Source organism: Cornus florida, unplaced genomic scaffold (assembly GCF_030987335.1).
Source record: "Cornus florida cultivar Cherokee Brave unplaced genomic scaffold, ASM3098733v1 CherokeeBrave_3.0.0_Hap2_Chr03, whole genome shotgun sequence".
Classification (NCBI taxonomy): domain Eukaryota; kingdom Viridiplantae; phylum Streptophyta; class Magnoliopsida; order Cornales; family Cornaceae; genus Cornus; species Cornus florida.
In genome coordinates, this window is record NW_026775573.1 from 69,372,118 (window position 1) to 69,444,206 (window position 72,089).

Consider the following 72,089-nt stretch of genomic DNA (forward strand, 5'->3'; position numbering starts at 1 on the left):
ATAGTATTCACAATCAAACTAAATTTAACCCTAGAACTATGGTCGCTAAATTGTTTGCAGTCCCCGGCAACGGCGCCAAAAATTGATCGACGGTCGAAATCAATTATAAATCAACCCTCTTCGCAATAGCACGAATCATTGTAAAATAGGGCTATTGGTCGGGTAAGTCGAACCACTGAGACTGCGCTAGTCTATGGCAACCTAAGAGTCTAGAATTGTTCTTAGAATGATAAGGGGTAATAAGGGTTTGTTTGATAGTCACTAAACTAGGAAATTAGGAGTGCATAAAACAATAAATTGCAAGGAAATTAAATGAGTGAGATACAAGTAGAAAAGACTAGGGAGATGAATCCACACTACACCCTAAGTACATGCTAGATTAAGGCTAAATTGGGGAAGTACAATGTATAAAATGGTCACGGAATATATAGCAACACTAGATTACCATATACCCTTAGAGAAGTTCATTAAATCATTAAACAAGAATAATCCTTCAAAAATTCATACATTTGAGCTACCTAAACTAAAGTGTAGCCTTCAACATACTCACTCAAGCAAGAACTATCAAGTTTGTAATCAAATGATAAAGCACATGAGGTAGAAAACTAGCATAACCCATCAAAGGAAGTTCCTAAGCAATGGAGTATCCATTTTCTCTATCAACATGCCTTGAAAATTATTCATAATCCTATCTCCATTGTCACCATGAAGAAGCAAGCATTATGATTACTATAAGAAACCATCTAAGACAAGATAAATCACTTACAACAATCATTTATAAACATTAGAATTCATTACAAGAAGTCATATGCTCTATATTATGAAAAGACCAAAAATGAAACATCATAATCCCCAAAATAGAACCTAATCTAGAACATAAGCAAAAGGGGAGGCTTCATCACCTCCCTAGATGAGGTTTAGTTACCCATGAGTGAGCTAGAAGAAGGAAGAAGCATGGATGAACAAGCCATTTTCGAGCTCCCTTCTTTAGGCTTCAAGAACACCTTTTTTTTGCTCTCTTCTCTCTCCTCTAATCTTGTAAGAAATGAAGGATAATGTAAATGTGTGGCCTCCCTTGCCTTATCTCCTCCAACAAAGCTCTCTCTCTCCTCCAAAAACATCCCCAACCGCCTCATAAAGAAATAAGTAGAAATGAGGAAACCAATGCACAAGTGGCTGCCAAACTGAGAATTCCCAAAGGCAATTCTGCCTGAATTTCGAGCACTCGAAGCAAGGCCTCGAGCACTCGAAATTGGAGCAGATTGCTCCATGCTTGCTTTGCTTTGCCCGGACCTACTTTGGTAAAACAGTTATAACTTTGTGCTCCAAACTCCGAATGACAAACCGTTTGAAGATTTGGAAAGCTAATTCAGAGTTCTAAAAACTTTATGTTTGGTAGAGATCCAATTCTCAAGTCTGGTTGGTCGAAATTGAAGAACAAGGCAGACTTTCATTGCTGCCAGGCATTTTTGAGCACCTCTAATAAGAAGATCATAACTCTCTGCTCCGAACTCTGAATGACAAACCACTTGAAGATTTGGAAAGCTGATTTAGAGCTCTAAATCTTTTATGTTATGAGGGAAGTCCAGTTCTCGAGTTTGGTAGGTCAAAATGGTGAACAAAGTTCGGGCTTCACTGCTGCCAGAATTTCAGAATTGGCACCTTGATATGTTCAAAACTCCACAAAGCATCATTTTTGCTTCCTTTTTGCAATTTAACCTGAAAATGTGCAGAAACATACAATTGGAGATAATCTATATAAAATACACAAATAAAGAACTTAACTAATGCAATTTAGGGCGCTTGAATATACAATATTTGGCGCTTATCAATATGAGTTTGAGTCTCAGGATCAGTGGTTAGGTATATCGCCAGGGATGTGTAACTAGATATAGTGTAGTTGTGTGCCCCGGTAGGTCTAGGTACTCATGCCCACTATATGTGTGTTTTGCGTGATGCCTACTATTTAAGTTGAGGCAACCCTATAGTCTAATGAGATTCCTTTAGTGTGTATTTATATATATACGGACTACTAGTTATTGTTGGATTGACTAGGATGTATACGTGTATCGAATCTCTGCTTGGACTGTAGTAGAGTAGAACTTGTTTGTAGGCCTGACCCACCATTATTTTTCAAGTGTTCGTTAGGAGTAGAGGTTGTTCGTGCTGAGCAGGGATCAGTCTACTTCACTCTTCTAATTTATCTACATAGGAGTTCCTTTATGTTTCAGTTTCCTGATATAGACAGTTATTACTGTCATTTGTTCAGTTGGGTTTTTCTAGGGGTCCACATAGTATGGATTCCCGAGTTGTATTAATGGAGGATTAATTGTATCAGAATGTTTTTATTTTTAATAAGAATTTATTCTGAGAAATTTGGATTATCCTTTTAGTTTCTTTTCAACATTTTTATTTATTCTTATTTGTCCTCTTGTATTCTGTGTTCATTTATTGTCGATTCGTTTTTGATATTCCTGGGCGTTCGGGCGTGGGCCTGGCCAACCTGCATTCGGAAATCTGGGGGTATCACAATATTTCACTATGAAAATAAAGAGATACAAGGCAAAGTGGCTTACACCCAAAACCTAATTACACCCAAACTCTCCATTCACTAACTGATAATTTTGGATGCTCAAACACCATGGGAGCAAAGCTATTTATAGCCAAAATATCATTACATAGTTTGCTGAACTTTGTGACCACGCATGGGTAGCTTATTGATTACACTCCTTGGCTGCCAAGAATTTCTAATGTAAGGGATGATGCAATATACTTGCTGATCACACAAATTTGTGGTCCCCAGCTGCAGTCTCAATTTGAGTCATATGTTCAACAAATCTCCACCTCGGTGAAAATTCAAATGAGCAACTATATCTCTACAAAACAACCTGTCTTCTCCACAAAACAAATTAATTAAAAATTTTAGTTAAGTTTGAGTCATCCTCAAACTTAACCATCGGGCTCTTATTCTTCAACCTATGCTGTCTTGCACAGCCAGAAGTATACCTCTAGTATTTCTGTCAAACTGATCTAAGCGCTTATCAAAAACACCCTCAGAAATTCCAAGTTTGACATCTCATTCAGCAACCTTCTCCAACCACCCAAAAACCACCAGCTGGTAATGAAAAGTCATCTTCTCACCCTTGTGGAGAATATGACGTCCTTGAATTTTCCTCGCATCTCTATTGTGACCAACTACTTGCCTTCCACGCATCTTAAGGGCACTCGAATGGACTATCTCATTGCCACCAAGATTATTGCAAGTCAATATCACACCTGTCCTCATGGGTCTGCCTTCCTGTAAGGATTGCTACAATTTCGGTTACCATCTGAAAACGGATTTCGTTCTCCCACCACATTGTGTAGTCCCCTCACAACCCTTTTGAGAACTAGGATCGTAACTCCTCTTTCTAACTCTTCTTTTGTCAAGACCTGAACTCAAATTTTTGCTAACTGTAGAAGACCCTGTAGAAGCTCCACCTGTTACTGTATTCCCTTAGAGAAGATACAAAATTTTCACCTTGATGCCCTGTATCACTACAAAAGAATCTATCACGACCATCATCGCTTCACCCTCTGTTATAACCTTATAACCTTTGGAGTCTAGCACACCTACTGAAATAAGATTCATCTTCAGATCCGGTATATGTCACACATTTGACAATGTTTTCACCAACCCATTGTGCGTCTTGATCTTGACTATTCCAATTCCCAAAATTTTGAAAGTTTTCCTGTTCGCCATCAAAATCGGACCACCTTTCACCTCTTCATAGGAAGAAAGAATCCTTACCGAGACACATATAAACGGAACAACCAGAATTAAGAATCCAACTGTCATTAAATGACATGCCTAAACACAAGGTTGTCATGAGAACATATTCGTCACTTTTTGAATCAATCGTTGTAGCAGTTGACACAGAAGCTGCTTTTTAAACCTTTTCTTTGCGATTCTCATTCTTTGCCTTTAGTTTGGGACAGTGTTCGATGATGTGCCCTATCTCATGACAGTAGTAACATTCGAAATTTTTATGAGACCTAGATTTACCCTTACTACCAGAACTCTTTCTCTCACTTTTGCCTCTTACAAATAGACCTTCGGCTTGTTAATCTCCAATATTCCCAGACACCTTTTTCCTCAACTCCTGAGAGTTCAATGAGGATTTAATATCCTCCATACTAATAGTGTCTTTTCCTTAAAGCAATGTAGTTACAAAATGCTCATAGAAAGGAGGCAAAGAACACAACAAAATATGGGCTTGATCCTCGTCATCAATTTTAATATCAGTATTTTTCAAATCCATAATAATAGAATTGAAATTATCAATATGCTCCTTAAGAGGCATACCTTCCTTCATACGAAGGGTGTAGAGTCTATGTTTCAGGTAAAGTCTGTTGGTAAGAGATTCGTCATATACAGACTCTTTAATTCAACCACAACTTTGCCGCCGTGTCTTCATTAATAACTTCATGCAGCACATCGGCTAGATTCAGGAGAATCGTACTGCGTGCCTTTTCATTGACCTCATCCTTGTTTTCATTGGACATAGTTTCTGGCAACTTGTCCTTCTCGAATAGCACCTTCTTTAGACCTTGCTACGTCAGCAGGGCCTACATCTTAATACGCCAAAGACTGAAGATAATCTTTCCATCAAATTTCTCAATTTCGTATCTAGTCGACATATAAAAAAACTCCCCAAAAAATTTCTCGGTAAATAGTAGCGTATTTGTGAATAATACCCGAATAGTATATGTGAACAGTACCATACTTATGAACAGTATCTGTACACAATACACGAACCCGAGCTCTGATACTAGTTTGTTATGAAAAAGGATTGAATAGGAGTTTATGATAACAAGAGAAAAATAATGACAAGAAAAATAAAATGACACACATACAAACGAGATAAGGATTTACATAGTTCGACTATGCCTACGTCCACATAGAAAAAACAAAACAATATTTCACTATGGGAATAAAGATATACAAGGCAAAGTGGCTCACACCCAAAACCTAAGTACACCCAAACTCTTCACTCACTAACTGATATTACAGACACACAACTGAATTGGTGATTTTGGATGCTCAAACACCATGGGAGCAAGGCTATTTATAGCCAAAATATCATTACGCAGTTTGCTGAACTTGGTGACCACGCATGGGTAGCTTACTAACTACACTCCTTGGCTGCCAAGAATTTCTGATGTAAGGGATGATGCAATATACTTGCTGATCACACAAATTTGTTGTCCCCAACTGCAGCCTCAATTTGAGTCATATGTTCAACAATAATAAAAAGGATACGCTTGCCATTTAAAGAGTGAAAAATTTTCTCTACTGTGTTTCTTAAAAGAAACTCTTTTTAACCAAACACTACACGAAACAATTTCAAAGCCGAAAAAGCCAAAAGTAGCGTTTGAAAAACCAATCCAAACATGCCCTTATTATTGGTAGGCTTGCTTGCTTTCGATGCTTACTCACCAACTTGAAGTTGGATTGAGAGAAATTTTTAGATAATCTCGGGACCATTGGTCTAGACCAATTACTACTAGACACACCTTTTATACAATTACTTACGTGTCCGATAGTGATTGGCCTGAAACCATGTAATACTTTCTCGTTTGATGGTCCAAAACATTAAGCACAATTGGAGCTCGACCCGTTTAGGTTCATAACATTGTCAATTAAGTTGGCCGTGCCAGATTTAATTCGAGAGAGAACATGTACAGTGAGAGAGTGTGGATAAATAAGATACACAAACATAGATAGTTGAAATGAAGAATAGAGAAATACCCTAGTGTCAATTCCTTTTCTTTCTTCAAATTGAATATCACAATTACATATAATGAATAATATATATATATCAAAGATTATTCCAAACTTACAAAAGCTTACACACTTCCAACTTCATATATTTCTACGCTAAATCTATTTGAATTAGTGAGGCTTAAAGAAGCTCACTTCAATACCAGTGTCAATCACAACATAAACTCCAGCTGCAATTAGTATCCCACTTAGGCCCATTCCCAATAGACCCAAGCTCCAATTCAGCCACCACACTGGACTATATTGCTTAGGCTTCTTGAGCTTAAGCCACATGAAACAGGGATAAGCTAGAGTAACCGGCAAAGCGATCCCTCCGATAAGTCCGGCAAGGCTTCCCAAGAAGGGGATTGCCACTGCAACAAAGAAGCACCCGTATCCAAACATAGCTCGCATAATTGCTCGGAGCCACCACGAGCACGGCTTCTTAAACCTAGTCGTGTATTTGGACTCCATGTCGTCGAACATTGGCATGCCGTATATTTGGAACGAGCTCAACGCGTTAATTATGACGAATAAGCTCGTTAGTCCTAAGATAAACTTAGAGGCATCTTCACCGTGGAACGCGTACAATGCTGTTAGCATACCTCCTTCTTTCGGGATCTGTCAATTGTAAAGCAAATTTTGTTTAGTAACATATTTTTAATTTTATTGTAACAAAAGCTTATAACACATGTAAATTAGAGTACTTTGATTGTTAGAATGGTACTTACCAAGTGACCATATGCCCAATAACCACCTATAGCAAGAGGGAATAAACACAAAGCTATTAGGGCATATGAGAACTTGACACCCCTCCACATTGGCACACGCGATGGAAACTTTTCACTTGATGGCATGGTCGCCTACAGTTAAAAAAAAAAAAAAAAAAAAAAAAATTGAGATTATAATAATATTTAGTAATTCAATTCAATACTTAACGCTAAAAACAAGTCTAAAATAAGTTGTGAAATTATAACTAGTTCTTAATATTTTTAGTATAAAGACCGACCCATGGTCAAAAGAATACTGCTAAAGACGAGGCCAAATTCGAAATGTGTTCATGTATGTACACAAGTATAATATCATACAATTGGTCAACAGTCAACGTTCAACCTGACACTCTTTTCTTTCTTCAAGATAAATATTTCTTACTATAATTGCAATCAAGTACCGTGCCAGCCTAGACTTTGGCCACTTTCAAAGTCCTTGCACCGTCACGAATGAAAAAAAAAACATACTTATATATATTAATTAACTACAACATGTGTGTACTTTAGTATATTTAATTTATGGAATCTATATACAAATCAGACCATCCAAATAAATTATATATAATTTACAGATTAATTAATATTTATTATTCAAAACACGTCATGCCATGTTCCATGATAATATTTGGCCAATAAAATAAAATAAAAAAATAAACTAGCCATAAATGAAAGTAAACAGTTGGTGAGAAGTTATTATTGGTTTGTATACCTGTATTTCAAGAATGAGATTGTGGCCTCTGAAAGCAAAAGCAATGATCCCAAGTGCGTTCAGGAGATCAAAAACCCTAACAATCTGACTGCTGCCTCTCACTGGATTGTATGACACGTTCGGAAGCCTCCCCATGGCCACCGACACCGCCCACATGAGCGTGCAGTATCCGACGGCGGTGATGGCTCCGACCAGCGACACGCCGGCGATGGAGTTGAGATTGGGCAGCTGAGACAGGAGCACGGCACCGCATGTGAACACCAGGTACCACTCCGCAGATGTTAATGTGCTGGCCGTGCATGTGCCCCCACAAACAAGATTAAAGAACAACTTGGACGTTGAACCTCCGATGATGATCAGAGCCACACATGTACCTCCTGCTAGATACATGATCGGAAACAGGGCCAGAAAATTGGCCGTCCTCTCACCTGTCAATTCAAAATAATCATTATAGAACACATAACACTGAGATATAGTTAATCGAAAATATTTTATTTTCGGAACAAGAAATATTTTATTTTCGGAACAAGAAAGAGTTTTAGAGCTAGGCTTACCAAAAGTTGCACTTGCTAGTTGCATGTATCGGCTGTAACGTATGCCGGTTTCCTGTGATTCATGAAGTTGTACCAGCAAGTATAGAGTGTAGAGTTGCCATATGAATGCTAGTGTCAAACATATTATTCCCCATGTCCTGCAAAATCATACATCAAAAAATATTTTCAATTTTAGCAATTAATACTCCGAAAATTGAATTAAAACTTAATTTCTCGGGTTATTCTCAGGTTTTGAGAACATTCACTATTGACTCCGAGAACTGAGTTGAGCAAAATATGATTTCTTACCACCCAAGAATGGTGAAGGCGACGGGGAGAACAAGGGCTTGGATTCCAATCCCAGAACAGAGAGTATGAAAGGCGGCGTAGTAGGCGTTTCCGTTTCGTGACTCGGTGATGGGAAGCCAAGCATCCTGTGGGTCGAGTTTGGTAAGATGGAGAGCCTTCCTGAGCGGACTCCCCAACGGAGTAATGAACCGCGGTGTCCGGATCAAGGGCGTCCTCCTGGGTGTTTGGGTCTTGGGTGTTTTGGACGGAACAATCTGTGTGTGCTCGTCAGTGGCGAGGAGCGGTGACCGTGATAGAGACGGGGAGTGGAACTGCGACGGAGGAGCCGATATAGGTGGCGGCGGTGTCACCGACGCAGGTCTCGGCGTTATCGGGGCTGATCGGATGTCATCAACGTCACCCATGTTGTAGCTCTCTGGCCTCTTCCAACTTCCCTAGTCTTTTTTAGTTTTTTCTCGACTCTACTCCCCTCTATTGTCCACACAAGTCACTCTTTGGGAACTTGTTATTTATAACCTTTCAAAAAATACTTGTTATTTATAGATGTTGCACTCAAAAGTGGTGTGGAAGTGAATTATGTAAGGAATGGTTTGTGAGGCCTTTAGAGATGGTGTGTATGCTGACCAAAAGTGTTGGTAGGCGTTTTCTGACTATTGGTAGGTGATGGAATAGAATAGTTATAAATGTATTGAAAAAACAAGATTGGCTGCTAATATTGTTTTTATAATCTTTTGAACATTTGTGGAATTTTAAGCCCACTTTCGAAGACTTAAAAGGAAGTCCTTCTAGTAACGTTCAAACTAAAAAAAAAAAAACCACAAGTTGGCCCCATTATGGCCTTTATTGCATTAATGGTTGACTTAGACCTATCACCTGTGAGCTTAGCCATTGTAACTTGTGAGGGAAGATAAATATTGCTAAGTTAACCAAATGTTGTTCTTCATTTTGTGTCACCCATGGTGTGACATAGTCACTAATATTCCAATGTTTTGTGAGCTATATCTCAGGACATAATTGTAAAAGATCTGGCAAGTGTGGGTAGTGATTCAGAAATCAAAAATACGGTTTGGTTCGGTCATGTGCACTAATGATTCAGTTTCCATTATATAAAAAAATAGTCAAAATTATAAAATCTCCTTATATTTTTAAAATTGTGCATAAAATCTTTAATAGAATTTCATATATATATATATATATATATATATATATATATATATATATTCCTGAATTAAAAAAAAAAAAGTAATTAAATTATCCCCATATCCGTGACTGACCCTCTTAATTTAGTTGTGAAATAACAAAATTGACCATGTTATTCAATGTTAAATTAAAATGTTGAAAATTATTATTTTAAAATTACAAAAATAATATAGGACCATTAAATAATGTTAAATTACAAAATTATTATTTAATATTAAATTATAAAATTAACCTTGCTATTTTAAAATTACAAAAACAATTTTAAAAAAATTATTATCAACATTTTAATTTTAAATTAAATAGCAATGTCAATTTGGTCATTTCACAATCAAGTTAACGAGTCGGTCACGAATATTGGGGCAACTTAATAAAGAATTTTACTTTTAAGAGTTTTTTAATTTTACTAGAGATTTTATGTATAATTTTGAAAATATAAGGGACTTTTGTAATTCTAATCCAAAAAAATATATATATGAAATTGTATGTTAAGATTGATTTTTTTTTTAACTTGTCAAACAAAGATGAGTAGCACAAATCAAAACATACAATCCTTACTTGCTAGAAGAAGAATATCAGGTAGAATATGGGCAAGAGCAACATCCTTAGGCAGAGGACTTCGGGAAAGCACTACAAGAGCATTGACCACCTCATTGTCATGCCTATGGACATGGCTAAGACAAGATGAGGCGAAACGCCGAAGCACCAGTTGAATATCAAAGGAAATGGCTTTAATGTCAACTAGCCCTGGATCAACGACAAAAATAGCTTTAACCACATCCAAAGAATCTGATTCAAACCAAACATGAGCAAAATGGAAAGATAACGCCCATAAGACTACTTTACGAAGAAATATAGCCTCGGCCGAAGTCGCACTAGATGCCGGGAACGAACTAAAAACCATAGCCTGCAGAATAGTGCCCGACGAATCTCGAAATACAGCTCCACCTCCCTCCACGTGGGAAGATTGAGAAAATGACGCATCCACATTACATTTAACAATACCTGGAGGAGAAGGCAGCCATCTTGACAATGAAGATGAGAAACGCGGACGAGAGTTGGAGGTAAGCTGACCTCGTGACAGACGCAAATATGAAAAGTCCAAGACCTCCTTGAATTCCCAAAAAGATGAACATGTCAAACTAACAATCTTCTGAGCATCCTAGAGCTCCCCATTAAAAACGAGTTTGTTTCTAGCATTTCAAATAAACCAGCAACAGAAAGCAACAAACCCCAATACATCTGATCCCCCTTCCTTAGGCCCCCATTGTTGAACCAAATGCAACTACCAATCCTTAAAAGAGGAAGGGTGAAGTCAAACTGAAGCGGGGAGAACTTCCAAACCTGCACGGAATGCGAATAGTGGAAAAACAAATGTTCAATAGATTCCTCTGCTATACCACAACGGGGGCACAAAACATCAACATCAAGACCATGAACGCTTAAGCGTTCACGGACTGGAATAACAAGCCACAAGAAATGTTGTATTTTTGGCGTAGTCCTACAAGACCAAAGACTGTCCCAAAAGGACTTACTGCCAGAATGTGAAACAGATGCCACCAAAGATCGGTCTCCACGGCCCAAAATACCATAAGCTAATTCATATGTTGATTTCACAGAAAACATACCATTGGATTCCAAGTCCCAACCCAGATTATCCGCTTTAAAAAATACACCAAAGCTCCATTTAAGTATAACATCAATAGTGGCAATCGAAAATAAGCTTCAAAGCAAATCCACATTCCATCATTGGACTGAAGGATCAAGCAACTCAGCCACAAATTAGGGAACCAAAGAATGTAGTGGCCTTGGAAGCGAAAAAAAGTGACCAGGCCGGAACCCAACGATCCATCCAAATATGAATAGATTGTTCGTTTCCCACGATCCATCAAGAGCTGGCGGCAATAAGAGATTGAGTTGACCAGATACTCCTCCAGGCCAGGAAGGATTGGATCCCAATTTGGCTTCCAAAAAGGATCAATGCTGAAAATATTTATCTTTAAATAATTTAAACGCCATACCTTGCTGAAGAACTTGAAAGTTCCACCTATGTTTAGCCAATAAAGCCGCATTAAACGCTTCGAAACTACGAAAGCCAAAGCCCCCATCCTCTTTATGCTCACATAAGGACTCCCATGTAACCCAGTTAATACTTGGAGAAGCTCTCGGCTTACACCACCAGAATCTACGTACGTGCCTCAGAAGGGATAAACATAGTTTACGTGTCAACTTGAAGCAAGACATCACATATGTTGGTAAAGCTCCCAAAACTGCTTTGATTAAAATATCCTTTCTAGCTGGAGACAGTAAAAGAGACTTCCAGGAGGCTAAATGATTAGAAACCCACTGAACAATATAGTGAAAAACGTCCCATTTTGAACGGCCAATAATTGCCGGCATACTTAAATACTTAGCACATAATTCTTCCTTGTGAATCCCCAACACTTGACATAAGCTGGACTTGACCTCCGCAGAGGTATTTTTGGAGAAGAAAATTGACGATTTAGAAATACTGATCTGTTGCCCAGAGGCTTTTTCAAACCGATTGAGAAAATTCTAAACGAATTGGATTTCTGAAGTAGAAGCCTTGAAAAAATTAGTTGAATCATCCGCAAAAAGTAAGTGTGAGATAATTGGAGCCTGTGGGCAGATGCGAATACCCAAGAGAATTTTATGTTAAATTGTCACCTACATAGAAAGAGAAAGAGCTTTTGCACACAAAATAAATAAATATGGGGATAAGGGATCTCCCTAGCGTAAGTTGCGGGTAGGTAAAAACATCTCCATAGAGCTACCATTAATAACCGAAGAGAAAGATGCCGTAGAGATGCAAGCATGTATAATTTTGATTCAATGAGTATGAAAACCCAATTTAGCAAGAATTGTTAACAAAAAAGATCATTCAATGCGATCGTAAACCTTACTTGTGTCAAGCTTCAATGCAAGAAATGCATGTTTGTCTTTCTGTTTATTTTTAAGATAATGCAGCATTTCATGGGAAATAAAAAGATTCATTCCGTTTAAGAGAAAATTTTAAAGTACTAATATAAACCAAACTAGAATATTTATACTTGTGTACCTTGCGGCCCCGCACTAAATGTTCATAATTCATAATTGTGTGTATATGCATTAAGTAATTAGTTGGTTAACTTTTTTGCACGTTCAGATTCAATCAATATTTTATATATAACCATCTTTGTAACATTGACCTCATTCATATATAAATAAGTTAATAAAATAACATTCTACCTTTGGTGGCGTATTATTTTACTACCATGTTATTAATTAGTAGATCTGAGAAATAAGAAATATACTCTTGACAGGGGACTGAAGGTGACATTATACAGATCAAGGAAACGAAAACAAAAATAATCTCTCTTAGAAATAACTCTTGACAGGGGACTGAAGGTGACATTGTGACCTACAGATGAAGAAGGAATCAAAAACAAAAATAGCCTCACTCTAAAGGTGAAAGTAAGGTTGCATACATTTTATCATTTTCTCATCATCTCTATTATTTTTATTCTTGACAGGGAACTAAAACTATTGGTTTAAATAAGATTTGATTTAAGTTAAAGTAAGTATCATTAAACTAATTAAGTATTTTAATAGGAGTAATTAAATTCAATCAGTATAACTGAATTGATGATCTTATAAGGTTTGACTTAGATAGGTCCATCAACTCGGTTTGGTTCCAATTTTGTTAGAATTGTTATTATCGTTTTGATTCTATTTCACTTTTTAAACTGAATCAAATCAGACGGTGTGCTATCAAATATGTGTTTTAAATTAAATTCACAATATTCTTTATTACATTCCAATTTCTTCCCGCTACCTCTTAAGGAAAATCTTGAATTAGATCCCAAATTGACAGATTAGTGTAAGCTTATCCATGGAGTTATGCACTCTTCAAATAAGAATCCATTTTATAAAATATTCTAGCTTTCGTGCTTTGGTGGGCCTTCGAGATCCTTTCGATGACCTATGTTGTGTTGAAGAGATATTTATATAATTCAATTGATCGCGTAAAACCTGCGGTGGCAACCGACCTGGAAAAAGTATACAAAAAAACAATATATATATATATATATATATATATATATATATATATATATATATAAAATAATTAATAATTTACTCTCCAACCAACAAAGTAATGTGATAATTTATCTTAAATAACGTATTTACATATGTTCACACGTGACTTTAGAATTCCCAATAAATTCAGTAAAGAAGATGAATGAATTTAAGTTCATTCATAAAGAATAATGTGAAACCTATTTATTAGTGTGATCTGTACATGATTTTAATCAAAGCTCATTAACTTGGATATACTATGTATCTTCTAAAGTCGTGAACTTCGAAAATGACACATTTATGGTAAACATTCTAGAGAGGTCTATATAATGACCACTGATAAGAATAAGGACAATGGATAGGATTTTTTTTTTCAAACTTAAACTACCAGCAATCTTTTATGATTTTTATCTTCCCTATTTTCAGATTTGAACAATTGTATCAGAGGGTATCTTATCCATTATAACTTACACAATATGATATTTATTTTGAATATCAGGGTATTGATCAAATAAAAGTTGGCAATGGCACATGTTTGCTTATTAAAAATATTGGATATTTAAAATTTCCTTGGACCTCTCTCTACATTTAAATAATATTTTGCATGTTCATTCTATCACTGAAAATTTTCTTAGTATCTCACAATTTACTTATGATAATAATGTTATTTTTTAATTTCATTGTGTGACAATTTACTGAAAATTTTCTCAGTATCACAATTTACTAATGACAATAATGTTATTTTTTAATTTCATTGGCAAGCAAATACATTGTGATTGAAATAAGTTTAGACTTTGATTAAATATCGGAGATATAGCATAAGTAGCCTCCCCCACTTTTTAAAGGTGGAGTGTTTCCTCTACCTTTAAAAAGTGGGGAGGCTATTATGTTTTAAATATCAATCTAATTTATAAAATAATTGATATTCACTTAATTTTACATTTAACATGGAGAACTAATCTCTAGTATTATATATTCTTAATTTTTTGTGACTCAGTTCATTCACAAAAGAAGAACAAACAAAAGAAGAAAAAAATAGGAAAATATAACAAAAATGTAATCCATTAATTCAAGCAATTATAATTCATGTAATTGAGAAAATAGTGTCCTTTATCATGTTATCATATAAAATCATATACACTACTTAACTTTTCATGTTCAAAGTTATTTTATGACAATCGGTGACGAACGAATTTAAAAAAGAAACGATGAATAGTCAAATATAATTTATCAAAATCCCAAGAGGCATTAGTATAATTTAACTTTCACTTTCTTTTACTTTCTCTCACCCTCTAATGGATGGAGATCAAATACAATCATCAGTAGTATGACATATACATGATTATTTGTGAGTATTATGCAGGAGATGTAATTGGTAAAAAATCGTGCAAGTGTTATAGTGATATAAAATATAAAATGTTACAGGGTTTATGTAACACGCAATCAAATTCTCAATAAAATTCAAAATGGAATTGATCAAAACTGATCTTATAGTGTTCAGATTGATTTGATTGAGACGGCTCAATTAGATGTTTTTAGTTCTCATTTTGTTAGATCCATAATGATTGGTTTTGTTTTAATTAACCTTCTAACCACACCCCAAAATGATGTCAGCATGATAGACAATTGCACTATGGAGGGTCCTCTCTCTCCTGTCGTAGGCGAGCGAAACATTGGCCGCCTAAGGTCCCCCACTACAACCACGAACCAGATTGAAGCTAGTTGCATGTATCTATCTGCATGTAATAGAGAAAATAGTGACCTTTATCTTGTTATTATCATTTAAGAAAAATGACAAATTAATGGCTTTATTTACGCAGATATTTTAATCCTAAGCTATGAGTTACAAAGGATACTTGTTTCAAATCGGATCCGAATAAAAAGTGAAATGAATATAAATTGATGGATATGCAACATTACCTAATAATTTAAACTTTTGAATAAATGAACAAGCGCCCACGCATTATAATTAGTATCAGAATCAGACCTAGTTATTGATTCGGTATCACGCCAAGCGTCCGAGTGAGTCCACTTGGATAGACAAGGTGGCACAACCGCAACGAAGATGTTACAAGTTTAAGTACAGGAGAATGTTACGAGGGATACTTGTCCCACATGGGATCCGGATGAAAAATAAAATAGGTATAAATAGGTGAGTATGCAACATACCCAATAATTTAAGCTTTTGAAGAAATAGACAAACGCTCATCCGTTATGCCACTTTCAAAGGCTAAACAAAGTTTAGGAGAGTGTGAGAGTGATTTTCTTGCTAATAGATAAAAAAGAAAAAACAAATTAAGCTATGCCCCTGACCTTGACACCTCCGGTGTAGACGTGTGCTTGCCTTATGATCTAGGTAACGCTATAAACTCACCCGTATAAGTTCATAACCTTTTTCATCCTTACATGATGTGGGATAAGAACCTCTAACAACCAACTCTCCCTCATGTATTTTAATGGACATAATAAAAGGTAAATAAACTTAGATGTTATGTTAGAATTCAACATGATTTCATCAAAAGGTTGTTTTCTTAATTCAAATTTGTGTGAATAGAGCTTATGTGTACATCAAACAGTGGGTCCTCGAGTCCCAAGATTTTAAAATATATTTCTCATTCCATGGCTTAAGTTTTCTTTCACCCTCGGTGAGTAGTTTAAGGTTTACATTGTAATAATAAACATGGTTTCATGTTAAAAATCAAAAAATCAAAATCAAAATCAAAATTGTTAATGTGAATTGAAACGGAAGGGCTTGGTTTAAATGGTGGAAAACATTCATTGACCCATGCCACATTTCAGCGTGCATTGAGTCAATCATTCCACGCTAATATATTTAAAGTATTGCAATCAATACATATACGTATTAAAGACCACCCCCGCCCCCCCCCCCCCCCCCCCCTCCCAAAAAAAAAAAGCTGTACAAACCCTAATAGGTCGGAGGTTCGAGCCTGGATCATTGACACCCCCCCCCCCCCCCCCACCCCACAAAAAAAGCTGTACAAACCCTAATAGGTCGGAGGTTCGAGGCTGGATCATTAACAGTTAGGAGAAAATTTTTAATGCGTCTGTTACACCATGCAAATGGTGCATTTGACTATTTATTAGTGTGCATGTAATACATGCGCAGTCCACATGTTGCACGGTGCAATGAGAGCGCCAAAGTTTTTTCTCACGAGTCAAGTTCTCTCGGCTTCTAAGTTTTACAATTCACTTTTTTTTTTTTTTTTTTTTCTTCTCAAAACTAGAAAAAAGAAGAAATATTTCAAGCCTGTAAAAGTGAAAATGAGGGAAATTTTCTTATATTCATTATTTTGTATGACTTAATTATTTTCACAAAGCAGATACTTTGATAGCCAAGTGGGTTAGTATCTCCGGTGAATTTTGGAGTGTTAAGTTTCGACTCTCTGCATCTACTAATCTAAATTCTAACCCTTCTTGCCTATTTTACAGAGATACCATTCACTCTCAAGCGTATTTGCTAGGTTAGTTCAAAAGAGAAAAGATGGGTTCGAAATCCATCGTGAACATTTAAATGAAGTGTGCGAGTATTTTCTTACTAATTAAAAAATTAATTAATTTTTCTATTAATAAATGAAAAACTTTTTTTCTTTTTTTCACTATATATTCTTGTTACTTAAAACTGTTCCCTCTCATGTAATTTTTTGGAAAAACTTCTTTTTTCTTTTTATCACTATATATTCTTGTTATTTAAAACTATTCCCTCTCATATAATTTTTTGGATCCGTCACTCGCAATTAGAACATCAATTCTTTCCCGTCATCTCCAATCTTATAACTGTTAGAAAAATAGCACATCACTATTTTTATTTGAATTAAGATGTGTATTATTATATTATAACACAGTGGACAGTTAGAATGTTAGAATAATTTTTTTTTAAAATTATATTAAGAAAAAGGCAATTATCCAAGGCAACCTTAGACAAAGAACTAAAGCGATTATTAATATGCATAACAAATCAAAGTTTATAATTGGTCCAAGTAATAACTCCATATTCACAATTATGCAGTAGGAAGGAAGGAAGGAAGAAATATGAAAATAAAATAGGAAGGAAGAATAAACTTTCTTTGTTCGATACAGAAGAGACAAGAAAAGAAATGGTAATTTGAGGGATGTGTCATCTTTCATTCTTTGTAAATTTTGATCCATTCAAAATTGGGTGGAAGAGAGACGGAATAAAAGTGTACTATTATAGAAGTTTAAATTAATTGTTATCCTAAATTACACACATTTTAAATTACAATATTATCCTCTATAAATTACAATATTATAGATATTACTGAATATAATGGTAAAACAATTTAAAACTTTATCTTTTCTACCTTCATAATTAACATAATAAATTATGAATTTATTCTATTATCTTTCATCCAACCGAATAAAAAAAGAAGGAAATACACAATTTCTTCCATAGTAATGTCTCATATATCCCCTCTTCTCTCACGTCCATCCAATTTTAGACATATTTGTCTCATTTTCTAGGAATCTTCAAATTTTCTAGGGGTGCAACTTAGGTTGGGAAATCCGAACCCAACCCGATTTTTCGCAGGCTTGGATCGATAATCATTTTTACAATTAAGATTGGGTTTGGGTTGAAAAATCTCAACCCGAATTGAATTAGGGTTGGGCTTAGGTTGAAGTGCTAGCAACCTGAGCCAACCCGAATTATAATATTATTTTCATATATATTTTTACTTTAAAATACATTATATATAATATTTAAACGGTTTATCCCATTTTTTTTGACAAATGAAAAGTTGACTTGTGGCGAGTTCCAAGGGAACTTGCCACTCCAGATTAGTTCCAGCAACTGGAAGAGGAATGTTACCCTACAAGCAGTCCCACATAGCATGCAGTGTAGAACCACTTAGATCTACCACGTGGCACTAAAGACCAGGTCAATGGTAAGGGGAAATTTGGTGAGATGAGAGCCCACCATAAGAGCATATATGGTCTATTACTGCCACATGGCAAACATCTAGAAAACTATGTATACCTTTGGCTTAGTCATCAAGAATGGCAACTCTTCTCACTCCTATAATATCTACTAGTTTGTATGAGTCACTCCAAAAATAAAGGCAACCACTCACCTTATTTAGGTGAGGAGGTTGCTAAAAATTAGCAAGTGGGCTGAAAACATGATGCATTTACCAAAAAAAAGTTAAGGAAAACGTGGGACACATGGCATGATTTAGACCTTCTAGGTGGAAGTTCTTAACTGCTGCTGGAAACTGTCGCCTTTCCATCTGGGCAATTCCAGATCATGAGTAAACGCTTGCAAACATGCATTCAACCGCCAAAGACCACTATTTATTAGTTATAGATCATGGGAGAACATGATTTTACACATGTCAATATTAAGAGAAAGCTGGAAGATCATGGGACACTTGGCAATCTGAGAACACGTGGAAGCTGCTGAAACTGCTACATTTCCAATTTCTGCAAGAAAACTCTATAAATAGAGCACTTAGGCCTAACTTGCAAACTCTGTTAAACACACACAACAAATAGCACATTCACTTCCTTTATTTCATGTATCTTTACATTCCTGTAATGTATTTACATTGTGTCTAATTTAAGTGCAACACTTATTTTTCCTACTTTCCAGCAAATCGTCCATAACTTTTATTACAAGTCCTACACTTTCCATACCATCTTCATTTTTCACTAGCTATAGAAAAGTCTCGAAGTTCTTTTTTAAGGCAAAAAGAACCTCTGAATATGGTCATTCCAAACCTTCAAACAATCGTCTGATCTCTACAATCTTTAACTGGAATATTGTTTGGATATTCACTTTAGAACGACAGCAGTTCATGTCAAGTCCGCTTCCCATGATTTTGCTTTCCACTCACCCGAAAAGCGGAATCGTGCCTTTTTTCTAAGCCAAACATAAAATATGATTACTTTTTTTTTCTTTTCAACTTCCTTTATTAAATCTTAACTCATTGTATCTTAACATTTAGGAGACTTAATTTTCTAAAAATTTGTTTGTAATTTATTAAAAATCTACAAAAAGTCTTGAACTTTATCTTATTTAAGAGTAATTTAATTTAAAACTAATTCAAGATCATATTAAATTTTTGATGTGAAAATTAGTTATATGAATAATTCGAATTAATTTAAAATTTTAATACGAAATTATATTTTTTTATAAAATATTAAATATCTAGAGAGTATTGTATGAAAAATAATAGGAACCGATGAATCATGACCGTAATGGTGGGCTCCCTACATTCAATGACAAAGATGACCCGAGATACCACGGTATATTTAATACTTTTCTGGTGCCTTTGAGGGCGGGTTAAGCAACACGTTTGGATTCCTTAATTTTCAATTAATTAGTTATAAGTATCTTTCTTCCCGGATAGAATGGATTTTTGCATGTGGGTTGGCAGCTATAGATGGACCAAGTATTTGGTTGTTGACCACACACCATGATAGGGACGATTATGTAATTAATGTTGACATATACTGCTGTCCAATAGATATCGTATCATAATCTTTGGAATATGACAAGAAGATACATACCAATACGGTAATAGTACAGTGGTAACTTGGTTTAAGTCTCTAGAGAAGTAAATATGAGTTTTTTTTCAAAAAAAAAAAAATTTAAGAGAAATGTTAAGGACGATTGCTGCTGTTGTTAATTATTTGTCTCCTTATTTGTAGGACACTAAAAACATGCATTTTTAAAGATTAAATTTTCCTTCAGGTTTTTTTTAAGAGTATTTTATTTTATTTTATTTTATAACTAAAACTAATTTCATAATTTTACATTCAATTAAAACTTATCATATTAAAAATCCACAATTAAAGTGTATATATATAATGCAAATTATGTAGTATAATATAAAGAATAAATGCATAAGTAACGTTGCCCTGAATCAATATGCATGTATGGAAAGGAGTCCATTACCGTAAGGTTAGCTATATATATATATATAATATATGTATAAATAATACACGTATACAATAATAAATACAATAAAGTTTATGTATATATTGATAAAAATTAGGTTTTCAACGTTAATGATATATTTAATCTTGATCATTGATGTTGATCAATAACAAATAGATACGATTCTTTTAACTATAAAATTAAAAAATTGATCCCTGATGTACTTGGCAGAGGAGCCACTTTATTTCTATCTTTGCAATTTTCTTGCTTCAGATCCAAGGGCGGAGGGAGGGGTGGGCGGAGGTGGGCTTCAGCCCTCCCCAAAAAAGGAATTTTTTTTTTTTACTATACTACTTTTAGCCCAGTCCAAAAAAAAAAAAAAAAAATTTAACCCACTCAAAATTAACCCAATATAGAATTAGCCCACCCCAATCAGCAACCTTGGATCGCCCTTGTTCAGATCATGTTGTCTTGGTTTCTAGATGCAGAGAAAGAAGAGGAGACTTGGATGATAGAGAGATGTTAAAACACTAAAATGACTTTGGGGGGTGACCACTTTATTATAGCTTGTTGGTAAAAAAAACGTATTGGTGATTTCTTATTGCAGAACACATTGGTCGCAAAGCTGGCGGTCATAATTGCAAGACTATATATCATTTTCTAATGTTAAATGTGTAACTACTTAATTTCATCGATACTTACATTCACGTTTTCCTTTCTCTGCTTGTTTTTCATTTCTTTTCCTCGGACCAGGCCCCTAAGGTCCACAAGGGCAACTACCAATGACTTTTTTTGTTCTTTTATATATTTATATATATATATATATAGGTTTCACCCTCACTTTATTTTTAACCTTTTGAACTGTTATGGTTTCTTTATTTTTAAGCTTTGGATTATTGTGTGCAGGTGCAAAAATTCGCAGGAATGGTCAGCGCAATTAATGCAAAATGTGAGATATAAAGTTGTATGTTGGCAAATCTTGAAGTCAAAACTTAACGATGGCATTAATTTTTGTTTATTTCGAGTCCCAGTCTTTTAGAGCTAAAAAGCAAGTGTCTCTTATCCTTAAATCGGTTGAGAATATCATTTAGAATAGGTAAGCATTTGAGAAATGCTTTTAAGTATTTTTAAAGTTGGATATGAGAATTTAGGTTGGAAATGGAAATAACATTAAGCAAAGTCTAAACCTATTGTACTTTACTTTAGAACCGGTTATACTTTCAGCACAAAATCAGCTCTCCGAACATTTGGAAACGGTTGCATTTCCATGTGTGTGGAGGGAAAAATTTCCCTCCAATAAGAATGAAACACGTCACCACTCTACAAATTTGCATTTAGGAGATCTCAGAAGCCCATCCGGATCAAGCCCAAGTTACGCTGTGCTTTAACTCATTATCATTTATGTTGGGCCTCCAAAGCCAGGCAAGAATATCGATCAACCCAACATCACCGCTGTTGGAGTTTTGGTCCATTAGTCAAGTCACTTACACCAAACCACATCCGGCCCAAGTATAACAAAATATGGCTCAGTCCTATTAAGCAAAGGAATCAACCCAAAAGGAAAGTCTTTATACAAAGCAAGTCCTGCGTAGGAAATACCATACAATGGAAAGAACTCTATTTGTAAAGAAATTCATGTAAGGAAAGAATTGGAGGACAAGTAACGTGAGTCCTACCATAATTTTACCAAATTTTGTGTATAAATAGAGGCCTAAACTTCCAATAAAGGGACAAGCAATTCAATTCTTCAATAGACACTGTTCTTGTTTATTCTGATTGTTTGTTGAGTGTGTGGTATTATTTTCTCGCGATCGTAATTGGTTGGGCGAAATTTTGCACCTACACTTTGGCGCCGTATGTGGGAAACGTGTGCAAATATATTCCCACTCTTGTTTCACAGGTGAATCCTGTAACTACCATCCAGAATGTCGAACGGAGGATCTTCAACGGATCAACATACGGAGTTGATGCAGAAGATGCGTGAAGAGTTTCTACACCAGTTTGATGTACTTCGTCAGGCAAATGAAACAAGCGTGGCTCAGATCGCCTTGCTTCAACAACAAAATAACACTCTACAAGCAGCGATAACTCAGTTGGCACCACCGCCACCAGTGGGTGACACAGCGGCACCCCCTAATCAGAATGTTCCTCAGATTACCGGACTTCCGCCCAATGGGGCTCCACCTAATGGGGCACAACCCAATGAGGCTCAGCCGAATAAGGTTCAGCAACAACAGAGGGCAAGATCCGAGGCTGTAGCTTTGGATAACGTCCCTCGTTGCACACAGGACGAGCAAGTCGAATCCAGTCATAAGCTCACGGTGTGGTCCAATGGAATCCCAGATGGTGTAGGAGTTCAGGATGCCTTTGATGAGAAAAGACTCCTGAAGATTCAGACACCTGCCGAGATGGCTAGAGAACACAAAAATTCCTTGGTCATAACTCCTTTCACTGATGATGTGTATTTGGTTGAGAGGCCCAAGAAGTTTACCATGCCTTCTTTCACCCAGTTTGATGGAACGGGGGATCCTTCTCGGCACTATAAGTGCAAAAATTCGCTCAACTTTGACAAGTCAACGAATTCTCTACAATTATTACACCCAAAATAATAATATAGAACAAACAATGAACTAGAGAAATTATATAGAGATAAGGGGATATTTTGATGATATGACCGAACCTAGGATTACCTAGATTACCTACGTATCTCACATGGAGCATGGGAATCAGGTCGAAACATAGTTCTGGCAATGAGAATTGGATCTCTCTTTTTTGGGGGGCTTTGCCCTTTTTTTTTTCTCTGTCCCCTTATTGAGGGTCCTGAGCCCTTTTTATATAGGAAAAATCATAATCGATTCCTTTTAAGACTCACATTGCTTGTCCCTTAAAAATCTGAATTACATCATACTTTCCTTATAACAAGGATTTACATTATTTGGTTTCCATAGATGATAATTCTTCTTCTAATAGAACTGTTACTAAAAATGGGTTTAGTAACATATTCGTAATTGGGCTTGGGGGTTTTATCATCTTGGGCCTTCTTAATAAGTTCAGCCCATTATGCTTAATTAACATGGTCCAAGCTTCTTGTAGAGGCCAATTTAAAGGTTGAATAGTCTCAGTATTTGTGGTAGTCCCCTTATGTGCTGATGTGTCTTGTTTTAATTGGAAGGGGAGATTTTTGCCCCCACACTTTGCCCTCAATTTCCTTTTGTTTGACGTGACAGCCATAACTAAAGGGAATTAATTGTAGCTAATAATGGTAATTGTAGTAAATCAAAATGTCCGAGGCTTGAGGCTCCTTGGCTATGCGCCTGAGGAATTTTTTGATGTCTTCGGACTCTTGAGATCCTAGTTATTTGATTGATGCCTTTGGGGTCCGAAACATGCACTTTACTGATTCCTTTGAAGTTTTGTGGTCCAAATCATGCTTTTCCTTGACAGTGATATATGCCTTGGAGTAGTTTAATATCTTCGGAATATTGAAGTCCGAAGCATGTAATTCCTCGGCCTCTGCATGTGCCTTAAGGAATTTACTAATGTGGGACCCTTGGGATCCGAAGTTTATAGTTCCTCGGTTTCTGTTTTCGCCTTAGAAGAATTTTATTGATGCCTCCGGACTATTGAGGTCCGAGGCTTGTATTCGGACTCTTAAGGTCCAAAGCTTGTTGTTCTTAGACTGTGCGCCTTAAAGGAATTTATTGATACCTTCGAACTCTTAAGATCCGAGGCTTGTGATATCCTTGGCTTCATGCCTAAGAGGAACTCTTCGGACTCGTGGGTCCGAAGATTTCAAAAGTGAGAGATGGTCTTCAGAATCGTAGGTCCGAAGATTTCAAGAGTGAATAATGATGGTGATCATTTTTAATGATCATCCTGGAGATCAACATAGTGTTTTTCTTGAGCAATTAGCTTCAACTTTCCTGATTAGCATTCCGAGGTAATTTATTTTAATCCTCGTCACTGCTCTGTGCTTCAGAGGATATAAAAATTTTAACCATCGACTTCTTTGAGTTTGAGGTAATTTTCATTTCATTTTGTTCCGCGGCACTTTTTTTGTCTTAAAGAAATTTTGAGATACTCGAACTCTTGAGGTCTGAAGGCGAATGTTTATTCCTTGGCAGCTCTTTGTGCCTTAGAGGAAACTTGAGGTCCTTGGACTATTTGAGTTCCAAAAACGAATTTTATTCCTCGGCAGCTCTTTATGCCTTAGAGGAATTTAGTGATACCTTCGGATTCTTGAGATCCGAGGTATCTATTTGACTGGTATCCTCAGACTCCTGAGGTCTAGAATGTGTGTCTCCTCGGCCTCTATATGTGCCTTAGAGGACTCTTATTGATGCCTTTGAATTCTCAACTTTTGGAATATGTGCTGCATTCATGCTATCATGATCCGAGGAATTTGAAAAGGATAGGCTCAAGAAAGAGAGTCCCTTGTTATGTAGGTTTCTGATTGAGCGATTTCGCTTAAAGACCTATTTATTAAGGGCCCCTTTCTTAGCGATTGACAATTGTGGGATTGCACTATATATTGAACTCACGTTTTTCGTTATTTACGATGTGGGACAAAACTTTTAACGGGTTATACACTATTAGGCCAAGTATGTGGGCCTGTGAGTATGACGGTCATAAAGAATATTTGCCCTCATTTAGGTTCAAACCTATTGACGTAACTTCGGACTTTTTGCATCCGAGGTGGTAAGTTCCTTGGCCATGAGTCTGAGAGGAACTGTATTATACCGGACTCTTGAGGTCCGAGGGCATGTAGTTCCTCGGCCATGAGCCTGAGAGGAACTGTATTGTACCAGACTCTTGAGGTCCGAGGTATGTAGTTCCTCGGCCATGAGCCTGAGAGGAACTATAATGTACCAGATTCTCGAGGTCCGAGGTATGTAGTTCCTCGACTATGAGCCTGAGAGGAACTGTATTTAGGCCAAATAGTCTGGGCTTAAAAAAGAGAGAATATATTTTCTTTTCTTAATATCTTTTTCCTCGGCTATGAGCCTGAGAGGAACTGTATTGTGCCGGACTCTTGAGGTCCGAGGGCATGTAGTTGCTCTGCCATGAGCCTGAGAGGAACTATATTATACCGGACTCTTGAGGTCCGAGATATATAATTTCTCGGCCATGAGCCTGAGAGGAACTGTAATGTACTGGACTCTCGAGGTCTGAGGTATGTAGTTCCTCGGCAATGAGCCTGAGAGGAACTGTATTTAGGCCAGATAGTCTGGGCTTAAAAAAGAGAGAATATATTTTCTTTTCTTAATATCTTTTTCGGGCTGCTTATATTGCCCCCATTATAGAAGGTATTGCTCCCATGAAGGAAAGAAAAAATATGTCTCGTTTGATGGCGGCGATGTAGATAATTTGCATGAAAGTGTATTCCTCGGCACTATTTTGTGCCTTGTAGGATTTTACATGAAAATCTAACCTTTGACTTATTTGAGTTCGAGATAATTTTCATATAATTTTATTCTTTTGCACTTTTTGGTGCCTTGGAGGAATTTTTGATGCCGCTGGACTCTTGAGGGCCGAGGCTTAATTTGTTGTTCCTCGGCATTGTGCCTTAAAGGAATTTTTGATACCGTCGGACTCTTGAGGTCCGAGGCTTAATATGTTGTTCCTCGGCATTATGCCTTAGAGGAATTTTTTATGCCGTCGGACTCTTGAGGTCCGAGGCTTAATATGTTGTTCCTCGGCATTATGCCTTAGAGGAATTTTTGATGCCGTCAGACTCTTAAGGTCCGAGGCTTAATTTGCTGTTCCTCGGCTTTGTGCCTTAGAGGAATTTTTGATGCCGTCGGACTCTTGAGGTCCGAGGCTTAATTTGTGGTTAGGCTATTTGCCACTTTTTTCTTTTTAGACCAGGTGGCTCTTCGTGCCTTTTGCTTCCACGCATGCACATCTGCCTCAATTATGCTTGGTACTTCCAGAGTTCGATGATGCTTTGGTGATAGATCTAGGCAATCAATGAGACTTTATATGTTGAACTGATCAGTAGTCATAGTTATAGATAACATCACCTAGACAAGCTCTACCACTCTGCAATGACAAATAAATTATGGACCATAGATAGTGGTACCAAAGACAAGCATGGCATCATTATGAACAAGAGGGGAAATTTATATCATAAGAATAAATTAACCTTATAATTGCATGTATATATATTTATTCAAACAATATAATGAATAATTGTCTAAAGCTTAGAACATCAGTTGAGATATATTTGGCACCTCACACATATATATATATATCATTGACAACCATATCTAAGCACAAGTTGTATGTTAACTCTTTGTGTGCATTCTAATATATGCTATGCAGTGCTTGCGAAAACACTTTCCTGCTATTATCAATTAATTGATTAATTGCAAATTTAAATGTACCTCCATAACTGAAATGAAGAGATGAGTGTAAATGAATGCATTCGTGCATATAATTTAAAGTTACATCATTTATGCTTATAGCAAAACAGAATTTATCTGTTCTTTTGGAGAAAAATCGGTAAGGGGAGTAGTTGTAGTGCCACTATGGCAACTCCTTGTGCTGATAATACCAATATATGGCATAATAAAAATTTTACTCCTTCATTTTTATTTATGAGTGGCATAATAATGGACTTCTAGAGCAAGGTTATAGTTATCCTGCTAGCTTCATTAGAATTCTTCCTTAGAATTTTTCTAGTGACATTCTATATTGGGAGGGAAAGAATGAAGAACCAGTTGAATTATGCCATTCAATTAAATTAAAATCCTGATCAAAATTAGCTAAATTAATAAACACTTGTCCAGAATAACTAATATCCCATATATGAATAGTTAGTTTCCCAAGTATGATAGAAATCAATTCCTATAACTGTTTTATTTTTATACCAACATCCTCTTTCATTTAAAGAAAAGAATAATGATCAAGGAAGTTGGGATTTGCAAGGGCTCATGCCAAGTTAGATCTCTTTTACTTACCAATAGCTTTGTATTAGCAATGTGCGAAGACTAATTGTATCATGTGTGCATACATATTATATATATATATATATATATATATATATATATATATATATATAATATGTATTTAATTTTTAATATAGATTTCTATCACAAAAAGCTTAGCCCTGATTGTAAAAATCAAGTTGGGAAACTTATCTAATTAGAGAGATTCGTGTCTGAAAAGGCCTGGGATGTTTGAAATACCGGGCCGATAAGTTTGCTGAAGTTTGTAACGTCGAGCATCGACGTGGCATCTTTGATGGATCAAAGCATTCAAAGAAAGAATTTGGCATAAACTAGAGCAATCCTCAATAGGAAAGAAGCGGTAAGAACTAGAGTTTAAAACTAAATATTTAAAAAGTAACGCTTCAAAGGCACATATTTACTCGCGAATCTAGAATTGCAATTTACTGCAACTTGATTTGCAGAGAATTCATACCATACTATATACAAACTTTATTGCAAGATGGACATTTATTTGTAACCCATTAGTTTCAAGAATTGCTTTGTAGTAATCTAATTTAGATTTGCAAGGAACACAATTAGTATTGGATTCTAAATATGATGAAGTTACTGAATAATCAGAATCATCAGCAGAATTTTCTTATGAAGATGAATATATCGTCATTATCAGAGACAATAAATAATTTTGAGATTTCTTTCTTTAATTCATCATTTATTTCTGAAGCATTTATTTTTCTTTGGCTTGACATATATTTTTGTAATGTTGAAGCAAACAGATGTAGATTTATTCTTTCTTCTAGGGATTTTCTTAGAAGGAGATGTTGGGATTAGCTAAAATGTCATAACCAAACTGATGACAAAATTGTCCTAATTCAGTTTGTCCAGTTTTGCGTTCTCTTTTTAACTGGTTTTGAAGTTTGATATCAGTGCATAGATTCAAACCTCCAGCACAGACTTCAGAAACTATTACACCAAAAGTATATTGATCATAAGGCATATTACAATTATATTTGGTTCTTATACGGGTTCGCACTTTTTCGGCAAATATGGTAGGAAGCCTAGGTATGAATCTCTCTCTCCAAAAATCATGATTGGCATCATGACGTTGGTGTCGTTTTGAAAGAAAAACATCTTTATATCATCTGAAATGGGTAAGGAAGGACACCTTTAATTTATAAGCTCTTTTACACGTTTATATAAGATTGGTATAGATTGGAAATTCTTTTCTTCAATTTGAAGATCAAGAGGAGTCGGACGATGATAGTAATTTCTCAACGGTGGTCGTTGATGGTTTATTTAAAAAATAAGGGTATTTTGAAATTGTTCTTCTAAAGTTTGACTATTTCCAGACAATTCATAGGGAAAATGATTTTTAGAAAAGCTATAAGAATCAGAATGGTCTTTAGAAATTATTAGGAGCCCCTTTTTATTCTTATCCTCTTCTTCAGAAGATGGGTTAGTAGTTTCACCAACATTATGGAATTTTTGGTACGTAGGAAGTACTCATCTCAGGAGACGTGGTATCCTTGAACCTTTTGAGCAATTCTTCCATAAACTGTTTTTTATTGGAAGTCAAACTAAATTCTAGATCAAGATTTATTCTCTTTAGTGTATATCCTCATTAAAGATATCACTTATTTCATCTTGATTTATACTAGAAATTAGGTTCTAATTCAATAACAAAAATTGAGAGAAAATTATTAATTGAAGAGAGGAATTCCGCAATCATACCTTGGTTGAAGATTGAATCATTAGAATACCTTTAAGAATTTTTTAGAAAACTTTAGATATTTGCTTGCAGAATTGTTCTCCATTGGTACATTGCCGCTGGCAGCTCCAAACTATTTCGAGTAGCCTCCAACCCACCAACATGTCTCTTGTGTGCAAGAACTTTCTTGGCCATGCTAGAGCCGAAAACTTGTTTCACACCCCAGTTCAAATTCCAGAACTTGTAACCATATAATTGCCAGGAGTTTGTGAAATTCCAAGCAACAAATCCTCTGAACTTGACTATCATCCAGCACATTGAAGATAAAAAGTAGCCGATTGACAGAGGATAATCGCTGAAAAGTGGAAATTCAAAGCTGGGTCTGGTAAAACCAGAAAGCAAAGGTTCGCTTCTACTACGAGTACTATTTTCTTTCTCTTCCAACTCTCTTTCAGAATTTGGTGCTGTAGGATTTGAATTGGGTTATTCAATGGAAAATTCAAATGTATTGGAAATTTGGAAAGCTCAATTTGGTGATTTTGCTAATGGAGCTCAAGTGATATTCAATCAATTTTTGAGTAGTGAAGAGGCCGCGTCAAACTGTGCACGGCTCAGATGAGGGCGGTTCGCGACAGATTAGATGAGAGCAACGGCGAGCATGGGCCTGATGTCGGTGCAGCGACGGCGACTCGGTTGAACTCAGCCGGTGAGAAGGACGGCGATAGGCAGTGGCTGTGGCTGGGCTTGATGACAGCCTGCTCGGATGGATTCTATTCCGGTGAATTTTAGCTGAATTCGTCCGGTGAAAAGGATGGTGATGGCCAGCGACTGTGGCAAGGCTTGATGGCAAACGGCTAGGATGGATTCTATTTCGGCGAATTTCGGCTGAACTCGGCCGGTGAAAAGGACGGTGATGGGTGAAGATGGTTGGTTTGAATGCAAAGTGTGCGTCATACCGGATAGCAAGCTCTAAGACGAGATTAAGATGTCCATTGCAAAAAAGCTCATTCCGGTGTGTATCAATGAATTTGAGTTTAATCTCCTCCAAGGCAACCCTGATGTCTGTGTCAACAGAGACTGCCTCAAGGTGACAACACGCTTCTTCGGACCCACGTAGCACCCTTTTAAATTTCAAGTATCTGCTGCCAAAAACTTCACAAAAAATGCATCGAAAGTAAGCTTCTGAATTTTAGGCAAATTGACAAAAACGTTGGTCATATTAATGTTTCCCAACCCTAATCGATTTTCTAATTCTTTACACAGTTCTATAGGGATCACTGTCAGGTTTGGGATTCCCAGAAATTATGGCCAAAAGCAGCAAGAAATCGCCGGAAAAAAGGTTCCGGCTAATTCAAGTTTCTTCAAAAACATGAACTTATTATTATTTTTTTAAAATTTTTTTTTTTTATTAACCTGATGGTTAAGTTACAGACTTGAGTTCTGAAGATCAACTCGACTTAACAATCTTGAGTTCAGATTAGTATGAACCAACAAATATATTTTGCAGTAAAAGAATACGTTTATGAGATCATACTAGTTGTTAGCAAAAATTTGGGCAATCTGCCCAATAACTGAGATTTAACATACTGGTCCACCCAAAACCCTCTGTTCATGTGATGTAATACTCAAATAATAATACGCCAGCAGCAAAGCAAGACTAATTAATCACTTCTAGCTAGCGCTTATATAATAATTATACATGTTTGGATTTGTTGCTCAAGATTATATATATATAATCAAAATTAATAAGAAATCAAAATTATATATTTATCTGATTAATTTATGGCTTTTTGGGCTCGGATAGACATCTGATTACCAGGGCAAACACACGCGTCAGCATTTGTTACATGGAGACCTTTAGCCATGAGAGTCGTTGTTGGAGAGGACTTGGGTTCAAATCCTGGACTTGAAGATTTTAATTTCAAATCATGTTGCTGGACTTGGAGATTTTAATCTGAAGTGTCGCAACTTTGGTGGGGATATATTTCTATACGATTCCCACAGACGGCGCCAAAGTGTAAGTGCAAAAATTCGCTCAACTTTGACAAGTCAACGAATTCTCTACAATTATTACACCAAAACTAATAATATAGAACAAACAATGAACTAAAGAAATTATATAGAGATGAGGGGATATTTTGATGATATGACCGAACCTAGGATTACCTAGGTTGCCTACGTATCCCGCATGGAGCATAGGAATCAGGTCGAAATGTAGTTCTGGCAATGAGAATTGGATCTCTCTTTTTTGGGGGGCTTTGCCCTTTTTTTTTCTCTGTCCCCTTATTGAGGGTCCTGAGCCCTTTTTATATAGGAAAAATCATAATCGATTCCTTTTAGGACTTCCATTGCTTGTCCCTTGAAAATCTGAATTACATCATACTTTCCTTATAACAAAGATTTACATTATTTGGTTTCCATAGATGATAATTCTTCTTCTAATAGAACTGTTACTAAAAATGGGTTTAGTAACATATTCGTAATTGGGCTTGGGGTTTTATCATCTTGGGCCTTCTTAATAAGTTCAGCCCATTATGCTTAGTTAACATGGTCCAAGCTTCTTGTAGAGGCCAATTTGAAGGTTGAATAGTCTCAGTATTTGTGGTGGTCCCCTTATATGCTGATGTGTCTTGTTTTAATTGGAAGGGGAGATTTTTGCCCCCACAGGCACCTAGATCATTACGCTTAAAAAACGGCTTTGGATGATCGTAATGATCCTTGGATGTGCAGAGTTTTTCCTACCAGTTTGACAAGAGCAGCACTAGAGTGGTTCAATAATAGACCGCATAAGTCCATCCCGGATTATGTAACTCTGTGCACCATGTTCCTGGCATAGTATTCCGGAAATAAGAAACAAAAGAAGAGCATTGCCAGCCTCTTCATCGTAAGGCAAAAGAAGGGGGAAACATTGCAGGATTTCTTATCAAGATTCAACATGGAAGCCTCAGAAATAGCGGATTGTCATCTTGCAACTGCTATAGAGACATTTAAACTTGCGATGATTCAGGGGACGAAGTTCCACACTTCCTTAGTCAAGTACTGTCCTCCCGACATGCAGACTCTCAATACCAGGGCTCAGATCTACATTCGGCTCGAGGAAAATATAGCCCACCGAGCACAGCACGCCACCCTCGTGATGGTGGAGAACAAGCCTCGAGAAAGAATTCCAACTCCAAAGATTCAGAAAAGCCAACGTTCCTCGACGCCGATCACCCAGGCACCTGAAAAGAGGCAAAGAGTAGAGGAAGGATTTACACCTCTCCGAACTACTTTGGCTCGGCTCTTCCAAAGAATAAGATGAGGTTCACAACTCCGCAGCCAATAAAACAACCCCTAGAGCAAAGGGACAAAAGCAAGCATTACGCCTATCATCGAGATTATGGGCATTCAACCAATGATTGCAGATCCCTCAGGCGACAGGTGGAGAATATGATCGCCAGAGGTGAGTTGGCGGATTACCTTATGACAAAGGAGTATGCAAAGCCCCGCGAGGTCTATCCCCGCAAGGTGGAAGGTATGCAAATAAAAGTCATTCATGCAATACATGGCAGGTCTGAAAATGATCAAGAGTCCGAGGGGGTATACAGATCCAGACTGAGGGCAACCCACAAGCTCAGGAAGATATCCTTAGTCAATGCAATCGCTTTGGGTAGTATCAGTATTGGATTCGGAGATGGCGACCTATCCAGAGTTCAACTCCCCCATGAGGATCCATTAGTCATCAGTCTTTTAGTGGCCAATTGTATGATCAGGAGGGTTTTGATAGATCCAGGAAGTAGCGCCAACATAATCACAAAGATGATCTTTGAGCAGCTAGAGGTCCCGTCATCATCTATTCGACCTACCTCCAGCCCGTTGATGGGATTCGATGGCACAAAAGTAGATCCCCTTGGAGTAATAGACTTGTCTGTAACCGCGGCGAAGAAGACTCTGAAAGAGAACTTTGTTTTAACAGATATCCATCCTTCTTATAATCTCATCATGGGAAGAGGCTGGATACACCGGATGAGAGGAGTTCCGTCCACCCTTCACTAGGTGATGCGGTGCTTATCTCCGGACGGGAAAAAAGTGATTAATCTATGGGGCGATCAAGTTGCGGTAAAGGAATGTTATATGTTGACACAAGCTGAAGGAAAGAAGGTGTCTACTCGACAGCAGCCAGGTGTGGCTTCCAAAACCGTACCCAAATAGCAATTACAGAGCCCTCTGCCCAAGTATCTTAAGGTAGAGGAGGAGGAGGAAATCGCGAAGCCCGCCGAGGAAACCCTTGAAGTTATCCCCGGCGATCCTCAGAAAGTTATTTATTTAGGCTCTTCCCCCACGACCGAAGAAAATGAGGCGTTAATTGATGTTATCCGGAGCAATGCAGATACTTTTGCGTGGGATCACTCGGACATGATAGGGATTGATCCCTTAGTTTCCTGCCATATTCTGAAGTTAGATCCGGAGTTCAAACTAGTTAAGCAGAAACACCGAAGGTTTGCCCCCGAACGCAATTGCATTATACCTGAAGAGGTGAGCAAGTTATTGAAAGCAGGTTTCATTCGAGAAGTGCAATATCCACAGTGGCTGTCAAACGTGGTGGTCGTACAGAAGAAGAATGGAAAGTGGAGGGTTTGTGTAGATTATACCAACCTTAACAAAGCCTGCCCTAAAGATAGCTTCCCTCTGCCCAAGATAGATCAGATGGTTGATGTTACCACTAGCTACGAGAGGCTGACATTCCTTAATACATACTCGGGACACAATCAAATTCCTATGAACCCCAAAGATGATGAAAAAACGGCTTTCATTATAGAAAATGGGACTTATTGTTACAGGGTCATGCCCTTTAGACTGAAGAATGCTGGAGCTACTTATTAACGTCTTGTCAACAAGATCTTTGATAATCTGTTGGGAAAGACGGTTGAAGCATATATAGATGACATGGTGGTTAAAAGTGTGAAGAAGGAAGATCATCCGAAGCATCTACAGGAAGTTTTCAATACCTTGAAGAAGTACAACATGAAGCTGAACCCATCCAAGTGCTCCTTTGCGGTATCATCAGGTCAATTCCTCGGCCACATAGTGAATAAGAGAGGGATAGAGGTAAGTCCGGCTCAGGCTAAGGCCCTCATCCAGAATCAGGAACCAAAAAATCGCAGGGAGGTGCAGGTTCTTACTAGTCGGATCGCAGCCCTCAGCCGGTTTATATCCCGATTGTCAGATAAGTGCAAACCATTCTTCGATGCTATACGGTCTAAGAATAAAGATATATGGGGACCTCAGCAGCAGGAAGCCCTTAATCAGTTGAAAGGTTACATAGCCGAGCCACCAATTCTATCCGCTCCAAAACCCGGGGAGGTTCTTATGATGTATTTGACAATTTCTAATATAGCGACAAGTGCAGCATTGATTAGAAAGGAAGGAAAGAGGCAATATCCAGTCTTCTACACAAGTAAGACAATGACGAATGCGGAAACATGATATAGTAAAGCAGAAAAAATCATCCTCGCCTTAGTCTATGCCAAGAGGAAGCTTCGGCATTATTTTGAATCTCACAGCATTGTGGTACTCACCAACTATCCTATACGGGGTATACTCTCTAAGCCTGATCTATCTGGGAGAATTATCAAATAGGCTATCGAGCTTAGTTCCTTCGACATAACTTATGAGCCAAAGGTATCGCACAAGGGACAAGCCGTAGTAGACTTTCTTCTCGAATATGAAGACATTCCCGAAGAGCCGGTGCACCCTGAACCACAGTGGGAGCTTCGGGTGGATGGCTCCTCGAATCAATCAAGTGCGGGAGTAGGGGTTGTAATGTCAACACCCGAAGGCACCAAGTTGCAGCAATTTATTTGCTTGAAGTTCCCGGCTACGAACAATGAGGCCGAGTATGAGGCATTACTTGCTGGTCTTCGATTGGCCAGCAGCCTCCAGGTACGTTGTTTAAAGGTTTTTAGTGACTCACAGCTTGTTATAAATCAAGTGACAGTTCAGTACCATCCCAAAGAGGAAAGAATGAAAGTATATAAAAAAGCTGTAGAGAACGCTGCACGGGGATTCGATCAAATCAAATTCTGTCAGGTACCTCGTGTTGAGAATGCCGAAGCAGATCAATTGGCTACAGCAGCGTCATCCTTAAATGGAGACTGACTCGGATTGTGCCGATTGACGTCCTGGACGAGCCCAGCGTTAATCCTCAACAGGAGGTAATAGTGATTCTAGTTGTTCCTCGAGAACCATGCTGGATTGATCTATTGGAAGCCTACCTCAAGCATGGAATTCTTCCAAACCAAAAGTCCAAAGCACGAAAGCTCTGACTCACCGCAGCTAAATATGCCATCATTAACAATCAGTTATACCGAAAGTCATTTTCAGGTCCTTACCTGAAATGTTTAAGCCCTGCTGAGGCTCTTGTGGTGTTAAAACAAGTCCATAATGGATATTGTGGCAACCATTCTGGGGGTAGATCCCATGCACATAAAGTTCTAACTCGAGGCTACTTCGGGCCGTACTTGGCCCGGAATGCAGAAGAGTATACTCGGAGGTGTGACAAATGTCAACGCCACGGTCCCATGAAGCATCAACCTGCCGAAGATTTGCATGCAATGGCAAATCCATGGCCATTTGCACAATGGGGGATTGATATGGTAGGTCCTTTACCTAAGACTGTGGAATAAAAGGAGTACGCGCTACTGGCTACAGATTATTTCACTAAATGGGTAGAAGCCGAGGCTTACTCAAGTGTGACCCATGAGCAGGTAAAAATTTTCCTTTGGAACAATATCATTTGCCGGTTTGGGGTCCCAAAAGTCATTATGATGGACAATGGTAAAAACCTCGACAATAGAAGTACAAGAAAATTCTTCGCTGAACATGGAATTGTACAAAAGCTAGTTGCAGTCAGTCATCCACAAGGGAATGGACAGGCTAAAATAACTAATCGAACCATTTTCAGTTGTTTAAAGAAGAAGCTGGAGAAACTCAAAATGAAATGGTACGAGAATCTCCCTCAGGTGTTTTGGGCGTACCGAACCACACCACGGCGGTCCACGGGGGAGAGTCCCCTTTGCCATGGCTTATGGATCCAAAGCAGTGATTCCAACCGAAGCAGCGGTTCCAACCCTTCGGACATCCTTGTTGCTTGAAAGAAACAATAGTCAGCAGCTCGAAGATAGTCTCGATCTCCTTGATGAAAAAAGGGATGCTGCAGCAATTAGGCTTGCTTCATATCAGCAGCAGCTGCGCAACAATTATAACAAACGTGTCAGATTCCGGTGCTTTGCGGTAGGCGATTGGGTTTGAAGCAAGAGACAGCTTATGTCAAGAAACTGGAATCTAATTGGACCGGACCCTACAGAGTTACCGAATAAGTAGGGAAGGGAGCATATCGTCTGGCCGAAGCTGACGGACGTCCCATTGCGCGTCCTTGGAATGCAATACACCTTAAAAGGTATTTCCATTAGATAAGTTCGTCAATTTTATTAGGAATTCTTTACAAATAAGGCTGCGTAAGCCCACAGTCAGCCAAGTTTTTCTTTGTTTTTATTTGTTTCTTTCCATAAAAATGGGGGCCATACCACCATTCTATGATTATGCAATTTTGCGTCGCGTTATGCATTAGCAATTTTTATGCAAAGAAATTTAAATTTTCATACTACACTGTGGTTATGTAATTTCATGCTTTTATGCAAAGCAATGTTGGAAGCAAGTTATTAAAAAGCATGCGTTTTGACCCACGGTTAAAACTCTCTGTCCCACATTGTTTTGACCCACGGTTAAAAGTCTCTGTCCCACATCGACAAAAAAGTATGAGTTGCATCCTGTTATATATGGGAATATTTAAATAGTTGATTGCGGTGTAAGGAGGGCCCACTGGTATGAAAGGCTGTCAGGTTCAATACCAGAGGCATTACTTACACCGACTTTTTTTTGACAAAATATAGTTTATGTCCCACATCGGATAAAAATAGAAGGGAAATGTGATTGATATATGCGTAGTCCATCACATATGGTTGCCAAGAAGGGAGTATCAATGGAGGAAAGTCTCCAAAATAAACAAATAGGAAACTTCCCAGCCATTGTTACTTGCTTTCTTGGCCTCCTATCATTTTTGAATCCTCGGCAAGTTGTTTGAAAAAAAAAAAAAAAAAAAACGAACGAAAAGAAGAATATATATATATCTTCAAACTTCTCTTCAGGCCCAACGCCGAGGAGAAACCAACCCACCTCGGACCCTAAATGTCTGGCTTAGCAAAACCTCCCTCAGGCTTAGCGCCGGGGAGTAAGTCATTCGCCTCGGACCTTAAGTGTCCAGCTTGGCAAAACCTCACCTCGGACCCTAAGTGTCCGGCTCAGCAAAACCTCCCTCAGGCTCAGCGCCGGGGAGTAAGTCATTCGCCTCTGACCTTAAGTGTCCAGCTCGGCAAAACCTCGCCTCGGACCCTAAGTGTCTGCCTCAGCAAAACCTCCTTCAAGCTCAGCGCCAGGGAGTAAGTCATTCGCCTTGGACCTTAAGTGTCCAGCTCAGCAAAACCTCGCCTCAGACCCTAAGTGTTCGGCTCGGCACAACCTCCCTCAAGCTCAGTGCCAGGGAATAATTCATTCGCCTCGGACACTAAGTGTCTGGCTCGGTACAACCTCCCTCAGGCTCAGCACTGGGGAGTAATTCATTCGCCTCGGACCCTAAGTGTTCAGCTCGGCACAACCTCCCTCCGGCTCAGCGCCGGGGAATCCCTCAGGCTCAGCGCCAGGGAGTAATTCATTCGCCTTGGACACTAAGTGTCCGGCTCGGAAGACCTCTTACTTATTTTGCTTCAGACTAAAACAAATAAGGAACCTTCAGGCAGGGTACTTTCCTTAAAATATATATATATATATATATATATATATATATATATATATATATATATATATATCTCATCCAACAGAATGTGTGCAATATCAGAAGCATACAGGCATACTCAGTCGAAGCAGAATAAAAGTAACACAGCTTGAGAAACAAGGTTATATCATTCATATTTATCATTCTCAATATTGTTTCATTACAAAAGGGAAAAAGGAAAAAAAAAAAAGTTGCTCGATCCTACTTCCTCTTTGGATCAAACGGGGCAAATTCGAAAGCGTCTACCACAGCTGGACTTGCAGGTGGAGGAATTGAACGACCAGGAGTTACAGGAGTTGATGAGCTTGGAGGATCTTCCGGGTGAGCCTTCACCATCTCAGCAAAAAGCACCTCAGCCTCCTGAGCCTTCGGACCCTCGTTGTAAGGGAAGGACACCCCCATGTGCATATCAAAGGCATCAGGATCCGTCGTTTTGGGGCCTGAGCCTTGATTGAAGTTGGACCGGTAAGCTTTTGCACTTGACAAGCGCACCAGACTGGAGTAACGACCTTGCATCTGCCTCCCGGTAATTATGCAAGTGCTAAGGGCATCATTCAAATGCTGGACTTCAGCCTCTAGCGACTCAACTTTTGCATCAAAAGCAGCCAGACGCCTCTTATAAACATCCCGAGCCTCATATGCAATTTGTGCATTGACAATGGCATAGGATGCCTTCTTCTCAGAATCGCTGAGGTCTTTCTCCAATTTCTTAAGAGAAAGAGACTGAGCCTCAGCAGTGGCACAGAGGGCCATAGTATGATACAAGCCGTGCATCATGAGACAATAACAATGTAAGAAAATTTGTAAGACAATTATGACAATGGAAATAAAGGAGAGAGCAAACCTCTATGGCTCGAACCAGGGCGGATGGGAGTAGCTGTTCCAATCCCATTCTGCCAATTATTTCTTCATCCTTAGGGAGCCACATTCCCCGAGCAACGGCCAGTGCTGCGGATGGGTCAGTGCCCTCGAGAAAGAAGGAGTCCAAGGTGCCCCAGCCTCAGCAAGGACGTAAACATTGACCTCGTCCTCAGGGTTAATCTCTTCAACTTTCTTCCCTTTGCTCTTTGGGTTGGAAGCACCCTTGGGTTTCGTGGTTGAGGAAGGGTTCAGCCTTGCCTTTTTGTTCAGAAGGACTTCGTCAATCTCCTTCTCTTGCTCGTTTGTACGCAATATAGTCAACGGGGCACTCTCTGCAGCTTTCCTCTTTAAGGCTTCAGCCCTCTATTTTTCTTCCTCAGTCATGGGGAAGCTGTCGAATGATGGAAGTGAGAGGTCCATGAGATCAGCGGTTACAGCTCTGGAAGCAACTGCTTTAAGACTTGCAAAAGTAAGCAAGTTCTCAACCGAATGAGGGTCGTTCCAAACCTGCCCTTCCAGGAAGGAAAACCTCTTCTTAGCAGCCGAAGAAGGAAATGTCGCTGAAAAAACACCAAGAAACTCGTAAATATATCGAAAGAATAAGACTCAACATGGGAAACAGCCAAAACAGTCTTCATGAAGAAAGGGGGGATGTTCTATACCTAACTTCCCGAACTTGCAAGGGATTGGGAGTTTGCTCGATTGGGGCACTGTAATACCCCTAATTTTTAAAAGGATATAATTAGAATTTCTTTATTGATTTTATGTGCATTTTATTGATTAGTTGATTTATATGCATTTAAATAGGATTTATCTGGCTATGTGTTTAATGGTTTTTATTTACTTAATTGATAATTGTGTTTGTTTAAATTCATTGTAATTGTTTTTAATTTAATTATTGGTTACCCCTAATTTTTAAAAGGATATAATTGGAATTTCTTTATTGATTTTATGTGCATTTTATTGATTAGTTGATTTATGTGCATTTAAATATGATTTATCTGGCTATGTGTTTAATGGTTTTTATTTGCTTAATTGATAATTGTGTTTGTTTAAATTCATTGTAATTGTTTTTAATTTAATTATTGGTTAATTTAAAGTTTTGATTATTAGTGACTTAATTGACGTGTAATTTTTGATAGCTTATATAATTTAGGTGTGTTGTATTTATGGTTTAGATTTAGGGTTTTATTTTCATGTAGTCGCCGACATAAATTAGGTTTTACGTAAATCTTATAATTATACGATTATATAATTTGACTTAAGGTTGGGACGTATATATATAAATCTTATACGTCTGCTAGGGTGAGGAAATTAAAACTCAATTCACGTAAGAGTTTATGAGAGGAAAAACAGAGGGGTTTCTTGAGGGGGAAAAACAGAGGGAAATTGAGATAATCAATTAGGATTGCAGCCATGGATTGAAGGTGGGATCAAGGAAGAAAGAGTCGATGGCTTGTGGAATAAAACTGGAACAGTGGGAGAGTTGCAGATAGTCTAGAGTTCGTTGCAGAATTTAGCAATGGCGATGAAGGTTTCAAACCGGAATCTTAAGGCAAGTTTTAGTCTATTCCTCTCCTGTAAACTTGTGTTTTGTGCATTCTAAATGGTCTCCAGGAAGTTAATTAAACATTAAAATGGATGTGCTATGCATGATTAAATCAAACTGTAATCTGTAGTGTGCCTTCGTTTAAACTGTAACTATTTTGGTCTTAATTGTTTCGATTGTGGCTAAGCTTTTGTCAAACAATTCATAAGGGATTTTAAAGAGTTTTTAGGATTGTTTGGATCTAAATTAGACCTTAAGAAGTTTAAAAAAAATAATTCAAACAGAGACTTAGAATTTTGCCGGTTTTAAATAACTGAAATCGGTTCGTGCATAAACTGTTTTAGATTATGTATTAAACTTCTGTAAATTATTTCCTAATGGAATGTGAGGAGTTTCTAGGATTGTTTAGATTTAAATTAGACCCTAAGAAGTTTAAAAACAATTGGGACAGTGACTCGAACCTTCATCGGAAGTGAAGAGGATGAATAGACGAAGAAGAGGCAAGCAGAGACGGCTCTCAGGGAGAGAGCCGGCTCCCTAATGATGGGAGCCTGCTCCCATGAAGAGAGAGCCAGCTTTTCATGAGGAAAAGCCGGCTCTAGAAGCTTAGGAGCCGGCTCCAAGGGTTTCCAGAGCCGGCTCCCTTGGTTGCTAACACCTACGGGGTGTTTTCAGGCGGTTTTTTGGGTTTCAGGGACTTGGATGTGATTTTGGGAAAGTTGTGGGAGGTTTTAAAGGTTTAAAATTAACCTATTAAAGCTTGAAACCAGTTAGTACAAGCTAGTGTGCTAACCTTAAATGGTGGATCATGAAAAATAAACATGTGATTATGCATACTGTTAAAGATGGAGGAAGGATGAAGTTGTTAATTTGTTTAGCAACCTAAACAAACCGTGAAATTTCTTATTTGATGTTATATAACGGATGTATATAACTTAAGAAAGACCAAAAATATTGGTTTAGGATATGGTTATTGACCACATGAACTTTAGATGTTGAGTTGCATGCTGTCGGGAGTTATAGAAGCTTTTGTTGCCAGTTTTGATTTAATGATCTAAATGGATTGGTCTGGAATTTCATATAATGTGCTCAGCTCATATTTTCTGTGTATCATTATGTTATACTCTGGGATTATTGGAGGATGAATTAGACGTAATGAAATTTAAATGTTATGTCGCATGCAGTTAAAGATTGAAGAGGATTTAAATTGTTAGGCAGTTCTAGTAAGTTAAAATAAACCAAAATGGAAGTATTGGTTGAGAATTTTAATGTAATATGTTCAGATTAAAATTCTGAATATTATTATGTCATGCTATATAGGTTAATTGAGGAACTGTTAAAATTACTGTTCATTCAATTATGTGGATATGGATGATTTAAATTGTTGATTATGCTTTAGCAATTTAAATGGAAGTTTTATGATTATAATCATATACTGGATGCATGATGAGATTTTAATAATATCTGTTTTCTATTATGCTGGTTTCTGGATATATTTGATGTTCATTTGAATGTGCATCATCTGTGGATCATATGCATGTATGTACCGATATGGGACGGTGACATACGGAGGGACGGATTAGATCAAACGCTAATTCCAACCCATTCATACATAAGGAATGGATTAACTAAAACAGTTAAATCCTACATGGATGCATGTCCTGTCAGCTAAAATGGTTGAATGACACAATGGTTATTTGTTTTTATCTTTCTACACTAGGAAGGAATTTATATATATACTTATGGTGCCGTGATACGAGCTTGAGTCTCCTGATCTCGATTAGGGTGCGTATATCGCAAAGGTTGGATAGCTAGATATAGTTGATGTTCCCTGGTAGGTCTAGGTACTTGGCCGCTGGAAAGCGTGTTTTTATGTCACCTTCTACTCAAGCTGAACTGTGTTATAGGCTAGTGAGCATCCTTTGGTGTGTATATATATATATGGACTATTTTAGATATTGCCAAGCTATCTAGGATGTATCTGCGTATCAGGTTTATGTACGGAGGGTAGTAGAATGGAACTTGCATGTGGGCCTGACCCACCTTTATTTTTCAGGTGTTCGTGAGTACCGGGCTTAGGGCTTGATCGTGGTGATGCAGATACAGTCACTCACTCTTCCGACTACATAGGATTTCTTTTCTTATTTTAGTTTTGAATTTTTATTCTGTAAACTTATTTATCAGTTGGAATTATTAGGGGTCCACTAAATAGATTCCCGAGTTGTACAGATTTGGAGGATTTAAATAATATTAATTTATTATTCAAAGTTTGGGGATTTTTATTTTAGTTTCTTTCAGCGCATAATTCTTTATTATTAATTCAGTTTTTATTATTTTATTCCTGCTTGTTTACATATTAATTGTTTGGTATTCTTCGGATCTGTGCTCGGACTTGATCACCCGTAACTCTAGAATCGAGGGGTATCACAGGCACGGCCCATCTCCCTTTAACGATTATCATACTCTCTTTCCACTTTGTAATACCCCTAGTTTTCAAAAGGGTAAAAATGGGGATTTAATTTTGTTTAATTGATTTAATTATGTGACTTAGGTGTTTTGTTTTATTTATTATTTGTTTGAAAGTGGTTATTTAAATTATTATTATTTTTTTTTATTGTATTGGTTTTTCTTTAACTAAGTTATTTAACTGTAATTGTATGTTGGTTGTATTTTTAGCTGTGTAATTGTGATTTACTTTAATTAATTAAAATAATTGTGATTTACTTGGATTAATGACGTGTGTTTTAAAATGACTTAGTTGGTAGGGATTCTTTTTGTATGGTCGTAGGATTAGGGTTTTTCTTCTATAGGGATTAATTAGCCGACATATGGTTAGGCTGGGATTAGGATTAGGGTTGATAAGGCAGATATATATATGTGTTGTATGTCTGCAAGGGTTTGAAAAACCCTTTTCCCCGTAACTAGAGAATAGAGGAACAGAGAGAGACTTGAGGGAGAAGCTGTGAGGCTAAAGGAGGAAGAATAGGGGAAGAACAGAGGGGTTATTTCTTGATGGAATTAAGAAACAACAGAGGACTGGAATGGTGGTCAGAGGTGGAATGCAGTCTTGGAAATTCTGAAACTTAGAAACGGCGGTGAAGGTTTCAAACCGGAATCTTAAGGCAAGTTTCAGTCTATTCCTCTCCTGTAAACTTGTGTTCTATGCATCTTATATAGACTCCAGGAACTTAAATAAACTTTTAAAAAATAGACTTTATTCATGCTTGATGTTTTCTGAAATCTGTTCTGCGTTTTAAAGTCTAAACTTATTCTTGCATAAACTGTGTGTGTAGTTTAAGTTTTGTTTGTCAATTGGTTCACATTGGGATAGGAGGAGTCTCTAGGGGTTTAAGAGCATTAATGGAACCTTAATAATCTTAAAAAGTTCTGGAATAGAACACTGGACTTCGCCGGAAGCATAGACGGCAACCGGACGAAGCAGAGACGAACCAATGGAGTAGAGACGGCTCTCAAGGGAAGAGAGCCGGCTCCCTAAATGAGGGAGCCGGCTCCCAAGAAGGTAGAGCCGGCTCTCCATGAGGGAGAGCCGGCTCTGGAAGATGAAGAGCCGGCCCCCATGGGGGGGAGCCGGCTCCTTTGAACAGAAACCCCTCCGGGGGTATTTCTGGTAATTTTTGATACTTCAGGGACAAAAGGGTAATTTTGGAGTTTTATGGGGGTTCTTAAATGGTGTATAGAGTATGTTTAAGACCTAAGATACATTGATTCAGGTCATGGGAATGGATAACATAAATTTTAAAATAAGAATGTTCAATACTGTCAAGAAGGAAGGAGAACTGGAATCGTTGGTTGGCTAGCAAATTAAATGAACTGCTATAAAGGTAAGTGTTAGGAATTTATACTAATGATATAAATGACATGTTTCAGTTCCAAGAGGGTTGTTTATGCTATGGTTAGGGTCGTCATGTGATTTTAATTGATAGGTTGCATGTCGACAGGAGTTGTAGGAGTTTTAGTTGCTAGCTTTATTTTAGCGAACTAAATGGACTTGTATGGGAATACTTTTGGGGTTTCATAAGATGTACTCCGGGTAGTTTTCTGAGTGTCGTTATATCAGACACATGATCTATAGTGAGGATTAAAGGGACATCATGTAATTTAAGCATTACTTGGTATGCTGTCAAGGGTGATGTAGGTTATGATTACTAGTTTTGTTTTAGCAAACGAACTGGACTAGTATGGAGGTATTTTTGGCAGTCTAGTATAATGTGCACAGTAATAACTCTATTTGTCATTATATTGTGCTATGGATGTTAATTGATGAACTGTTAAAATTTATGTTCGATCAATTGTATGGAATTGGATAATTTAAGTTGTTCATCATTACTTTAACAATTTAAAGGAAGGATTTATGGTTTAATCATATACTGGATGCATGATAGGATCTTAATAATATCTGATTTCTATTATGCTAGTTTCTGGATATGTTTGATGTTCTAATGAATGTGCATCATTTGTGGATCATTTGCATTATATGTACTGGTATGGGACGGTGACATATCAAGGATGGATTAGATCAAAAAGCTAAGTCCTACCCCTTCATACATACGGAATGGATTAACTAAAATAGTTAACTCCTACATGGATACATGTCCTGTCAACTAAAACAGTTGAACGACACAACGGATATTTGTTTTATCTTTCTGCATTAGGAAGGAATTTATATATATATTTATGGTACCGTGATACGAGCTTGAGTCTCCTAATCACGGTTAGGGTGCGTATATTGCAAAGGTTGAGTAGGTAGATATAGCTAATGTTCCCTGGTAGGTCTAGGTACTTGGCCGCTGAAAAATGCGTTTTATATGTCACCATCTACCCAGGTTGAACTATGTTATAGGCTAGTGAGCATCCTATAGTGTGTATATATATATATGGACTATTGTAGATATTGCCGAGCTATCTAGGATGTATCTGCGTATTGGGTTTATGTACGGATTGTAGTAAATTGGAACTTGCATGTGGGCCTAACCCACTCCTATTTTTCAGGTATTCGCCAATACCAGGCTTGGAGATTGATCGTGTTGATGTAGATACAGACACTCACTCTTCCGGTTACATAGGATTTCCTTTCTATTTTGGTTTTAGATTTTAATATTGTAATTTTATTCAAGGATTTGGGATTAGGGGTCCACTAGGTGGATTCCCGAGTTGTACAGTTTTAAATTATATGGATTTATTATTTTAAGTTTAAGGATTCTTATTTTAGTTTTCTTTCAGCGTATTATTAATTTATTCTTATTTTAGTTTTATTCCTGCTTGTTTACATATTGATTGTTTGGTATCCCTCGGATCTGTGCTCGGACTTGATCACCCGTGGCTTTAGAAATGAGGGGTATCATACACTTCTTCTCAGAAGTAGGGAGGTCTATACATATCCTTTGGTGCAAGGGGGAAGTGAAAAAAAAACGACCAGGTTCGGTTCCATGCTTAGAAATGGAATAAGTAATCAGCAAGTCAGCCAGAGTTAGGTTAAGACTCTCTTGCCATCGGCGAATGAGGAGTGCCGAGATTACTCGAAGGAAGTTAGGGTTTACTTGCAGGGGTGTGATCCCCAATTTGTTGAAGACTAGGTGATAGAAAGGATGAAGGGGAAACCTAAGAGCGTTGAGATGCCCAACAGAGAGGAGCAACCCGTCTTCTCCGACGCCCTCGCCGGCGCAAAAATCAGCCCCTTTGGGGTATTCTACAATTTCTACCCCCTCGGGAATCTTGAATTCTTCCATTACGAATTCAATGGAGAACGGGATGCGACGAATAGATAAAATTGCATTCCTTTCTTCCTTAGTGAAGATATTGTCTGAACCAGAGGTGGATGTTTCAGCCTGGATCGTGGAAGCATCTGGCTGATTAACCGAGTCATTTGCAGGTTTAGGGAAGTTCGAAACCCTAGGAGGGGGAACCCTAATGAGATTAGGGGAAGACGATGGTGTGGACTCAAAATCTACGATCTCTATAAGCTCAGGAGTAGTCGAAGTACTCATAATGTAAGATTGGAAGAAGGGAAAGAAAAACTAACTTGGAGATATGAAGAGTATGAAGAACGCAGTAGACAGAACGAGAGCACACTGAGAACGAAAGTGAGTCTTGAAGAAACCCTTGAGTCAGAATAACAATAGACGCGAATGGAAACGCCTCGTGCAAGAATGGCAACTACACGACTTCAATTCCCCTTTAATTAGGAGCCGTAACCCAATTAAAGTGGAATTGGGGGCAAAGTGTGGAGGGAGAAATTTCCCTCCAATAAGAATGAAACACGTCACTATTCTACAAATCTGCATTTAGGAGATCTCAGAAGCCCATCCGGATCAAGCCCAAGTTACGCTGTGCTTTAACCCATTATCATTTATGTTGGGCCTCTAAAGCCAAGCAAGAGTACCGATCAGCCCAACATCACCACTGTTGGAGTTTTGGTCCATTAGTCAAATCACTTACACCAAACCACATCCGGCCCAAGTATAACAAAATATGGCTCAATCCTATTAAGCAAAGGAATCAACCCAGAGGGAAAGTCTTTATACAAAGCAAGTCCTGCGTAGGAAATACCATACATTGGAAAGAACTCTATTTGTAAAGAAATTCATGTAAGGGAAGAATTGGAGGACAAGCAACGCGAGTCCTACCATAATTTTACCAACTTTTGTGTATAAATAGAGGCCTAGACCTCCAATAAAGGGGCAAGCAATTCAATTCTTCAATAGACACTGTTTTTGTTTATTCTGATTGTTTGTTGAGTGTGTGGTATTATTTTCTCTCGATCGTAATTGGTTGGGCGAAATTTTGCACCTACAATGTGGCACCGGTTGCACTTTGAAGTCAAATCGGTTATACTTTGAAGTCGAACTGGTTGCTTTTGCAAGAAGCGCGAAAAATCAGATTTTGGTAACTTTTGACTTTTCTATTTTACCCAAACTTATACGTAGTCCTTGTTAGGATTTCACACACACGGTAAATAGAGCAGATAAAAGCACACACAAGCAAAATGAGATTTACGTGGTTTGGTAAATTGCCCAAGTCCATGAGCGAAAAACAATTATCTTTACTTCAATTTTGATTATACACTCTTTCTCTTCTCACAAGCCCAACTCACTTTTTTTCTCTCTACAATTATATCTCTCTCTCTCTATCTCTCTACCCAAACTCAACTCAATTTATAAAGTCTTCAAAACCCAATTCCTTGTTGGACAATAATTTCATAACTTGACTACAAGGAGTTACCTGATAAGTGTTTTATTCAATAATAAACCACTCGTAATAGTACGAACCCTTACAAGATAGGACTATATTGAAGGTGTTGAACCTCAAAGACTGCGGCAATTATGCTGTCAAGATATTATGATTATTTTTAATTTAATTCAAAAGAGAAGTTTTAAATTTTAATTTAATTAATTATTTAAATCTAACTTAAACTAAGTAATTGGAGAGATAAAGAGATAGAGAGTCTAAGATATTGACTTCACCACTAGTCCGCCCTCCAATGGTCAATTAAACATATTATTAGGATATTTTGTATGATCAGAAGATGTATGGCTACAAGCACATAACATAATTTATAAAAAAGAACTCATATATCTAGGGCCAAGCAGAATCTATATTCGGTTCGGTTAACTTGGATCGTTTACCTAATTACTACATTAAACTAAGTATGTAGTATGACCCATCTTCCCTTAACATGACATGTTAAACCCCTAAACATATGATCATTAAGCACCATTGCATGATAAACCTACCCTATAATCACAGAAAATAGAGAGGTTGAGATTAATTGTAAATCCTTCTTCCTAAAAAAATATAAGATATCAAATATAATTGAATTTAAGTATTAAATTCCAAAATCAAGGTACAACTATTGTTTTGCCCTTAATCATGCAATCATCATACAATAAATAATCCCAATAAAATAAATAACTAAACCATTGGAGTTAAGATTAAGGTTACATCAATCCCTTAGAAAGAGTTTAGCCGCTCATGGAGAAGGAAGAAGACTTCATGGATGTGGAAACCTCCGTCTTCATGTTCTCTTACTTGATCTTGTCTTTCAAAACTCCTCTTTAACTCTAAAGAAAGTCTCTAAACTATACTATCAATACCCATCTTCTCTTCCTCTGGTTTTGAAGAAAACCCTATTTTTATAGCCCTTGAAACCACTCCAAAACATAATAGGAAATAGGGTCCTCTCAAATACTAATGATTTAGATAATGTTTTTATAAATTTTTATATACATGGATATTTTAACTCTAAACTATGTGTTACAAAGGGTACTTGTCCCAAATCGAATCCAGATGAAAATTGAAATGAATATAAATAGTTGGATATACAGTAGTACCTAATAATTTAAGTTTTTGGATAAATGGGTAAGTTTCCACCCGTTACAGTTAATATCAGGGCCAGACCCAATCCTTAATTCGGTATTATGTCAAGCGTTCGGGTGAGCCCACTAAGGTAGGTAAGGTGGTCCAATCGCAACGAGGACGTTACGAGTTTGGGTAAGGGAGAATGTTAGAGAGGTACTTGTCCTACATCGGATCCGGATGAGAAGTGAAATAGGTGAGTATGCAACATACCTAATAGTTTAACATTTTGAGAAAATAGACAACCGCCCACCTGTTACACTATGCCATTTCCAAAGGCTGCACAAAGTTTAGAAGGGTGTGAGAGTGATTTTCTTGTCAATAGAGCAAAAAAAAAAAAAAAAAAAAAAAAAAAAAAAAAAAAAAAAAAAATCAAGCTATTCCAAGGAGTATTAGTGTCATGAGTCGAACACCTCATGTGCTTGCCATATGATTCAAAAATATAAACTGCAAGGTAATGCCATACACTCACCCATGTAAGTTCATAACCTTCTCTATTCTAATTTTCTAATTTGATGTGGAACAAGAACCTCTAAGAACCAGTTCTCCCTGTGCATTTTAATGGACATAATTAAAGGTAAATAAACTTAGATATTATGTTAGATTCCACCAAAAGATTGTTTTCTTAATTCAAATTTGTGTTAATAGAGCTTATGTGTACATCAAACAGCAGGTCCTCGAGTCCCAAGATTTTTAAATATATCTCTCATTCCATAGCTTAAATTTTCTTTCACCTTTACTTTGTAATAATAAACGTGGTTTCATGTTAAAAATAAAAAATAAAAATTTGTTAATGGGAATTGAAACGTAAGTGCTTGGTTTGAATGGTGGAAAAAATTCATTGACCCATGCCACATTTCAACACGCATCGAGTCAATCCACGCAATAAAAAAATGGGTCGTGATACAATTTAGACCGATCTTATAGGCAGAATCTAAATGGCAGTCCAATTCCCAAACCCAAAAGGACAATGGTGGCTTCATATCAACAAACCCATAACACCTGATGCATCAACACTTTCTCGTCAAGCCCCGACCGTAGCCCGCCCTCGCCGGTCTCGAAGCTGTTTTACCGGCAACAAACGACGAGAAACGGCAAGCCGAACGATGAGATTGAACTGACCAGTGACAGTGATGAAGCGACTGAACGGCGGTGAAGAGGGCGGCAGGACTGTTCGGCGAGCAAAGAAAGATGGGTCTGGGGTCGATACTCTATTAGTGAGCTAGACCCAAAAGAGAGCTTCGGTACTCAATTAGTGAGCTCGCCTTGATCGGAAAGAGAGACACCGACAAAGAACTCCATTAAAGACTAGTGAGCATGAAGAAGAAACTGAACTGCGGTGAGGTCGTCGAAGAGAAGCAAGGAAGACGCCGATGATGAAGGTCTGAACGGCGAGAAGCGCGGATGGACAGAACCGGCGAACAAAAATAAAAGTAACAGAATTGGCAGGGAACATGGATGAACAGAACGGCGGATGGCAACGGCAAAGTGTTCCGCGGTGAAACAAGTTTGAATTTGTTGTATCTATGGCCTGAATATGTATACATATATATACACCAACAGTGTGTGCTCCATTGACAACCGGAAAAGCTTAAACGAAGGCGAGTTAAAATGTTGAAATGAAAAATAAAAAGTCTACAATGAATGATGGCCGTTAAAAGTCCATGCTCGAGTTGTCAATTGTTCGTTCAGTGAAGAGGACTTTGTAGGCGAAATGTTGAATAAATCATGTGTTGTATACATCAGACCATTAATGTGTAGAGTCCTAGTGCTAGACCTCATTATTGTCGTGTTGAGTTGTCAATGTTAGAACAGCAAAGGGAACTTTGAAAATCAGAATACAAGTCATTGTATGAATATTGGAAGGTGGGGCTGAAGTCTATGTATATGCTGGTTGTCTGAAAATTCTGAGGCCTGTTTGGAAGCCCATATCTATATTGTTTTGACGTTTTGGTTTTGTTATTTGGGCTAATATCATATTTGTAGTGGGCTGACGTGATATTGAATATTACCAGATTTGGGTCAAAACTCATATCAATAATTTGGTGATATTTGACTGATATGGCAGTGTAGCGATAATATCAGCCCAAAACAAAACCAAACCAACCCTCATTTTTACTGTAGCGGTGATATCATGTATATAAGGTCGCATATCAGATTTTAGGGCATTTTTCAGCGTTGTTTCTCTCTCTTCGCGTAGCTCCTTGGAGGCAATTTCAATGGCGATCCAACTGTCTTTCGACTTCATACACAACCTCTTCCACCACCGATCTGGCAGAGCTCCTCCACCAGCTACCTCCTTCTATTTTCGCTTCTCATTTATCTGTCTTCTTGCAGGTCGGTTGAGGGGATTTCATTTGCACCTCTCATCTCTTTCTATTCTCGCAGATCCGGGTTGGTTGACCACAGATCAAACGTTTTTGTTTGCAAATCTTTCAAAAAGAAAGACCAATTTTATCTCGGGCTCGGCTTTCCTATCGTTTCTCTCTATTCTCTAAAACCCTATCTCGGTGGACAACATTCGAAGGTATTTCTCTATTCTATGAAATCCTAGCTCGATGATTTTGAGTTGATGTATTTATTAGTATAGATTTTCTGTGATATATTGGTCATAAACCCTTTTCGTGAACCAAAATTCAAATCTGTGATATCATTCATGCTATATCATTCTGTGATTTTCTGTGATATCATTCATGCTATAGATATATATATATATATACACACACACCCACCCACGCACACACATAGACATTTTGAGTTGGTGTATTTAGTATAGATTATCTGGTATTAATGGATGAATCCTTCATAGGAGTACACTGGTGTAAAATTTCATAACCAAAATATGATTTGTTTAGTCGATGTTACTTTTAGTTCATGTCGATTTCAGTTTTTTGTTAAGTTTCAATTTTTTTTTTTGTCGATTTCAGTTTTTTGTTAAGTTTCAATATTTTTTTTTTGTTGATTTCAGTTTACTTTTGGAATTCCAGAAACAAATTCTATTGTAATGTCTCATCTGTGAACTAGGAAAGTTGGGAAGCACTTTGAAAATTAATAAAGAATTTAATAATCAATTTTTTATTTATTAATTTATGTTATTATTGTTTCCCGAACACTCCAACTTAAAAACAGGGTACGTAAATAAAATAAAATGATATAACCTTAAGAATTTACATATCTACCATCTTCATAGAAATTACATTGTACAGTAATTTTTTTTGCTCCCATAGTATTTTGGATCAGTGTTTATTTAGTATTATACCAAAGATTGAGATGGCACTTGGGGAAGAAAGAATTCTGTTGTAAGTCTAATGGCTAGAAGCAAACCGAAGAGGAGATAAAATTGAGAAGGAAAATGATTTACAGTCCGATAATTTTAATTGATTTACGTGAATGAGATCGAATGTTATCATGATGTTTTTAATATCTTTAATTTTATAATGACTTTAATTCCTACTCATAGACAATTATTTGTCCGAAGATCAGATTTTCTATCAATACTCAATTAAAAATTATGTTAAAAGAATCACAAAATGTACATAAAACTAAAATATCATTAAAATCTCTGTAAATTAGTTTACACTACATCCATACACCAGTAAAAAATCCTTAAAACAACTAAATTTGACACTGTCTCATGAAAGAAATGAGAGTAAGAACCAAATCACTAAAATAAGCTATAACTACCAAAAATCAATTAAATTCAACTCCGATTCCGGCTACCACTAATTTTTTTATAAATAAATCAGCTTGTCCAACAATAATACTAAAACTGAGCTCCCAATGTGGCTATTAATAATAGGACTGAATTATTTTTTAATTTTTAATTTATATTTTTAATTCTTATATATTGTAGTACCATTGAATTATCAGTTTAAAATTATTATTATCTAAACAATTTACTAAACTATTAAATTTACTTAATAATAATCAGATGGACATGAACAATGACAATGTTGAGCAATACCCATCAAGAGACATTTATTCTCTTGATGGCGAGAATGGTGAGGACGTTATAGTTATTGAACAGGCGGATGCCACTGTTTGGTGTGATGCCCATCAAAAGAAATTCATGCTCTTGATGGAGGAAGAGGTAGGAAAAGGAAATCGTACAGGCACGACTTTTAATCCAATTGGGTGAACACATATTGTGGACGCAATGTTGGTGGAAACTGGAAAGAAGTACACGAAGGACCAATGTAAGCAAAAATTCAACACAATAAGAGCACTGTACAAAGATTGCAAACAAATATTATCTGAGACTGGTGTAGGGTACAACAGTGAAACTGGGATGATTGAGTTGGAAGCTGAAAGATGGGTTCGATTGTGCAAGGTTAGTATTTCAATACATGTCTATTTACCATACATGTAGTTAGTAATTAGTGATTTAGTATTAAAAGGGTTTGTGAACAATAATTGTAAGCTAATAGCGTGTAGGTTCTCAAGTATGGCAGAAAAATAAAAAAATAAAAAACAGAGATGTAAGAATTATGAGTAGATGGTAAGGATTTTTAGGGATACACATGCTACTGGTCAGCATGTTCATCCTTCTACAAAAGCACCCAAACCTCACCAAGTACTAACAATTTCTCAAGTGGCAACACATAAAGCTGCAATTCATAACATGGAGGGCAATGCGGACATGACTGATGTAGAATGACCTAATGTAGAAGAACCTATTAACCTCAGTCCTACTCCCAAACCTGTAGCTAAGAAATCTAAGAAAGAAATTTTTTCCTCCACAATGTCTAAAGTGATGGCATGTTTGACTGATATTGGGAACGCGAAAGCTAATAAAATTGCCAAAGCCATAGCAGAATCATCTTCTAATTGTCAACCATCTTGTGTTAAAGAAATGCCTAATGTGACATCTCCCAGTAAAAAGAAAAAGAAAAAGAAATGGATCCCCAGCTTAAGGAGTGCCTAAGGATCGTCAACATATTAGTGGGGATTGATGATACTCATTATGCTAAAATCATAAGGATGTTTGGTGAGGACAAGGTGTGGAGGGACATATTTCTTCGCATTCCTGATGAGAGGAAGGTTGGGTGGGTGATGAATCAGCCTCTGTGATATGTTCGCTATCTTACTTTTATATGCTTTTGGATGACTGTTTTATAACTCCTTTTACATTACTGTTGGATGACTGTATTTAATTTTTCTTATCTACTACTTTTACATTACTGTTGGAAGATTTTATTTAATTCCTCTATCTATTGCTTTTAAATTAATGCTAGATGACTATTTATGTTCTATATCTATTGCTTTTACATTATTGCTGGATAATTGTATGATTTGGTATGTCTTTTTATCATTTTTGTATTGTTGATGAATAATTGTATTATTTGATATATATTTTTTCATTTTCCTTATATCATGAAGTTGTTTAATTTTTATTATAATAACTGCTTCTGTTTATTCTTAAATAGGATAGTAGATATGGATATAACGACAGTATTAACTATGTGTGATGATGATAAGGAGGAAATTCTTGTATTGATCGCAGCCGTATATGAGTACTATCATAAACATTTTGATAAATAACGTTGTAGGGATTCCATGTTACAAGGGGAAGATTACGTATTTGAGATTTTAAATGGACATGAAGATAGGTGTTATGAAAATTTTCGGATGTACCCCAATACCTTTAGGGTTTTGTGTTGTGAGTTGAAATTGTTAGGATTGAAAGATTCAACATTTGTAACAGTAGAAGAACAAGTTACAATTTTCCTACTTACCGTGTTTCACAATGAAAGGAATCGTGTCGTTGCTGAAAGATTCCAACACTCTACATCCATAATTTCATATCACTTTCATGCTATCTTAAAGTTAATTTGTGAGTTAGGGACTAAGATTATTGCTCACTCGGATTTGAATGAAATTCCTAAACAGATAAAGAACAATCCAAAGTTTTACCAATACTTTAAGAATTGTGTAGGAGCCATAGATGGTACTTATATCCATGTTGTAGTGCTAGTTGGACAACAAATACCCTTTCGTGGTAGAAAGGGTGATATGACCCAAAATGTCATGGCCGTGTGTTCTTTTGATATGAAATTCATATACATTAATGATTCGAAGATTTTAAATGAGTGCATTCAGAATGAGGATTTGAATTTTCCATCACCACTTTAAGGTAAGAAAATGACCTTTCCATATTTATGCATTTAACATTAAAAATACATTAATTTTAATACTTAACATGACAGGTAAGTTTTATTTAGTGGACTCTGAGTACGCCAATCAACCAGGGTTTTTGGCCCCTTTTCAAGGTCAACGTTACCACATGCAGGAATATCGTGGACATACTAGAGGACCATGTGGTAAAGAATAGGTGTACAATTTTAGGCACTCGTCATTGAGGAATATCATAAAGCGATGTTTTGGGTTGGTAAAGATAAGATTCACTATATTGAAGCAAATGGCCCCTTATCACTTTGACACTCAAGTTCTTATCGTCATTGTCTGTTGTACATTACATAATTTCATAAGATCCCAAGGTGAATCTGATGAAATTTTTTATTGTGAAACCCCTGAATCTTCTACTTCACAAAATGAACCTGATGTGGATGACATTGTTGAGGTTGTCAGTGCTAATAATGCACAGATGAGACAGATGGATATTTATCGTGATTGTATTGCCAACCTAATTTCGGAGCACTGTAATCACTAATTATAATAGTGTGTAATAATGTGTAAGATTTTAATATGGATAACTGTAATAACTAATTATATTACGTAAATTAAACTCACATGCATACAATATGGATAACTATAATAACTAATTATATTAAGACATCAAATGTTAAATGTTTTAGTACTTGTAGGCGAAATTATATATAGGATTGAAGGTGAGCGACCATAATGTGCATGTGATAGAGGTCCTATGTATTTGTATAGGGCTCGAACTTCAAAAAATGATGGTCGACAATTCTATAAGTGTCCAGCTCGGGAGGTATGGCTTTAATCTTTTAGGTGTTATTTCTATTACTGTTTCCTAATTGTATAATTTATATTTCTTGTAGTCACATATGAATGCATTTATGTCGGTGGATGAGTTGCACCAAGGTGCACAAGTTGAAGAACAGGTTCAATCTGACTTGGACAGAGTTATTGCAATGATTCAAAATGAACAATGTTGACAGAAGTACATGCTCTTCCTAGGTTGTGGATGTCTTACTATCACAATCATGTTTCTTGTGATTATCTTCTTTTTACTCATTATCGTTGTTATTGAAAGATAAAGTTAGATAAACTTCCATCTTTTGTAATATATGACATGTAATATGTATTTAGTTAATTTCCTGTATTTCATTTGGTATGTAATATATACTTAATTTTCTGTATTTGGATTACCTTGCTGGTGAGAACTATAAATGCTATACTTTCAACTGTGTATTAAATGGTATAAATGTGTTTGGTTTTGCATGAGGTCATTTACACTCCAAATTTGTAACTTAGCCTAAAAAAATATTGGATATATCTTACTTAGTACTTCTAATTACTTCATTCCTACCATGTGTTATTTTCTTTTTCTCTAATGTTGTTTATGTGTTTAGTTTTGCATGAGGTCATTTACACTCTAAATTTACAACTTAGCCTGAACAAATGTTAGATATATCTTGCTTACTACTTCTAATTACTTCATTCCTACCATGTGTTATTTTGTTTTTCTCTAATGTTGATCATGTGTTTGATTTTACATGAGGTCATTTACACTCTAAATTTGCAACTTAGTCTGAAAAAAGGTTAGATATATCTTGCTTACTACTTCTAATTACTTCATTCCTACCATGTGTTTTTTTGTTTTTCTCTAATGTTGTTCATGTGTTTGGTGTTGCATGAGGTCATTTACATTCCAAATTTGTAACTTAGCCTAAAAAAAAGTTAGATATATCTTGTGGTTGATGGAGTAGTTTAGAAGGAGAATGGGCAATTTTACTTGAATTTATGGATTAGTTTTGTGAGCGGTGTCCCTTGTTGAATTAATTGAATGAATTTTGTGGGCGGTATCCCTTGTGTTTATTGTGTTTTAAAATTTTGGAAATGTCCATTTTTAGGGGGAAACTATGCTGGATTTTCAAAAAAAAAAAAAACAAATGAATTAAAACTTTGATTCCAAAAAGGCATGTGGTTGATTTTTGAAATTTGAAATGGATTTTTGAAATATATAACAGTAGAAAAACTGTGAAATATATAACAATTTTTTGAACATATGATTAGTGATAATTTTTTATTGATTTTCATGGAGTTGAATATAGTTCTCTTTGTTGTTTTAAGGCTTGGTAGAATGCAGCCTTTCTATGGGAAAACCTAACTCTACTTTATATTTTGAAGGACATGGCAGTAAGTTGTGGGCAGTGGCACCAGTGGGATTTATAGGAAGCATTCTCCAATTGCTGCAACTCCAGGAAGCTAGTGATCTCTAAGTTAATCAAATGGAGACCTATGCAAGTATAAAGATGTGTGTATACATTTTATGAAATGAATTTTAGTTATTTCCAGTTGTGTGTACATTTTATGTAAGTATAATGAAGTGTGTGTGTGTACACACATACTATTTTTAAGGAATGTCTAGCTCCTTATATGTGCAAGTATATATGTGAATGGTGCAACAATAATTTGTTAAGTTTGTGATGTACAAAAAAAAAAAACTTGTGGTTTGGTGTGTTATTTATAATTGATTAAAATTCTACAAAATATTTTCAAGTACTTGTTTGGGTGGCAATAATTTTGGCTAGCAATAATTTTTCTAGCAGGTTGTTTGATGGCATGCCTCTTTTTTTATTTTTTTTATTTTTGTCGGTGTGATTTATTATTCAGTCTTGTAAGGGAGGGATCTTCCTTGATTGCTTGCTTTTAATCTTTCTTCCTATTTATCAATTCTGGTTGTGGTTGGAGATTGTATGAAATATTCAGAAGTTGGTTATCAAAATAAATACTCAAGAAAAAGGGGAAATGGTCTCATGAGTTAACAATAAAAATATTAGTACTTTGAAGGATCTCCAGCAGAAAATTTCAAACTAATCTCAGTGAAGTAAAACCATTCACAAGCTTCAATGTCCACCAAACCTCAATTTTAACTAATTCAAAAAGTTCAACGTTTTGGCTTTGCTTCTTGTTAGTTTCAACTACAAGGATCTCTTTCTCTCTCTCATTCATAATATATATATATATATATATATACTAGATAAAAAAGACATGCAATTGCACGTAATTAGAACTCTTAGTCTAGCATAAAAAATATATATATATATACAACTTTGACATGGTAAATTTGAAATTTGTCATATAAAAATTAAAATTTTATTGTTATCTTTATACAAAATAATTTATAGGATTTATAGAATTTTATAAAAAAAAAAATAAAGAATCATCCTTATACAACCAACAAAGATCAGTTTCACTTATCTATTCTTCTGTTAGTACGGTATTAAGGATTCAAGCATCTTTTTGAAGTGCTTCAAACCAAGTCAAATCTAACACAAGTAAAGGAAATTGAAAAGAAAAATAAAAACAGTAATTTAAAAAATCAATACTTATAAAATATGACATCCTTAAATTTGGTCGAAACTCTATTTTTCAGTTGACAAAATTGACTCATCCTAGGCACTCCTGTAAATATATATATATATATATATTGCTCTCTTAATTCACATTGAACTATGTTCCATTTTGTCTGTCTTCATTATCGAAGTAAGAAAGATATTTAATACAGATGAAAAGGGACAAAAGGAATGTAGAAGTCTAGGACGCTCGTGGGAAAGCCCAGGTTATTGAAATATTTTTCCTGATAGGGAGAGCAAGTAGAAGGAGAGAAAAACCTTGAAGCACAAAGAGTTTTAAAAATGTCAATTAAATGACTCTCGGTATTTATAGATGCATGTAATGAAAAGGTATTTTAGTAAAGAGGTGTGAATTTATAAAGGGTAATTATATAATTTTAATCGTATATATGCTTAGACTTGCAAACACCTTTCTAACACAACTTTTCATAAATTTATTTAAAATAAAAAATAATAATAATAATAATAATAATTGAATGGGTGTTTCATTTGGACATAACTCCTAATTGAATGGGTGTTTTTTTCTTCCCAAAAAAGTGTTGGTAGTTAAATAGGCATCTTTTCAAGAATTTAAAGAGGTGTTAATGTTTGATTCTAACTCTAATTCTTAATAAAAATATGGATATATTATCACAAAAAATAATACAAAAAAAATCAAATGAATCCTATATATAATACTTTAACTCTGTCATGTCCATGAAAGTCTTAATCTACTACGTCTTTATTGAACACCCACACAATACTATTATTGGCAGTGTAAAGAACTCTTTCATGTAATAATTACATATATTGAATAAAAGTTATACATAAAAGGAACTCTAAAATATTTCAATAATAATGTGATACAGAAGTAAATATAAAAAATAAGAGACATAAAAAGTTTTTAGGGTAGAGAAGAATTGGTACCTAAATATATAATTTATTTAAGAAGTATAATGCACTTACAATGTTGCCCTGAAAATAAAAAAAGGTTTTTGCAGAGAAGAAGATAACATGAGTTTTTTTTTTTTTTTTTCTTCTTGAAATTATATGACTCGTAGGTATATATAAGTGATGAGCACTGAAAAGTGCGTATTTAAACCCCTTAAGCTTAGGCATTCTAGTACCTTTATCTATCTTACTTTATCGTTTTAGATTGATTTCGTATTATTTCCATTTTCAGGCACTTATCCCAAAAATAAGCTAATTCAGCCAAATAAGAGCTTAATTGAAGCAATTCTGGGATTAATCAAATAAAAGAGCAAAGTGGAGAAAGAAGGAATTAAATGAAACCAAAGGTGGCAAGCAGCAAAGTTCGATCGATCCAAGTTCAAGGTTCAATCGATCGAACATTGATTGATCTCAGCACTTCAAAATAGATCTAAGCCTTAACCCGAAAGCATAAAGTTCCAAAAGTTCGATCGATCCAACACCATCCTTCAATCGATCGAACAATTTTGTCCTTATTCAAATGATTGATCCTATCCACAGCTGTACCACCCACTAACCACTTTTGTCTTTTTCCCATAAATATCTCGGATTTGTCTTTTTCCAAAAAGCTCAGTCAGTTGGATCGATCCAGCCTAACTTCGATCGATCTCACTTACTTTTGATCGATCTCACTTCCTTTCGATCGATCGAACTTCCTCCAGTGCGAAAAAATTAAAATCCCATCCCATTGAAAGTTGTCTTTTATCTAATCATTAGGGAATAGTGTGTGCACGACCCCAGCTCATTTTGGGTGTCATTTTGACCTACCTATATAAGGATAAGGATTACTTTTTCAAGGGGGGCCAACATTATTTTTGATATCATCTCTTAGAGAGGAAGTTTAGAGGAGAAGGAGACTAGAGACACCATTGGAGATCTTCATCAATAAGGAGCAAACCTTTTCCATGGAGTTAGCCCTTGAGGGTTGGAGCATCCCACCATGAGTGGCTAGACATCCTCTTGGGGTTAGAGTTAGCCCCAAGCATGCTTTCTATATCTTAATCTTATGTATTATTGAGGGATTAGTGTTGTAATTAATGTTTTAACACTTTGATATATATAGATCTTGTTTAATCAATGATTTGTGTGGTTTAATGCTTCCAATTGATTATTTCATTCTATTTATATGTCTATGTATGCTAGAATTGATGTTCATATTCTTGTCTCTAGATTTTGTGTTGTTGATGCATGTCTATGTGTATTAATGCCATGGATTTAGAGATTGTCAAAATATAGTGCTTAAAGGAATGCTTTTGTGATTCTCTTGATGGTTCATGCTTATCTCTTGATGGATTGTGCCTCTCCCCTAGTTTATTTTCATGCTAGTAGTTTTGATGTAGTGTAGTTGTAGTGTAATGTTAAATGGGAGGACAATCCACGCTTGTTGTTTGATGTTCCAAGCTTTTGAATACAAGTAACATATGTCTCTAATCTTGTGTTGTATTTGGATTGTGAGCCTAATGAAAGGATTAATGACTTGTTTTGATTTATTGTGCCTTTCACATGTTGTTTAGACAATATATGCTTCATTACTTAGATATATTGTGCCTTTCACATGATGTTTAGACAATATATGCTTAGCTAGTCATCCTTACTTGTTGAATCAACCAAATACACACACACCAATATTACAACACCCTCATTGCCCTCATTAATCACTTTTCAATAATATAGAAATGCATTGCTTGGTGGTGATCTCTAAACCCCAAGACTCTTCTCTCTCTTACTTACTCTTAATTGCACTCTTTTGCTATTACTTAGTTTAATTTAGTTGCTCTTTAATCAATCAACCAACCAATTGTTTGATCACTCGACCTACTAACCCTAATAGCGATTCCACAATCAACTCCGACATTGCTCAATCCCCATAATCCCTTCGGACGATCCGTACTCACTCTTGCTACGTTAGTAGTAGTGTTGGTAGTGGTTTTTATAAATTTAAACTTGACCCAAAAAGGCTTTCCTTGAACCGCACGTTCACAACATCAATTTTGGCGTGTAGGAACGGCTTATCGCGCGTCAAATTTTAGCGCCGTTGCCGGGGATTTGTTGATTAGATTTGGCAACGTCGGATTTGTGGAATTGATTAGGATTAGTACTCTTTTGATCGTGTTTTTACTTTATTTTTATTTTTCTTTTTGGTTACTTATTGTGTTGTTCTTACTTAACTAGGTGCATTGTTGGAGAAGAAGCAAGCAAAGGAGCCATTGAGCATTCAATTCAAGCAAGCAAAGAAAGGAAAAATGCTAAAAACTTAAAAAAAAAATTTGCTAAGCTAAGCTTTAAAATTTGGAGTTGAAGTGCTAAAGGACCTTTGTGAGACTTTCTTTACTCAATTCCTTAGTTAAATCGTCGGCTCGCGTGGAGGCTTGTAATTCAATTCTTAGATAAATCGTGAGCCCGCGTGGAGGCTATTTTATTGTTCTTTGCATCATCTTTGTTAAAGCATAGGAATATGGGTTAAGTGTTTGTGGAAGAAGTCTAATTGCATTGTTGTGAAGGAATAGTGTTTGTCATTCTTTGTGTTTGTTGTGTTTTGTATTGTGCATACATGGGCGTCGTTCATTGAGACCAACTCTTGCCCCTCTTGATTTGCATCTTGAATCTATCGTTAGAAATCCTAGGGGAAGAGGAAGTTCAAATAGAATCAATCTATCAATGGATGACCATAATGATGACCATATTGAGGACCTTGGTCACATAGACCAACAAGGTATCCTTCATCCCAATGTACACAATCAAAACATGTAAGTACCATTGGGCATGCCAAGGCCATTCATCCAACCACCACAACAATAAGGCCAAGTTCCATATGGAATGCCAAGGCCAATGTATGCTCCACAACCTCCCGTCATTAATCAAGGAATTCATAACCAAGGTGTTCATATTGCACCTCAAGTAGCTAATCCACCTTTTGCTTTGAGAGATCACTATGTGCCTAATGAATACAATGCACCCACATGCATTCAATTGCCACCATTTAGAGCACATCATTATGAAATTAAAGCACAAACTATTCAAATGCTTCCTAACTTTCATGAACTTCCTAGTGAAGAACCTTACAAGCATTTGGATGAGTTTCTTGAAGTATGTTCCACCGTAAAATATACGGACATGCCGGAAGAGGTCTTAAGACTCAAACTTTTTCCATTTACCTTAAAAAACAAAGCAAAGTATTGGTTTAACAATCTTAGGCCTTTTTCAATCACTTCTTGGGCAGAATTGCAACAAGAGTTTTTGAAGAAGTACTATCCGGTTTCTAAGACCAATGCCATGAGAACCTCAATTCGAGAATTTTCACATGGGGATGGAGAAACATTTCATGAGGTATGGGAACGCTTTAATGAATTACTTAGGAAGTGTCCACATCATGACATGCCCAAATGGCAATTAGTTCAATATTTCTTTGAGAGCTTATCGGACAACTATAAGGGTATGGTTGATGCTTCCATTGGTGGCTCTTACATTGATAGGCATGAGGATGACGTGTGTCGTCTCTATAAAAGCATGAGTGAAAATTCTCTGCATAGAGCACTATCATCCAAGAATGGCAAAAATTCACAAGGTAGGAAGAATGTAGGCTTACATCAAGTCGACCATTCAAATGAAATAGCCGCCGAAATGAAGTCTTTGTCTCAAAGGTTTGATCAATTTTTTATTAACCAAAACTCGGCGAACCAAGTATCTTCCTTTCCTAACCATTCTCATCGTGCATCAAATGAAACATGTATGACTTGTTTTAGTTTTCTTCATTCTACTTCTCATTGTCCTCATAAACAAGTGCATAATGAACCTAATGAACAAGTCAATGCGGCTTTTGTAAACCAAGGGAACAATCCTTATGGTACTCATTATAATCCAAGTTGGAGGAATCATCTGAATTTCTCTTGGAAAAACCAAGGAGAAGACTTAAACTCTTCCCAAGGTGGTTTCCAAGGGAAATACATTTCACCTCCACTTTAAAACCAAGGATCCCAAGGTTATAGACCTTATCAATCACAAGGGAATCAATTTGCTAATTCTCATTTTCTCAACCAATCTTATTCCCAAGGAAACACTAGAAGTCCCGTATTTGAAGAAAAAGTTTTAAATGCTTTGGGGACTCTTGAGGCTAACACACAATTACTTCATTCTCACTCTCAATCCATTGCTAAGCTAGAAACCCAAGTAGGACAAATAGCAAGCACTCTTAATGCAAGAGAGAAGGGAAAGATGCCCATTAATGCCCCACTTAAACAACAATATGTTGTGGAAACCCATTCCTCATCGGAAGGGCATACCATTGAACATGTTAATGCGGTGACTACCTTGCGGAGTGGTAGAATTGTGGATAATCAAGTTGAAATATCCAATGAAGAGAGTGAACCGGTGCAACCTCAAGTTGCCACCCGACCCATTTCACATCACATTCCTCCTTCATTGCATACACATGATCTTGCAAATGAGAAAGTTTTGAAAACTGTGTTTGAAAAAGAAGTTTTGAAAAATGATGTTGAAAATGTTTTATTAAAAAATGATTTAAAAACTTCTTATGTTAAAGAGAGTTCAAAAGAAAATTCTGAAAAAGTGTTTGAACCAAATGTTCCATTTCCGGATGCCTTAAAAGGATCAATTTCAGAAGACAAGCAAAAGGCAAAAACCAATGAAATCATGGAAATGTTTAGGTAAGTGAAAGTTAACCTTCCACTATTGGATGCAATCAAGCAAATTCTGGCTTATGCCAAATTCTTGAAAGACTTGTGCACCCAAAAGCGGAAGAATAAGAGCTAAGCACCAAGAAAAGTGGTTTTGACCGAGCAAGTAAGCTCAATTTTGCAACATAACACTCTTCCAAAGTTTAAGGACCCCGGTTCACCTACTACATCATGTATCATTGGTGATCATATCATTAATCGGGCACTTCTTGACTTAGGAGCAAGTGTTAACCTTCTTCTATATTCGGTCTATGTTAAATTGGGCCTAGGTGAATTGAAACCGACGTCGGTAATTTTGCAACTTGCCGATCGATCTATTAAGAAACCTATGGGTGTCATTGAGGATGTTTTGATCAAGATTGATAAATTCTTCTTCCCGGTTGATTTCATTGTCATTGACACGAAACCGGTTTCTAATCTTAAGAGCCAAATTCCCGTTATCCTTAGCCGTCCTTTCTTGGCAACAGCCAATGCCAACATCAATTGTAGAACAAGGGTGATGAAAATTTCATTTGGCTACATGAAGGTAAAGTTGAATATCTTTAATCCCACACCCAATTCATTTGACAAGTATAAAGAAGAGGTCAATGTTGTAGAAAAATGTCATGATCTTCATTGCCAAGGAAATGAGCTTTTGTGTAAAACCAAAACTTCCAAAGGATCATCTTCAACCTTGCATTCTCAGAGTGTTGTTTCAAATTCTTGCTTTGAAAGGGCATGGAAGCCCAAAGGTTTTAATTGCATAGACAAATGATCAAAAGCTTCTTTTGAGCTTGATCCAACAAGTTCTTCAAAGGACCATTTGTTGGGTGGAGTTCAAAGCATTTATCACCCCAACAAGGAGGGGATGCATCACAAGATCTTTGACCCGGGCTAAAAGAGCCCAACGTCTTGCTAGAGACGTTAAAGACTAGCAAAGACATTTGTAGGGTGTCAAAACCCTATTCCTCCCCCATTTCTATCTTTCATTTTGTTTCTTGCGAAGTCTAGATACTTGTTTTAGGTTCACATGCATTAAAAGGAACTTTGGTGAGGATTGTATAAGCTTTTATGTCATAATTGAGCATTTGGCAAAGTTCGATTGATCTCACATTGGAGTTCGATCGATCGAACTGTGGATTGCACTCAACACTTATAAAAAATTTTGTCCTGCATCCACCTGCATCCAAAATCAGCTCTCTGTCCCATCGTTCGAACTCATTCTTAGATCGATCAGATATCTTTAATCGATCCAACTTCCAGGTAAGATCGATCTCAGGACTCAACACTTAGAAAAAAATTTGAGCCTGCATAAACCTGCATATTTCAGCTCTCTGTCCCATCGTTCGAATTCAATTCAAGATCGATCTGAAAATTTTCGATCGATCCAACATTAAGGTTGATCGATCTCAAGTTCCAGCACTTAGCAAATTTTTGAACTAACAACTTGTGTATTCTTACCTCTGTCTGATCGATCGAAGGCTTGTTTCGATCGATCACATTTCTTTCATTTCACAATTTTGACTTTAATTTGACTTTTCAACTTTTCAAAAATCCAAAAACATTTTCATTTTTATTTTATTCTATTTTCACTCTCATTTTATTTTGTTTTAATTTTCAACAAGTTTTCAAATATTTTAATTTATTTAGTTTTTAATTAATTAAATTCAAAAAAAAAAAAAAAACCAAAAATACTTTGAAAGGAGTTCATCAAAGTTCGATCGATCACAACTCATCTTCGATCGATTGAACTAGTCAAGAAATGTTTTTAAAAACAAATCCAAGGGTCTTAAGATCGATCATTTGGATCGATCTCACTCACCAAACCCTAGCCTCTCGTCCCTCTTCACTGTGAATCATCTCTCCAAGCTCCGGCAACTCCTCCGGCGAGATCCAAACATCTCGAATCTCAGTTCATCTCCACCCTCTTCATCTCAGATCATCTCAGTTCATTCTTTATTCTCTCATTCTCTTGAGGTAAGATCCGAGACATCCTTCCCTAGATTTGAACTCTCATGCATCAATACTTGTTTCAAATGTCGTAATCATGTTGCTCTCATGTTGAATCTTCCATTCTCAAAGCTTTAACATCTATGTCTATATATATATGTGTGTGTGTATATGTGTGCATAGATTTTGAAGATTTTATTAGATTTGGGTGTTTGGGCCACGTTTGGAGTGCATTTAGGCTTGATTTGTGTTGTTGGAGGGCCCACGAACTCACTCGTGTGCTTCAAAATTCACAGATCTGTGACCGTTAGGTTTCATTGTCGCACTGTTCAATCGATTGAACAAATTTATGATCGATCGAATATTTACGATCGATCCAACTCAACCTTCGATCGATCCAACTTTTGTGATCGATCTCATTTCTTTTTCTAATCAATCGAATTTCACAGATCTCATATACACACTCCATTCATCTTATCTTATGTTCATGCTACCTTATATATGCCCAATGCCTGTGATATTCCACATTGGATGCATTTCATACTTACATTGTTTGGCATGTTTCATATTCTGCCACTTGCATAGAATCATGCGATATTTTGTTTTGTCTATCTTATTTGACATACATGTTTCTATATTGTGCCTTATATTCTATATATGCTGGCACTAACTCTTGGAATTTCTATTTGCAGACTATGGCTCGCGTCAAGACTGTAGCACGTAGACACCGTCATGGCACCAGACGTAAACTTGACGACGAGGCCGGTCCATCTCATGTCCGTGATCCTAGTCCCGACCACACACAGAGGAAAGTCCGACGGCGGACTAGGGAGACTGCGCAGCCCTCTCATATAGAGGAGCCATTACACCCTACTCTACCCCAGTCGCCAGCTTGTCCAGTATTCACTCCATCACCATCTCCACCGCATAAAGGCGTTGAGCAGCCAGCTCAGCCGGCTCCACCTGTTCAGCCAGCTCATCTACAGCGTGACAGACTCGCGCCTAGATATGCACACATGACTATTGAGCACGAATCAGCATTCGACACCGCATTCTTCACCAGATCAGTGCTGACTCGATCTGCCTATTAGGACATCATTCAGCGGGGTCTCTCAGCTATTCTTGCCCCAGTCACAGAGCCGATCTACCCGCGACTGGTATGGTTATTCTACCAGAACCTCTGACCGTCGCCGCGCACTACAGCCGAGCTCATCACCTCTATCGATGGCCATGAGATCACCATTACAGTGGATACTCTGGCCCGTTCGACTCGTTGTCCACATCGGTGCCCGCTAGAGCTTCAGGAGATTTATCCCAGGCTCCACAAGCCTTCTTACGCCGATATGGCGATTTTTCTCACAAGTCACCACGCCGGTGGCGAGACCTTCACCACCCGGACATTCTTGCCGGATGACCTGTGGTTTATAGATTCGGTGCTCTACCGAAACATATACATGGCAGGACACAAGATTCAAAGGCGGAGCGACTATCTAGCAGCCCTGTACGCCTTCTATACCGGCCACTGGGTGTCTATTCCTGCGCTTATCTGGAGCGTGATGAGGAAGCTCTACGATGAGTACGTCAGCAAAGAGGCGCTCGGAAGGGTCAAGTCTCTTCCATTCAGCCACCTCATCACCCAGATTCTCATTGACCAGCGTTATCCCATCCACCCGCAGGAGGACCCCGAGAGAGGTTCCTGTCACTTCCGCAAGAAGGACTGGGACAAGAGCTACAGAGTTATTATCACTCGCCTGCAGATCCATGCCGTACTGGCGGCTGCAGAGCTGAAGTTAGAGGAGGAGGCGGCAGCATAGGCAGCCCCGATACTAGCAGAGCCAGCAGCAGCAATTCCCACAGTGGACGATGTACGAGTCGATCCAACTGCCAAGCATGATGACATTGATATAGATATTGACTTAGAGCACTCAGCAGATGATGCAGCTCAGCATTCTCTAGCCGGGTCACCTATCCACGAGCAGGAGCAGACCCAGGAGCTGTCTTCTGACTCATCCATACCAGACTTGACCCCCGGCTTCAGAGTGCGTCTGCAGACGCTCGAGGACGTTGTTGTTGCCATCAGAGCTGACCTCACGGCCCACAGAGTGGAGTTCGTTACCTTCCACACGGATGTCGCGACCATGTTCAGAGATTTATCCAGAAACATCTGCGGAGCCAGACCTGCCCGTCCTACCTCATCTGCCTGAGCTCCTAGTCCTTTCTATCTTATGATCCCTTTCTCCTTTTGATGTTTTATTATTGTCACTGTATTATTTTTACAGCCGGTCTGTCGGCTTTGATATTTTTGTTGTACCTGCACTTTCTCTATTTTATATATCTATTTTTGCTATGGATGTCATATGATTGTATTCTCATATCTGTATGTTTGAATCCATCAGGTGCATCACAGTGACTTCAGTGAGAGAGTGCTATCTAATTTCCAGGCCACCCTTATACCTCTCTCATTTCGTTATCTGTTTATCCCATTTACACTTGCATGTTCACTGTACACTGATTATCCCATTTTGTTATCTGATAAGTTTATCCAAGTGCCAATTTTCAGGACCACAATTCATCCCAAGTTTGGGGGGGCCATGCCACCCACTTCAGATACTTCAGTCCCGATCATTCTTGCTTAGTTGCACTGGTATACTCTTTCCTTTATTCTCTTGCACATTGAGGACATTGTGAAATTTAAGTTTAGGGGGAATGGTGCTCTACAGTGATAGTTTTAAATTTAAACTTTTAGCATGACTCGTGTATTTGAGGGATATTTCTATGATTAGTCCATACCTAGCTATGATTTTGATCTTTTGAGGACTATATTGCTTAAAATTTAAAAATTACTTGACTTAAAAGTCCAATACTCCTTGTATGCCTTGTGGAAGCCATTTAGGAGTAAATTTTTTGAAAGATTGATATCTTGCTTGCATTTGTGGTCTATATCATCTTGATTTTGTGATTGTTTTGAGATTCACTCTAGTCTTCTATACTAGCACCGGTGCACACTAGCATTCATTTGTGGGGTACATGCTTTGTTAATTATTGAATTGGTTATATCTCAATTGAGCTAGTAGTGCATTGAAAGCTTTCATTCTTGATAAAGGTGGATAACAACCCTTTTTCATTAAGTAGCCGGGATTCTAGCTTCATCAAGCACTGAACTTCTCGCGCCAAAAGGTGGAGGGCCCAAACTCTAGGTTAATAATTGAACTTAAAAAATAAAAATAAAAATAAAAAAAATAAAAAAAAAGTGAGGACTTCTCTCAAAAATTGAGAAGTGAGAAATGATTAGATGGTTGTTGTCTTGATTTGTAACCCAGTTGATTTGAGCTTGTAAGTCCGTAGGGGTGTTTGAACACCTAATGCCCTAAAGTCGTCTGGTTTGGGAGTCATTGACCTAACGCTCGACCTCATGAATCGCTAAAAAGCTTAAGAGATCAACACATTGCACTATGCTTCTATCTTTGATCCTTCAAAAAAAAAAAAAAAAAAAAAAAAAATCAAGTGAAAAGAATAAGCACACCTAGAATAATAAAGCTTTAATAAAAGGTCCACTTTTTGTCTTGATGATCGGTACTAGATTTATGTGCTAGTTTGAGAGTAAGGATGTGATTAATTCTTTAGTTGGCTAAGATAGTAGCACATTGATGCCGGTCCACTCAAAAGAATTCTAGAGTTGTTTTGATTTGCATGATCATTTTCTTGATGTGTAGAGGACCATATTTGCTTGTTTGATGTTGAGATTTTGGGAGATTGCTTGGAAAGGGTTGAAAAATTGCATACTTGAGGTAGTTTTCTCCCAATACTTGTTTGCAATATTGGTACCTCTTTTGAAAAAATGAGCTTAATGTTTATGGGTACCATTTCTGGAAACCCTCACGAAACTTCACCCATCCACTAGGGGTAACCTAGGGGTTTAAAAGGCTTGTTGCATATGCTAAATGCAATCGTGTTCCCTACAAAAGTGGCGTTATCCATTTATTGTTTTCTAGTTTATAGTTGTATAGTTGTTCATTTCATTCCTTTACTTTCTAGTTCATTGCTAGGGACTAGAAATATTTAAGTTTGGGGGTGTGATGAGCACTGAAAAGTGCATATTTAAACCCCTTAAGTTTAGGCATTCTAGTACCTTTATCTATCTTACTTTACCATTTTAGATTGATTTCGTATTATTTCCATTTTCAGGCACTTATCCTGAAAATAAGCTAACTCAGCCAAATAAGAGCTTAATTGAAGCAATTCTGGGATTCATCAAAGAAAAGAGTAAAGTGGAGAAAGAATGAAGCAAATGAAACCAAAGGTGGCAAGCAGCAAAGTTCGATTGATCCAAGTTCAAAGTTCGATCGATCGAACATTGATCGATCTCAGCACTTCAAGATAGATCCAAGCCTTGACCCAAAAGCATAAAGTTCCAAAAGTTCGATCGATCCAATACCATCCTTCGATCGATTGAACACTTTTGTCCTTATTCAAATGATTGATCATATCCACAGCTGTACCACCCACTAACCACTTTTGTCCTTTTCCCATAAATATCTCCCATAAATATCTCGAATTTGTCTTTTTCTAAAAGCTCAGCCAGTTGGATCGATCCAGCCTAAGTTCGATCGATCTCACTTACTTTCGATCGATCTCACTTCTTTTCGATCGATCGAACTTCCTCCAGTGCGAAAAAGTTAAAATCCCATCCCATTGAAAGTTGTCCTTTATCCAATCATTAGGGAATATTGTGTGCACGACCCCAACTCATTTTGGGTGTCATTTTGACCTACCTATATAAGGATAAGGATTGCTTTTTCAATGGGGGCCAACATTATTTTTTATATCATCTCTTGGAGAGGAAGTTTAGAGGAGAAGGAGGCTAGAGACACCATTGGAGATCTTCATCAACAAGGAGCAAACCTCTTCCATGGAGTTAGCCCTTGAGGGTTGGAACATCCTCACCATAAGTGGCTAGACATCCTCTTGGGGCTAGAGTTAGCCCCAAGCATGTTTTTTATATCTTAATCTTGTGTATTATTGAGGGATTATTGTTGTAATTAATGTTTTGACACTTTGATATATATAGATCTTGTTTAATCAATGATTTGTGTGGTTTAATGCTTCCAATTGATCATTTCATTATATTCATATGTCTATGTATGCTAGAATTGATGTTCATGTTCTTGTCTTTAGATTTTGTATTGTTGATGCATGTCTATGTATATTGACGCCATGGATTTAGAGATTGTCAAAACATAGTGCTTAAAGGAATGCTTTTGTGATTCTCTTGATGGTTCATGCTTATCTCTTGATGGATTGCGCCTCTTCACTAGTTTATTTTCATGCTAGTAGTTTAGATGTAGTGTAGTTGTAGTGTAGTGTTAAATGGGAGGACAATCCATGCTTGTTGTTTGATGTTCCAAACTTTTGAATACAAGTAGCATATGTCTCTAATCTTGTGTTGTATTTGGATTGTGAGCCTAATGAAAAGATTAATGACTTGTTTTGATTTATTGTGCCTTTCACATGTTGTTTAGACAATATATGCTTCATTGCTTAGATATATTATGCCTTTCACATGATGTTTAGACAATACATGCTTAACTAGTCATCCTTGCTTGTTGAATCAACCAAATACACACACACCAATATTGCAATACCCTCATTGCCCTCATTAATCACTTGTCAATAATATAAAAATGCATTACTTGGTGGTGATCTCTAAACCCCAAGACTCTTATCTCTCTTACTTATTCTTAATTGCACTTTTTTGCTATTACTTAGTTTAATTTAGTTGCTCTTTAATCAACCAACCAACCAATTGTTTGATCACTCGACCTACTAACCCTAATAGCGATTCCACAATTAACTCCGACATTGCTCAATCCCCACAATCCCTTGGGACGATCCGTACTCACTCTTGTTACGTTAGTAGTAGTGTTGGTTTGGCGTGTAGGAACGGCTTATCGCGCGTCAATAAGCAGCAGACAACCCTTCACAATAGGCATTTAAAGACATCTTAACTGTTGATGCCTTTTAGAAATTACGTTACAGGGAGTTACAATATTTTTCACAAGGTATATAATTAAAATTGATTTTTTAATAAAGAAATCCATAATCTAGAGTGTAAGATTGATTTAAATTAAAATTTAAAAATTGTTATAAAAAAAAAAAAAAACAGTGTGCAAAAAGGAAACGTTGCATATAATATTTTTGTAAATTAAAAAATTTAGTTTAAAATGTATATAAAAAATCAAAATTGAATACAATTTTATAGGGTATATAGATATATATATGAAACAAAACAAAGTTAAATAGAGTGCAAGCC

General features: G+C 36.9%; 2 protein-coding genes, 1 long non-coding RNA gene and 1 pseudogene across 3 annotated transcripts; 2 read left to right on the forward strand and 2 right to left on the reverse strand.

The window, feature by feature from the left end:
- Positions 1 to 5,793: 5,793 nt before the first annotated feature.
- Positions 5,794 to 8,838, reverse strand: LOC132300729 (lysine histidine transporter-like 8). Its single transcript, XM_059797938.1, has 5 exons — positions 8,125 to 8,838; positions 7,837 to 7,973; positions 7,283 to 7,710; positions 6,535 to 6,666; positions 5,794 to 6,424 (listed from the first exon to the last, which is right to left on the reverse strand). The coding sequence occupies exons 1-5, from the start codon at positions 8,526 to 8,528 to the stop codon at positions 5,936 to 5,938; spliced, it is 1,590 nt and encodes a 529-aa protein (XP_059653921.1). The 5' UTR covers positions 8,529 to 8,838; the 3' UTR covers positions 5,794 to 5,935.
- A 23,431-nt stretch (positions 8,839 to 32,269) lies between these two features.
- LOC132301719 (uncharacterized) lies at positions 32,270 to 33,007 on the forward strand. The gene has a single exon (XM_059798948.1). It carries the CDS (start codon positions 32,270 to 32,272, stop codon positions 33,005 to 33,007), a length of 738 nt encoding a protein of 245 aa, XP_059654931.1.
- A 16,489-nt stretch (positions 33,008 to 49,496) lies between these two features.
- On the forward strand, positions 49,497 to 57,215 carry LOC132300730 (uncharacterized). Its single transcript, XR_009480551.1, has 2 exons — positions 49,497 to 51,151; positions 52,556 to 57,215. It is a non-coding gene; the product is annotated as an uncharacterized LOC132300730 (long non-coding RNA).
- A 5,219-nt stretch (positions 57,216 to 62,434) lies between these two features.
- On the reverse strand, positions 62,435 to 62,533 carry LOC132302029 (small nucleolar RNA R71; annotated as a pseudogene).
- Between the last annotated feature and the right edge of the window lie 9,556 nt (positions 62,534 to 72,089).

Coding starts and splice junctions, on each gene's coding strand:
- LOC132301719 (XM_059798948.1), top strand. CDS start 32,270: ATGAGGTTCACAACTCCGCAGCCAATAAAACAACCCCTAGAGCAAAGG.
- LOC132300729 (XM_059797938.1), bottom strand. CDS start 8,528: ATGGGTGACGTTGATGACATCCGATCAGCCCCGATAACGCCGAGACCT. Junction 7,974..8,124: donor GCCTTCACCATTCTTGGGTG/GTAAGAAATCAT, acceptor ATGATTTTGCAG/GACATGGGGAATAATATGTT. Junction 7,711..7,836: donor ACTAGCAAGTGCAACTTTTG/GTAAGCCTAGCT, acceptor TTGAATTGACAG/GTGAGAGGACGGCCAATTTT.